The sequence below is a fragment of the Lemur catta genome, chromosome 23, assembly GCF_020740605.2.
Source record: "Lemur catta isolate mLemCat1 chromosome 23, mLemCat1.pri, whole genome shotgun sequence".
In the NCBI taxonomy this organism is placed as follows: domain Eukaryota; kingdom Metazoa; phylum Chordata; class Mammalia; order Primates; family Lemuridae; genus Lemur; species Lemur catta.
In genome coordinates this window covers 15,656,222-15,728,310 of record NC_059150.1, presented here as the reverse complement: position 1 = coordinate 15,728,310, position 72,089 = coordinate 15,656,222, and the positions used below count along the sequence as shown (strand labels likewise).

At 36.0% G+C, this 72,089-nt stretch overlaps 1 protein-coding gene across 1 annotated transcript; it reads right to left on the bottom strand.

The window, feature by feature from the left end:
* Positions 1 to 44,575: 44,575 nt before the first annotated feature.
* LYPLAL1 (lysophospholipase like 1) lies at positions 44,576 to 67,681 on the bottom strand. The gene is made up of 5 exons (XM_045536050.1): positions 67,544 to 67,681; positions 62,313 to 62,412; positions 53,499 to 53,668; positions 45,748 to 45,863; positions 44,576 to 44,907 (listed from the first exon to the last, which is right to left on the bottom strand). The coding sequence occupies exons 1-5, from the start codon at positions 67,635 to 67,637 to the stop codon at positions 44,668 to 44,670; spliced, it is 720 nt and encodes a 239-aa protein (XP_045392006.1). The 5' UTR covers positions 67,638 to 67,681; the 3' UTR covers positions 44,576 to 44,667.
* Positions 67,682 to 72,089: the final 4,408 nt, after the last annotated feature.

Here is a 72,089-nt window from a genome sequence, read left to right as displayed (position 1 = left end):
AGGAATTTCACTGAAGTTTTAGTAATGAAGTATAGTGGGTAAGACATTGCCTCAAGACCCAGACTTTCTGGGTTCAAACTCCAGTTCCATCACTTATGAGCTCTGTGAACTTGGGCAAGGTCCATGTTCTCTTTGGACACCATTTTCTCACCTTTAAAATATCCCAAACAACAGTACCTGCATTATAAACTTGTGATGATTCAATGATTTATTTTATATATGCATATTACATGAATATCCTGCTACATAGTAAACACTAAGTTTTCTCTGTCTCTCCCTCCCTTTCTCTCCTCATTCTCTCTCTCTTTACCATTTAAGATGACTGGGACACATTATGAGTCCTCAGACAAAAAGAAGCCCGGTTCCCCTAGAAAGGGGTGAGACCTGACAGTGATGTGGGTTACAGAAAAGAGCCCAGAGTTATGTTATGCTCTAGTTTTGACTTGGTTATGAGCCTGGGCAAAGGGAATCAGGCAACCCAGGCCCCCGTATCCTTATGTACAAAATGGGGATGTTGGCATTGCCACATCACAAGGTCCCTGGGAAGATAAAATGACTTAATAAATGTGAAAACAATTTGAAAACTTATCATAGATTTAAACTTCTCCAATAATATTTCATGTTATCTCTTTTACATCTCCCTGCATGCCTGCACATCTCCTCCAAAACTTAAATAAACAACAACAACAACAACAACAAGAAAAATTCTCCTTGGAAACAGTGGATCTGGAAAAGTTTAACTTATTTGAGGTCCCCACGATTGTTTCTGGACATCGGCCAGTGAATTGAATTCATTTTCGAAGCTTTGCTTGGCTATTAAAACTAATCACAATGACAATTTTCTGGTTTTAGGAGATGAGGGGAGGTTAGAGAAAATACATCAGTTATTTAACCTGATTTCTTAAATGCCTTCAGATGAGCAGACATCTGAACACAGGCAATTTGGTGACTGAGAGCCAAAGTGAATAAGGAACAGCACCAGACACAGCTAGTGTGTGAGGCCCTCAGACACGCTTTGTCCTTGTTTTCCAATTTCTGATGCTAAAATGTGGTGCTTTTTCTATATCTCCTAGCTCTGCCTGGAATTGCTGATCTTAGTGTTTGTCCGCTGTATTGCCACCCTCACTCCCTGTTTGTGTCATCTGTATGGAACAAGCTCCAGGTTAGATAAGCAGAATGATTCCTAAATCCACAGCATCTCTCTCCCTTTGTTTCTCCCTGCCCAAGCACATGCTGTTTTCTGTGATCTGTGATCAAGGAAACACTTCGGCTACACCCCATTTACAACAGCAAAATCGCTGACCATAATCAATGACTATTCTCAGCTCAAGGTGAAAGGAGCTGTCGAAATGCATCATAATGGCCACACGTCAACATCATAAAGCTCTCAATAGAAATACCAGAGAAAGGGAGCATGGCCCCTTGTAAAATTAATTGCTCCAATTGGGGATTACATAGGATTAGGTGGGAGTAAGTCCTATGCTGTGACTGGGCGGTCACTGTGCCATCAGAATGAAAGGAGCCCTCGCTATTAAGGACTAATGACAGTCTCAGATGTTAGGCTTATTTTTCCCAGACCTCTTATTTCCAATGCTGAAACTCTCCAGTTTGCCTATTTGGTCATCATAGTTCATTTTTCCTTGTGAACTAGATAGGGACAGATATGGAAGTCATTGGGGGTATTTCACAAATCCATGGTGCAACTTGGTATCGATGTGATACAAGCCATTCGCTCCATTCTATACCTCAATTTCTATACCTCAACTCTTGCAATTCTTCATAATGACAAAGGCTGACTATGTCCTTTGGGGGATTTCTCCCCAGACCTCTCCTTTTCCATACCTCTTTTGCAAACTGCTCTGTCTAGGTGTCATGCTAAAATGAGGCTGAACTGAATTTCCCATCCAATATGCAACATGATCCCCACTCAAAGCAAAATCAATCTTTGTTTATCACTTCCCCCAAAGGCCTAAAAAACTATATCATTACATTTGCACAATTCGGCCCCACCCCAGGGGCAAGCAGCTGTGTCATGTGATCTAACTGTACAGTGAACTCTCAGCGTTTCCATTAAGATACCGGAAGGGTTTTTGCTCAATTTACCCTCTGGCTGACTCGATTCTGTGTCTTAGACAATGGATGCTTTTGTCAAGAAAACGTTCTTGGCTTGTAAATCTTTATTATTTTTTAAGAGTCCACTGCAAATGTAAAAATTGATTTCCTTTGCTGTTTTTTTGTAATTCCAAATAATGCCGTGTGTACTGCGACTGCCTCTAGGAGCAGGAAGGCTGTAATTTACCAGACGTTAGGCCTTCATTTCCTGAAGAAATGAATTGGCAACTCCTTTTCCCTATCACAGAAAATTGTCACCAAAAGAATCCAAGACACAATGGCAAGGGCAACGAACGTGTTTTTTCACGTGGGCCCAGCTGAGAGAGGAATCAGTGGAGGAACAGGCAAACTGGCTGGGAAATTACCTGGCTTCAAATACCAGGTAGGGAAAGAGAGAGAGAGCAGCAGGAAGTATTCTTTTATTTTATGTAGTCCATAGCATAAATGTTTCCAAAATTACATAAGAATTACCCTTTTCAACTAGTCAAGGTAAAAGATCACAGATGATACTTTTAGTGTTGTTTGTTCTGATTCTCTAGAGGGAAACACTTAAATTTCACTTTTTAAAAACACTTGTATCTCCCCTAAATTTTTTAAATGAAATGAATAAATAAATAAGTTGGGCTTGATAACTAAAGCAATAAAAAATGTAATTCAAAGTGGCAGCAGCAGAGAAGTAAAGCTCAATGGCAAAGAGTGAAGCTGGGGTCTTGAATCCTGAGCCTTAAAATTAGTTTAGTATTTTGAATATTGTTTTGAACATATATTACATTTTATAATTCATTTACATGTATTTAATTTTATATTGATAGTTTAATATTAAAGATGTTCACACTTTGAGAAGAAACATACAATTTTACTTATCTATAGCTCACCTGGATGGTTAGTATGTTCTTGACCCACTCTATGGAAATAGCCTTAATGTGTATGGTTGACTTATAATTTGCTTTTTGAAGAAAATGTCCTCTGAAATTAACTTTGCTATTTTCCTTTCATAATGGAAAAAATATAATTAAAATTTGATAACAAAAGTGTAGATTAGCATTCATACAATATAGTCCATGTTTCTGAACATAGAAGATTATGGATACTTTTCCCTTGTTTGTGCGTGTAGTTAATCATCATGTCTAAACCATACCAGATTAAACTGGATATACGAAAGAGGTGAAGGACACAGTCCTGGCCCTCAAGGAACTTGGGAATCAGTGGGGAGACTGAAGGGACGTTCCTGAAGCAGTGGGAGAATAATTATTGGAGTCAAGGACATTTGAGATGAGGGAAAGCTTGCTGTAGGGTGCGATTGGCCAGGGAAGTCTTGCATCTCTTTTCCTAGGAAATTTTTCCAAATAAATAAAAGAAGACTGGATGGAGGCAGGGAAGGGACTTTGGGTCCCAACTGTAAGAGAAGGGAAGAAGAGGAGAATAGAGAACATATGTTGAAAACACCCAATATATTCCTTTATATTTATATAAAGGTTTTCATGAGATGGAAGGGCCATCGGGATGGCTTAGAAAAAGTAACTCCTATTGATTGGGCATTACTCCTATTGATTGGGCAATACTAAAGAAAGGAGATTTACACTTTGAAGAATAGTATGTAAAACTCATAATAATAATTAATATTAAAGTCATTTTTCAAAGCCTGGTATAAGAGGAGGGCATGTGAACTTTTAGAGCACAATTTTCAATGACTTCACAAGATAGTGTTAGGAAAATCCATCCCTTTGCCTGCTTTGGAAGATTATGCATCCTTGAAACTCGATATAGAAAATTGAACTTACCTCCTGAAACATGCCGATCAATACCACTTAGATCCAAAAAGTACAAAACTAAGTCTTCCATCCTTCAAGTTTTCCTCAGGTAATTGTTAAGAGCTACCTCTGTGGAAAGCAATATGGAGATACCTCAAAGAGATACAAGTAAAACTACCATTTGATCTAGCAATCCCATTACTGGGCATCTACCCAAAAGAACAAAAGGCATTCTGTAAAAAAGACATCTGCACTCGAATGTTTATAGCAGCACAATTCACAGTTGCAAAGATGTGGAAACAGCCCAAGTGTCCACCAACATGTGAGTGGATTAATAAACTGCAGTATATGTATACCATGGAGTTCTACTCAGCCACAAAAAACAATGGTGATGTAGCACCTCTTGTATTATCTTGGATAGAGCTGGAGCCCATTCTACTAAGTGCAGTATCACAAGAATGGAAAAACAAGCACCACCTGTACTTACCATCAAATTGGTATATTAACTAATCAACACTTAAGTGTACATACAGTAGTAACATTCATCTGGTGTCAGGCAGATGGAAGGGGAAAGGAGGGGATGGGTATATACACACCTAATGGGTGCAGTGCACACTGTCTGGGGGATGGACACGCTTGAAGCTCTGACTTGGGTTGGGCAAGGGCAATATATGTAACCTAAACATTCGTACCCCCGTAATATGCTGAAATAAAAAAAAGAAAGAAAAAAAATCATAATACACAGGGTAACCACTGGGAACATTTCAGGGAAGAATGCCCCATATGTATATGCATATCTATTAAAACAAAAAGGGATAATATTTTACACATGGTTTTATGATCTGATAATTTTCATTAAACATTATAAAGTAGAAAAAAATGATAAGAGCCAAGTTTTCCAATTTATAATTTCTGGGTCTCCTGCACTCCTCTGTAACCAGGGGTGGACTAGCAGTCAGGCTGCGGTCGCCTGTGTGACCTGTGCTCTTTCTTCCTTCCATGGGTTTGAGCGTGCTGCTCGGGGTGCTTGGAATAACTGACACCACTCTCCCACTTCACTGCATTTTTGTTCAAAATTCTTTCCATTTTCAAGATCCGGCTCAAATTCTACACCCAAGTTTCTCTCCATTCCTTTTCAGCTTAGTTAACCAGCAAAACTTACAAAACTTACATAAAAGCCACTGTACGAGTTAAATGTCTGGCTCTCGCTCACAGAGAAACAGCTCTGTTTGAGGAGCAAGAAGGTACAAAGGGATCAATACTTTGGAACGGAAGCTCAGTGGCACATCATGGGAGCCCAGCATATAAGTGTAAACACTGAAGAAATTAAGCTTGCTAGTTTAGAATTAAAAGTGTCCCAGCTCCTCAGTCACTGGCCATTTAATTCTATCACACCTGTAAATTGACTCTTCCTAGGCTATCGTCATCAGATGCCTAAGAAAAACACAAATAAATCAAAGTCAACACAGTTTTATTTATTTATTCAGAGATTTGGGAAAAAATGATATCACAATCAGGGTTTTGATTATGAATGAACTATATTGAAAAAGTCTTACATCAAAAAGTGCATGCTGGTGGTTATACATGACATCATCTGATAGATACAAGAAAGATTTTATGTTGATTCAAACGACTATTTTATTGCAGTTGTATCAAATAAGTTAAGCTTCCTCTTAAGGACTTTAAAAATGTTTACCTTTTCCAGGCAATTACTTAACTTTGCAATTATCCAGAGAGTGAGCTCATGTGGAGAACAAAATATAGTAAATAATTTTAACAGATGCTATTAAACATCGGTATTTTCATCTGCTACTTTTAAATAGAGTTGATTTCTTTATGGATATTCCCTATAGATTGAGTCATTATCATCATAGTCTCTGTTGGTTCTTTCATATGTTCTTTGAACATATTAATAATAGCTGTCTGCTAAATTCAACAATTCAACTTATAGGGTCTCTTTGAGCATATTTTCATTGACTTTTTTCCCCTCCTTGAGTATGGGCCACACTCTTCTGCTTTTTAGCTCACAATTTTTATTGAAAACTGGACATTTTAGATAGTATAACAACTCTCGTTCTTTCTTTTTTTTTTTCCTCCTTCCCTGAGATATTTTGTTATTGTTGGGTTTTTTGTTTACTTTCTTTCTTATTTTTTAAAAAAATAACTAGCCTAGTTGATCAGAAGAACCTATCACCCCATAGTATGTGGCCACTGATGTCTCTGCTCAGATTTTTAAAAAAATTCTTATTTTCGTTTTTCAGCCTGCTTTCTGATAGGTCATCCCTGTGTCTGCGTAGCTTAGTGGTTAAGCAGTGATAACCGCTAGTCACAGATTGTGCTCGAGCACCTCTAGTGTATAAGGCTTCCATTCTCTGTTAGTGGATCTGTGTTTGGCTTGGGGAGTGTGATCCAAGTCTGGGCAGTCTGAAAGTGGGCCCCAGTTCTTCTTGTCTGCTAGGACCTCCCAGGTCTCTACTGAATGAGGGCTCAGGCTTTCAGACAGCCAGGGATGTATGAAATGTGTATCAGGGCCCTGCATGGCTATCCCATTTCCAGGAGCTCCCTGTCCAGTCCTTGGTTATTCTTCTCACGCCCCAAAAGGGACTGCAAACTCAGGCTAGGAGAGCCGCAGACTTTTCTCATTTGCTGCCAGGTGTGGGTTTTCCTTCTTCCATCCTAAATAACGTTAGCCTCCTGCACCAGCAAAGCTGCTTGTTTTCATAGACTGCCTTGGAAGATTTCCAGGTCACTGGGATAATTGTTTTTGTCAAATTTGTCCAGATTTATAGTTATTTTAGGGGGAGATGACTTGTTGATCTCTTTATTCCTTCGTAGGCAAAGTTCTCCTGCATTCCTAACATTAGGATCATGCCTTTTTCAAGAGATTTCAAAAGTGTGCCTTTGGTTTACCTGTGGTATTGGGCATCATTTCTTGGCAGGTGGCCACTATTCACTGCACTGAGAAAAGGAGTCAGATATCAGGCCTGTGTGATGTGAACATGAGTCTAGTAAGAGCAGAAAGAGATTAGCATTTCAATTTTATAAAATGTTAAAGATGAACATTAGCTGATCAATTTCATATTTCTAACTTAAATGCATAGTTTAAGACAATGTCTTTCAAATGTTTTCAATGCACAGCAGGAAAAAAACCCACAATAATCTACTAAACTCATGGAGTTAATCTTTTGGATGGGAATATAGAAAATGCGGAAGGAAAAAATGCATTCGGAAGAGAAACACTTCACCAGCATGAATCAGTGAGCACTCGTTACACCCCATTCAGGCTGTGGGAATTAGCACAGGCTAGCTCCCAAGAGAAAGCTGCTCCAGGTCCCTCTTTTTTAAGTCCACAGAATCTTTATAAATGTTATCTAAAAGTGTTTAACAGATGTAAAACAGCAGCATCAAGCATATACAAGACAGGATCAGCCTTTCTTTTCTTGTTTATTTCCGCATATCATGGTACCATTTGGCATCTCTAGTTGAGTAAAGTGTACACTGTAGTGTCAGGCCACTGTTCTTCCATCTGGACCCTGCCAGTAACTTGAGGGAGGTCTGAATCTAGTTTTTATGTTCCGTTTTCCATCAGCAATGTCTAAACTTGAGATTTAGACAAATTTGGTACTCTGTTGAACTTGGACTCTCAAACAAGCATCACATCCCATCCATGTACTTTTTCTAAAAGAAAGCTCATACAAATTTTTGCCCATTCTGAGAAACAACACTTTAGTACACAATTTCTAGTTTGCAGCCCTATTTTTCTTCATTCTTGAAAATAGAATGGCAAGAACATATTTAGAAAATGATGCCTTCTCTATCAGAGATTTTCTGCTTCTTCGTAGTATGATATGTTTGTAATTATGATTTATGATCAGTTTATAGTCAACATGCCTCATAAAAAGAAAAATTCAGTCTATTGGTTTAAATCTCTAGGAATAAAAAATTAAATAGGGGAGGTGGGCTGGGTTCCAATCATCCATTAGGCTGATATATTTATAAAACAAAATAATTATGCCATAAAGTTAGCATAGATTGATTGGTCTGGATGTAAAGCACTAAGAAAAACATTTTAAATGTGGCCACTCAAATGTCCTTGCATTAAAGCACAGGTAAGATATTAATCAGATTATTGGTCTCTGCCTATTTACTTCTTCTGAGTAAGAAAACTGAGGTGGCTATTATTCTGCTATGTTGTGCATTACCACACAATTTCCACTACCTGTGACGTCTGTGAGCTAAATCATTTTAAAAGAATTAGTCACTCTGTTAAGATTTTTTTTTTCTGGCATGCTTTCACACCCGGTTTTGCTATGGCTCTAAAGCATTTTCCTATTCAGTAAAAATAAGTTCAAAATATACACTACAGAAGTAAAAGCAGCTAGCTTAACTCACGCTTCCCTCCTACTCCCCAGTCGTCCTAAGCAGCATCTTCCCCTTCCACAGCTTCACTTGCAGGAAATAGAAGAGAAATTTCTCTCTTCTCTGATTATAATCTCCAACCTCCCCATTGAGATAAAGCCAGGCATACAACACCTTTCTCTTCCAATAAACTTTTGGAAGAGACTGCCAGCCGTGACTTGTCACAGACATAGAACTGGTGGCCACCTTGACCGACTACGTCATCTATTGACAATCAGCCAGAGAGGAAAGGGAGTTTGATTACAATGAAAGTCATTAGGCTGGAAATAAACAATTACTTCACAGGCAAGCTGGACCACATGCATTGCTTCTGAGCACCTTGGGGGCCAAGTCATAAATCCCATAAAGCCTTTTGCACTTAGCATAGCACCTTACACAGAGGAGGCTGTGGGTGCATAAATATTTGCTCAATGAATGATTGAATGAAACGGATGGGTGACTACAGAATAACGAAGCCTCCTTTCATGGGAAATTGACAACAATTTTCCTGGAGTGATGTAGAAAAACACCTGCCTTTACGTACAAGTCTGAACTATTAATATGTATTTTTAAAAATCTTCTAGCCTTTGTAAATAAAATTCATTGTTTTTTATTTATCAGAGCATGTAATTGTTTTGCTCAAATCCTGACAATTGTTTTCCATTTTACTCAGAGTGAAAGTACTTGCAGTAGCCTGTAACACCCAACAGGAGCGCACGTGGTCTTTCCCTTCTTTACCTTTCCGACTTTGGCTTTTACCCCTCTCTCTTGCTCACTTCTGCCACCCACATTGGCCTCCCAGATAGTTCTTGGATGCACCAGGTACATACTTAGAGGCCTTAGGATCTCTGTCCTGGCTATTTCATCTGCCGGGTTATTCTTCCCAGATAAGAACATGGCTCATTCCTCACCCCCTTTAAATGTCACCTTTGCACGAAAAGATCACTTTGACCACCTATGTAATACATTCCCCCTACCCAAACCCTCCCTATCACCGTATGTTTCTCTATTTTTTTCTTAGCACTTACCACCTCCGAATTTGATGCGTAACTTACTTATCTATCATGTTTTTGTCTGTCCCCTGTGATCTGCTTCCATTTCCACACTAGAATATAAATTCCACGAGGGCAGAGATTCTTGTGTTTTGAAGCCTGCCATGCCTATAACAATGCCTGGCACATAGCAGATGCTTAATAATAAAATATTTGCCAAATGAAATATTATTTATAAAGTGTTTTGGACCAGTTACTAGGTTAGGAGTTGGAAAACTAGTGTGGTGTATTTTAGTTATTCTTAACCTGGGCTACACATCAAAATTACACAGAATCCTTATTAAAGTAGATTCCTGGGCTCCACCAAAGAAAATTTAGATTCAAGGCTCTACGATGAGATTCAGAAATATGTGTGGGGGCCTCAGATGATTCTGATGGAGCCCTGAATGGTAGAAAGAACATGATTTTGGAGTTATATCTATCTCACTTCAAATCTCTGCCCTGAAGTTTATTAACTGGGTGTGTAATCCTGGGCAAATTACTTGTCAAAATTTATTCCCTACTAGCCTGTTTCCTCATCTGTAAAATGGGAACAACTAGTTAGTGAATGAATAATAGGAAGGAATAAGTCAGAGGCCCTCAAAGGCATTTCTATTATTAACATACCGTAAGTAACAGAGGTAACACAGGCCTGAAACATAAGAAGCATTTAAGGGATATTAATGACCTAGTTTTCCCTATGCATAGTTATATTTAACAAATAAGCAGAGGCATATCACGTCCATATTTGCAGCTTTCTTGGCTTGGCAAACGCTGTTTACTGGGGCTTCATCCAGGCATGAACTATTTAATCTCTGTACTTGGAATAGACAGGGGCTGGCTAAAATTGTCAGGTTATTTTGTTGTTGATATTGACATTGGCCAGGGTTCCATGCTATTAGCTCTTTGGGAAAATGTCCCAAGTTTATGTGATAGGTACAATTTGATAAAAATATAGAAGTGGTATGTTGCCGGGGGGGGGGGCGGTTAATGAGTGGTCTTGTCTGAAATGACCCCATGTTCTCTTGATTCAGTAATTTTGACACTGAAAAAGATTCTTTGTAGGGTTTTGGGAAACATACAAAGAGAATTCATGCACTGGTTTAAGAAGAAATCCAGAAGAAAGTACCCAAATGCTCCTAGGTTACTATCATACAAAAAGTGAAGTTTTCCTGTAACTTTGGAGTTTATTTTCACAGAATAATTGGGGTACTATATTCCAGCATTAAGGAATTCATCCATAAATTTACTGTGGTTTTTCTCTGACACAACCAATAACAGGGTCCACTTTCACAGAATTATTTATCTTCCATGTACCCTCAATTTGCAGTACAAATTAAAGTACAAGACAGAAAGGGAAAAATAATTTAGGGGGCAGTTATCAGTGTATTTTGCTGAAGAGAATACAGTCATGCACTGCTTGACAACATTTTGGTCAATGACTGACTGTATATATGACGGTGGTTCTACAAAATTATAATGGGGCTGACAAAGCCCCATTCCCTAGTGACCTAGCCATCTTAATGTCATAGTCTAACACATCACTCGCATGTTTGTGGTGATGCTGGTGTAAACAAACCAACTGTGGTGCCCGTAGTACAAAACCATTGCACACGCACTTGTGTATAGAACATAATACTTGAAAATGATAACAAACTACTATGGTTTGGGTATAGGTATTTACTCTCATTATTTTAGAGTGTCCTCCTTACTTATAAAATAAAATGCTAACTGTAAAACAGCTTCAGGCCGGTCCTTCAGGAGGTATTCCAGAAGAAGGCTTTGTTATCGTAGATGACAGCTCCATGCATGTTACTGTCCCTGAGGACCTCCCAGTGGGACAAGACGTGGACGTGGAAGACAGTGACAGGGACAATCCCGACCCTGTGTAGGCCCAGGTAATGTGTGTGTTTATGTCTTAGTCTTTAACAAAAAAGTTTAAAAGTTAAAAAAAAAATGTTTTTTAAACAGAAGAAAACTTATAGAATGAGAATATAAAGAAGTATTTTTGTATAGCTGTACAATATGTTTGTGTCTTACACTGTGCTATTACAAATGAGACAAAAAGTTTAAGAAAACTTAAAAGTTTATAAAGTAAAAAAGTTACTGTAAGCTAAGGTTTATTTATTATTAAAGGAAAAAATTTTAAATCAATTTAGTGTAGCCTAAGTGCACAGTGTTTATAAAGTCTACAGGAGTGCAGTAATGAATGCCCTTGGCCTTCACACTCAGTCACCACTCACTCACTGACTCGCCCAGGGCAACTTCCAGTCCTGCAAGCTCCATCATTATGCCCTGTGCAGAGGTACCATTTTTTGTCTTTGTGCTCTGTTTTTACTGTAGCTTTTTTGGTTTGGATATGTTTAGATACACAGAGTACTCACCATGTGTTACAATTGCCTACAGTTTTCAGTATAGCTTCATGCTACACAGGTTTGTAGCCTAGAAGCAATATGCTATACCATACAGCATAATTGTGTAGTAGGCTACACCATCTAGGCTTGTGTAAGTCCACTCTATGATGTTTGCACAGTAAGGAAATTGCCCAATGACACACGTCTCAGAGTGTATCCCTGTCTTTAAGTGATGTGTGACTGTATTACAACAAGAGTGTATGATTATTAAACTAGAGATAGAAATTTTAACATTATTAAAATGGAAGTCTATAGCAGAATTTTAAATACCTATTTGTTGATAATAGCCAACCATAGCTTGATAAATTTGGGGGAGGGGGAATTGCAGTTTATTTGACGATCAAGCACTGCTTTGTAAATTTTTTTGTTCTTACATAATAGGCCATTGTATATCTCTTGAATCACAGTTTAACATTTATATGTTTATGATTCACCTCCTCAAAAACAGGTATCATGTTCTTTATTTCAAGGCTTTTATGGGACCTGGATCTGTGACTTCAACATAAGAAGAATGTAATAAGCTTTTATTCTTTGAGTGATTGGCTTGCCAAATATAATAACATGCTGCTTTTAATCCATGTAATCAAGGAAAGGAACATTAGCTAGAAAATTATAGAGAGTGCTATATATACCCCAGGGCCACACCCATGCTGAGTGAAGCCTTCAGGCGTTCTTGCTCCTTTGCCCAATTTATTGCCATTAACACTCCTCATTTAAGAACAAAAAAAAAAAAAATGAAATTAAAGAATGGAAACTTTCAATCCTAACTTCTAATACAAAGACAACTGGCTACTTGAGAAACAATATTGTTTAATATGCCCACCCTAACCAATAATAAATTATATGTTTTTTAAAAGACTGTTGGCAAAGTAACGTGCTTAAGGCGCTGAAATCATAATTGGCACTACCGTTTTGGCCCTGTGACCAGTTTTACATCAGGGACTTATTTTCCGGTTTTTTCCTCTGAGTTGCTGTAATCATTTGCTCTAGTAGAATCTAAATTGAATGGCATGCACAATAAATGCGCTCCCTCCTGGAGCTCACACAGGCATTGTAAAATGCAAAGGAAAACAGTGGGGGGCATTGAAGTGGTTCACACACTGACCTTTTAAAAACAGAATAGGAGAAAAGAACATCTAAAAGCCCAGGTTAGTCCAGAATCCCACCCACAGGACTCCAGACTGCCCACCCCTCAACCCAATCAGTTATTGCCACATGTCACAAAGAGACAGATCCAAAGACAGTGTGGTCAGTCTAGATCCATTAAGCATGAAACCCTCAGGTGAGGGTGAGTCTACTTTGGAGAGTCTACGAAGTTATTTTGCCTAGGTTGGTAACCATACTTAATGTTTTATTTTGTAGCACTAATCTAAGTTAAATAAAAAGGGCTACCCTACCAAAGCTTTTTCTAATTGTTTATAAAGGACTTTACAAGCAAAATATATTTTTAACTGAACCAGAATCTCTATCAGATATGCTCAAAAAAAAAAAAAAAAAAAAAGAGAGATGATGTATCTAAATTCTTCTGTCCACCCAACTGGTGATCTGAAAATCAAATTTATTTCTTTCCCTAATACCATTGCCAATAATAAATATTCAGGTATCAGAACAGAGTTGATCCTTTCATCAGTACTGTGTGGTATATACCTAAATATAGGATTACTCTTGAAAGATTCTGGCTCTGGAGATATATATAGCAGTGATTTAAAGACAAAGAAAAATTCATGAGACAACTCAATGAAACTAAGTAGCTGATAGCATAAATGATCATTTCATTTAAAATGGAATATGTGAAAACTACTGGATATGACTAAAACAAGATTGAGTAATTAAACCAATGCCCCTGTGACTTCTAAATAATATTAACAATTTAAACTTTACTCTCATTGGAAACTCAGAAATGGTTCTACCACCACCTCTGCTTTTTTCTCCTTGAGTTAGTAGTTAGTATCATACACTAGTAATTTCTGAGCACATTCTCCCTGGACCAGCTCCAGAAAATGAAGCCAACTGACTATAATATTCCTTGAATTGTTCTTCCTCTCCTGGTGTCCTTGCTAGCACCATGACCCCACATCTTCCCTGTTGATATCTAAGATTGAGCAGTCACCACGAGGCGGGTACAAATCACAGACAGGATCATGAGAAATTTGGATTTTAAAGCCAGACTATTCTCCGGGAGGCCGAGGCGGGAGGGTCTAAGCACGAGCAAGACCCTCACCCCCTACCCCACCCCCGTCTCTACTAAAAAGTAGAAAGAAATTAGCTGGACAACTAAAAATATATAGAAAAAATTAGTTGGGCATGGTGGCACATGCCTGTAGTCCCAGCTACTCAGGAGGCTGAGGCAGAAGGATCACTTTAGCCCAGGAGTTTGAGGTTGCTGTGAGCTAGGCTGAAGCCATGGCACGCTAGCTCTGGCAACAGAGTGAGACTCTGTCTCAAAAAAAAAAAAAAAAAAAAAAGTCCGACTATTGACTGCTCAGATATATAGGTTCATCCAGGTCATTTTAATAACCATGTAAAGATGCAACTGAATTAATCTGAACTTTTCTTATGTTATGGTAGGGTTTGACTGTAGCTAGTTTCTTTCTTTTTCATCTTTCTTCCCTAATAATGGTGCTATTCAAGGCTATCCCTTTTCATCTGAATACAGTTGTTAGTTTGCTCTGTGGGCTGTGATATAAAGTGTTTTCTTTTCCATTGCTTTCTATATGGTTAATTGAGTTTTTTTTAAATGTTTTCTTTGTGATCCAAGGATTCTTGAATGGCATGTTTCTTAATTTCCAAGTATGACATAGAATCTTATGTACTTTAAAAACAAGAGAATCACCTTTTCATTATTTTTTAATGATTATGATCATTGAATCTAGTTTCTAAAAGTTATTAAAGTTTTCTTTGTGTTTAAGAATATGAATGATTTCTGCAACTGTTCCACAGACAGCCAGAGAAATGCATTCTCTATTTGAGACTATGAAGCTTTTTTCCCTCTAAGTGTGTGTGTCTGTTTGTGTGCGTATAAAATGATATATAATTTTGCTGCTGTGTTGTTTGGGTGTATGACTGTTATTTTATGCTTTATTATTTCCTTCTTTCTCCTAATTAGTCCTTTTAACCCTTCATTCCACTGTATCTAATATTTGTATTGACAGTCTTTGTTTCTCTCTGTATTTGCCTGTTATCTCTTTGGCCCTTCCTTTAATATGATTTTTTTTACTTTGTTTTAATTATATTCGTCTTAACATATATTTTTTTCTTTAATACCAATCTTACTACCTCTGATTTTTATTGGAAAAATTCAAACTATTCACATTTACTCTAACGATTGATATAAATGATGTTTATTACTTCCATCTTATCTTTATCATTGTTATTTCCTCTTCATCTTTCTTCTTTTTAAAATTTCTTCCGCACTGTCTGGGGAATGGACATGCTTGAGGCTCTGACTCAGGAGCATGGGCGGGACATGGGCAATATATATAACCTGAGCTTTTGTAACCCCATAATAAGCTAAAATAAAAAAAATAAAAATAAAAATAAAAAAAAATTTGAGTGTATTAAATAGTGATAAAATTAATGTCTGACAGAGTTAAAAATGTATATAGAATGAAAATACTTAACAAAAATAGTAAAAATTCCATAAAGGGGGTAAATAATGTAAGTGTTCTAAGGTCTTTGCATTGTCTGGGAAGTGGCAAAAGTGTTAATCATATTATTATAAAACTACAGTAAGTCATGATATATGTTGTAATATCTAGAGTAACCATCAAAAGAATAGTAAAGGAATTAATAAGCTAATAGAAAAGAGGTAGAATTTTAAAATTTCATCCAAAAGAAAGGAGAGAAGAAGGAATATAGTAAAGTTGGCATATATAGAAAACAAATAGGAAGCTGGAAGATCTAGACCTAAATATATCAGTAATGAGGTGATATAATTGGATTAAAAACTGCAATTAAAGATAAAAATTGTTGAAAGCTAACAACATTCCGCTAACAAAAGAGTACACCTTACATTTAAGAATATAGTATAATTGAAATAAAAAAGGTAGAGAAATATATGCTATACAAACAGTAAACAAAAGGGAATTGGAATGGACAGTTTAAAATCAACGAAAGTAGATTTTACAGTAAGAAACATATATTTCATAATGCTGAAAATATCAACCAATCAGGAATACTATATACAATAATTCTAGATGTGTATACATTTATTAACATAGCCTCAATATATGTAAAACAAAAATTAACAAAAACAAAGTTAAAAAATATACACATTAACAATAATGACAGAAGAATTTAACACAATTTTTTAAAAAGTCAGAATAGAACAAGCAGATTAAAAAAATAAGTAAGGATATAGAGGATTTGAAAAAGTCAATTAGGAAACGATTTAATTGATAAACTACAATAATAACAAAATATACATTTGTTTTAAGTACACATGAAACATTTACCAAAATCAGTAATATTCTGGGCCATGAGACAAACTTCAGTCAGTTTTAAAAGTTTTGAAAAGTATTTCACTCTGACCACAGTGAAATAAAGGTAAAAAGCAATAACAGAAGAGAAACTCAGAAGATTTCCAAATGTTTGGAAAATAAGTAATATACTTCTGCATAAGTCATATATCACACATGGCCACAATGGAAATTGAAAAATAATTTAAATAAGTGGTAATTAAAATATGACAACTTGTAGAATGCAGCTAAAGCCATGCATAGAGGGAAGCCTGTAGACTTATAAGTATATATTGGAAAGAAGAAAGGTTTAAATCAGTAATTGAATATTAGTCTTAAACAAACAGAAAATTAAAGTAAATTAAATATAAATAAAGAAGGAATGAAAAATAATAAAAGTTAGAACAACAAGTAATGAAATGCAAAAACAAATGTGAAAACAGAAGAATCAACAAAGCCAAAAGTTGGTTCTTTCAAAAGGAAAATGAGCAACACTAATAAGACTGATGAAAGAAAGGAAAAAAAGAAAGAAAGAAAGGAAAGAAAGAAAGAAGGAACAAACGAGGCTCAATTTAGCCTTCTGGAATGGTGTCATTACTACATTTTTAACAGATATTCAAAGTATAAACAATTATATGCCAATACATCTAAAATTTTAGATAAAATGTACATATTTCTTGAAAAACACACTTTATCAACACTAACTCATGACTAAGTAGAAAATCAGAATATTTATTTATTTATTAAGGAATTGAATCAATTATTAAATAATCTCTCCACAAAGAAAACTCTAAGCCCAGATGGCTTCAGTTGTGAAGTCTCCCAAACATTGAAGGAAGCGATAAAACCAATATTATAAAAACTCTTTCAGAGAAAAGGAAAAAAGGAACGCTTCCTAATTCATTTCATGACGCAGTTAAACTTTGATTAAAAAAAACCTGCTAAGAATATTATAAAAAGGAAAATTATAGGCAAATGTATCTTATGAAAATAGATGAAAAAATCCTAAACAAAATATTAGCAAACCAAATCCAGCAATGCATAAAAGAAATAGTACATCATGGCCAAATGGGGTTCTTTGGTTAGGTGATGGTTTCATTGTGAGATATCCATATAATGAAATATTAGGCAACCATGAAAATGAATATATGTGTACATCCACACACCCACCAAAGACAGAGAGATATTGAATAATGTTCCTTGACATATCATGTGACAAAACCACTATCTTAAACAATATATGAAGGGGTTCATGTCATTTTTTAAAAAGACACATACATATATTTATATACATTTATGAATTTTTGTGTCTTAAATCCGTGTATGCCAAAGTAATTATTCCATATGGTGGAATTCATGTCCTTTGTGTTTATCTGTGGTGTTGTAAAGGTTCCATAGTGAATGTTGCACACTTTCTTAAAGAAAGATCCCATTAACACTTTTAGGTGTGTAATTCATCATCACAATACTATTCAACATTGAGTAAGCTGTTCATTTTCACTACAGCTTTCATGGCCTGAAGCATCCATAAAATAGAATACTGTATATTGAATTCAGTCACTGTGCAAATGAGCCAGCCCCCACAATGGCTAAAATAATCGTACCAACAATCTGAAGTTATTAGTACCAGTTTGAACTTCTTAGTGCCATGGTGGCACAGTAACTTTCATAATTCACATTTCAACTGCTTTAATTCCTTGCATCTTTTATGATTTCGTAGCTTCTTTTCTAGAAATGGAGAAGAAATAGAAAGTCAGATAGGTCAAGACAGAGAGTTCACTCTTCTGAGAATGTATGTTCTCAATGTAGAGAAAATACAAGCACTTAGGTCAGCATCTGAACCTGAAGCTTGATGGTAATTTCGATTTTAAAATCTGCCACTCTCATCTCACAAAGAGCCAGGTGGGGCAAACAGATCCTCTTGCATAAGTCTATAAAGCAAACCTCATCACCGAGAGTGTCAGAGCCCAGAGATTTATTATAAAGTGATATATTTTTCAAAGAGCAGCACAAAGAGTCTTTTAACACTGAATTTGTCAGGGACCTCGCCGACATCAAACAGATGCTTTTCACTTGGAGCATTTGACTCTTAAACGTCAATGTTTCATATGTTAAGTGATTGGAAACTTGGGAACCATGAAGTAATACTTTTCTCTGATTTGGAAAATTTGACTCTTTAACAATGAAACTTTAGATGCATATTAAGAAATACTTTAAGAAGTGGTATAGTGTTTTCTTTATAGAGAGACTATCATTTGGTTCGGTAATATTACTCTTTCAAGTATAAAAAAAATCCCTAAAGTTGATTTCATGTTTTCATGGTTTTTTTTTAACCCTCTCTACCCTTTCCCCTTTAACTTACCTACATTTCTCACTGATTTCTTCTAAAAACCAAATAAGCACCACAAGTGTGAGGTATGAGGCTTTGATAACAGACTTCTAACATGGGTCTTTTGACTTCTTGCCTTAAGAAAGGAATCATATGCCAGAAATCAATTACTGTCATGTCATATTCTTGAACAAACATGGTGCCTCTCTTAAGATAGGCTGTTGCCAGTGTTTATAGTTAAAATGCCAGTTGCATTTTAACCCAAGTGGTTATATTGAGCTTTCCTGGTTACCAGTCATATTATAACCCAAGAAAGTATGCAAAGTGAGACAAGCAGAGCCTTGCTCTGGCTAATAGCTCCACTCAGCTTTTGGTCCAGCTAGCTCTAACTACATCTTGAGCTGGATCATAAGGGAAAGAGCTATTGCTTTTGGATTTAAGAAGTATGCAGTGCCCGGCATTCCTAATGCACAGGAGGAACAGCTGGGCCAACATGGTATTAAACCTGTACCATAAATAACGAAACACAAACTAGAGCTTTCCCAAGTAAAGAAACTTATGAATTTCACTTGACAGATGTTTCTTTATATGATTTTTGCATTGCACTTTTTAATTTAACAAATAAAACAAAACTTCTTGGGTTTGGATTTTATTACTCATTCTTCAGAGGCAAAGTCTGGACTAAAAGGAATTAACATTTATTGACTGTCTATAATGTACTAGAAACTGCACCACATCGGCATAAAAGTTTGCTTTTGCTTAACAAGTCATTTCCATTATAAATAAGAATAATCCTTTGCTTAACACCTATCATACTAGGCATAATATTAGCTGCTTTTAAAAATATGTCTAACCTGAATACTCAAAATAATCTTGCCAGAGAGATATATCTTCACTTTTCAAATGAGAAAACAAATCAGAGAAGATGGTTTCTGTGTCCACAGTCACACCATGATGGACCCAGACTTCTAACTTTGTGTTCCTCACTTTAAGGCTCTGATCTTTCTAGTACATGTTCCTTTATTTTATAGAAAATGTAAATTAGGGTGTGTCTGCTCTACTTAAGAGTGAGGCATTTGTTTGCCATAAAGGCAGAGAGTTTTGGTATCAGTCATTGCAGACTAAGGTAGCAACACAGGAAGCATGGGGAAGAAGCAGTAAATAATATTCTTCTCTCATGTGTGAATGCATTTGAGAAATCAGACCCAGCTGGAGATGAAAATGTCAGCTTCAGTACTGATAAGCACAATTGGATAACATGACTTTATTTTTTAATTTTTTTATTATTATTTATTTTTTGAGACAGAGTCTCACTCTGTTGCCCAGGCTAGACTGCTGTGGTGTCAGCCTTGCTCACAGCAACCTCAAACTCCTGGGCTCAAGCGATCCTCCTGCCTCAGCCTCCCGAATAGCGGGGACTACAAGCGTGCACCACGACTATGCCTGGCTAATTTTTCTATTTTTAATAGAGATGGGGTCTCACTCTTGCTCACGCTGGTCTCGAACTCCTGACCTCAAGTGATCCTTCCCCACCTTGGCCTCCCAGAGTGCTAGGATTACAGGGCGAGCCACAATGCCCAGCCTGGTAACATGACTTTAGATATGTTAATAAAAGGGCCTCGCTGTCCCATTTCAAGACTAGACTTTGGGCCAGCTTGCCTACAGGATCATTCAGAGCTAGAACCAGAACTTCTGCTTCTCATTGCCCTGGGGCTTCCTGCCTTCTGGTGAGTCTGTTCTACTCAACAGAGAACATAGACCATGGATGCCCATCTACCAGGTAGCTCCATTCTCCTTCGTGGAGCAAGTTGGAAAGGAGGCAAGAGCCAGCGGTGCTGTGTCAGCAGAAGTTTTGCAGAAAATCAGGAGGCAAATGGAAAAGAGGTCCCCTCATAACATTCTCTAGTATTTTAATTTCTTAATTAGTGAACCTAAAATAAAACAGAGGTATGTACCCACCCCCCATGCCCCACAACACACAGAGGCGATTCCTTCTTGATAGTCCAGCTCCTGTCTGTGTGAAGCCCGAGCCCCTCTGCTGCGTATCCACCTCGGTCCCCGGGGTGCAGTTTAGATTTTGTCACCAGAAAGTGCTGAAATGGGTCCAGTTGTTTTATTAGTCATATTAACTCCAGGCCTAATTGTATCTTAGGATGAAAAGTCTCTTCTTTCTCTATTTCCTATTTCAAATTATGTTGCGATATGTAATCCCACATAGCTTACCAGAGGTAAAGCATAACTGCACTTGACACAATACAGATCCCTCCTTTGTACAGGTAGAGATGCTTCAAGATTGATGAGGAAGGCCTTTTTATGGTCAAATCTGCAGGATAGAATTAAAGTAAGTGATTTCAACTCTTCCAGCAGTTACTGTTTCTCAACTGCATTATGAAAACCACACAGATATAAAATTATAGTGTTGTATGCTATGAAATCAAATTTATACTTTGCCATATGTCTTATGACCACGACTTCAACATTTCAGACTGTATCACATTGTCTTTTCCCATTTGTAGTCATTGTGTGACAAAGTTTAATGACAGTGGAAATGTTGTGACCCTTTCTTTCCCCCAGGTAAAAATATTTCATCTTAATGAAACTTGTGTGAATTCACTGGTTACTACTGTCTGATGAGTAGGGAAAAGTCTAATGGTCACATAAAACCGAACAGATTCAGTTATAATTATTGGATTAAATGCCTGTAGGGAAAATGTTCTAGTTTAACTTTATTCCAGTCCTAAATATGGAGAGTTAAAATATCATGATGTATTCTAGCAGCATACTTGAGAACCTGCCAAGATTGCCATTATAATCCTTACTTGTCAGGAGTTTATATTCTGTCACATTTAGTTTGGCTATAAATTGGAATATAATACCTAAATCTCACTTTTAAGTTCAGACCTTATTGTAGTTAAACTATTATATGTGCTAACACAAGCAAACACACACACACACACACACACACAGTGAATCACAAGCACACTTCTATGACAAAATCCTTTCTCTATATCCCAAGATAGTGCTTCTTTCATAAAGGGAGTTTCACTGCCATCTTGATCAACTTCCTGAATCATCTTCACATTTTTGGCCTTCTCATCTACTTCTGGAATCATACCTATCCATCCACTTACTAAATAGTCAATTAGACAAACATAAGCTGAGTACCTACTATGTGCCAGCAATGACGTTGTAAATCTACTGAGGGCTAGCAGGTACAGAGGCAGCATGGTCATTAATTGCATGCCTGGACTTTGTTCAGATATCTGTATTCAAATCTCAGCTCTTCCATATATCTTATAATTTCCCAATCTGTAAACTAGAAATAATAATATATTTCCTGGCACAGCGCCTGACACATAGTAAATGCTGAATGAATGTTAGCTGTTATTATCTGATAGTCTCCCTGGATAAGTCAAGGATAGGAAGAAGGGTTAAGACAGACAAATAAAAAATAATAATAAATTTCTCTTGATGTACGAATTTCCTGGGACAGACTCTCTCAGTACATAATCCACATACCTTTGAATATCTTCTCAAGGTTATTCTATATTCATGACACATCTGCCATATTCTCTTAATATCTTCTCTTCCCTAATTAAATTTTAGTTGAATTCATATAGATAATGGCCAAAACATATTTATCTAACTTATGGTGATTAGAGTATATGTTCATCTTCATGGTTCAATTGTCTTATTTTATATTAAGCTTATTTTTAAAATGGCTAATGACAATTTTAAATGAGATGAAGCTTATGTTGTTATTATTTACCTGTGCTGGTATGGGTAAAATAGTATTCTATGTTAATTATTTATTATTTGGTTTTCTCTAATGATCCCAACACTATAGAGCAGACAGTATGTACAAAATCCAAGACTTTGCCTCAGAAGCTAACTATATCTGGGTTATTAGCTACCAGTTTGCTTTTGGAAGCAATTCTCCCTCAACATGTCATGTGAGGTTCTGAAAAACATTTCTCAGGCAAGTGAAATGGTACTCTGAAGAAAGGATTATTCTGAAGGGTCCATCACAGAAACGTAAAAAATTCAGATCTGTAAAGTTTTGGGAAATCATCTTGCCCACATCCCTCAGTTTGAAGTTGAGGAAACTAAGGCAGACATATGTTTGGTGACTTGCCAAAAGCTATACAATTAATAACAAAGTCTAGAAGCTAAGTCTATAGATTTGTCATTCATTCATTTTTTATTCACTTTTGATTTTATTCATTCAATAAGTATAGATTAAGAGACTTGTATGTGCCAGGGATTGTGCTTAATGCTGGGGACAAAGTGGCCAATGAGACAGTTCTGTCCTAACAGAGCATAACTGGAGAGGTGGCAGTTGGGCAGGTGAAGAGAATATTAAACAAGGAATTATGATATAGGTGCCGTGGAAGAAGAAGTCTAGGGTGTCATGGTAAAAACCCAAGGGGAGCCCACCTCAGTCTTGGTGCTCCCAGAAAACTTCCTGGAGGAAGAGAAGTCTAAGCTGAAAGCTCAAAAAAAGAACAGATGAAAACAGGCCAAAGGCAGGAAGGAATACAGAGCTAAGAATAGCGGAAAGTTCGTGACCAAACCAGACCCAGCAACAAGATAACTAATATAACTCTTTATACAAAATGGAGTCATCATTACTATATCATAAAAGTTAGTATCACATTATCCAATAAAATGTATTGACAAAACCTTTGGTAACTGTTGAGAATTTCTTTCCCCAACTTTTTCCTCCCACACATAGGGTCTGAGTTATTGTCAAGAATCATAGCTTGATGTTACTTGACAAAAAAAAAAAGAGATAATTTTCTATTGTACTGAAAAGAAAATATAAAATATTTAAACAATGAGATTTGAAATGCATAGTAATCCATATTTTGTTCAGCTGATGGCTTACTTAGCGAAATAGCTCACTCAAAATTTTCCCAACCTCAAATGTGTAAGTAGGGAATTTCTAATGAGTGTATTCATTTGTGCTGACCTGAATTTTTATGTTGTTTTAACCACTAATTCCTTTTATCAAAGTACAGAGTTAGAAATTGCCAGTTAACAGCATTACTTTTCATTCAGCATTTCCTATGGACCTATACAGTTGGAGGTGCTACAACAAAAAAACTAAAAAGTGTTTTCTCTTATAGTCAACTGGTATTTCACTGATTTTAAAATTCATAAACAGTTCAAATAGATTGTTCAACTATAATTTAGTGTATCATTTTGATACTTTACACTATCATAGAAAACTAGGGAAACTTTGAGGTGTATGAAAAATACTGCTTCTATGAATGAATGGACTGTTTTGGTAGAGGTAGATAAAGTGATGCTTTTTTGTTTATTAAGAGAATGCCTGATTGATAGGGGTTCAGTAAAGGTTTTGAATGAATGAATGTCAGAAAGTATAAATGAGTGCATGAGAATAACATGAGGTCTGATGCAGATAACTAAAACCATGCAGAAATGTGTAAGGTAGCTCTTTGTACAAACTAGAGGCATCGTAACTTGCTTTGAGATAATAGCTAACATAATTACTAATACTGCCTATGTCATGAAACTTAGTATTACATTATCCAATAAAATGTGTTGAACAAAACTGTGGTAACTGTTGAAAACTTCACCTCTGCCTCCCACCCCACAGGAAACCACATCTTCTCACATCCAACACCCCTAGACAGTAAGAGCAATCCCCTGCCTGAAAGAATCTTGTGCTCCTAAATGGATAGAATCCAGACACACATGTTAGTGGATGACTTCAATCATCCCACATGGGACCCATATAGCACACATTTTCCTTTTTATATTTTTAATGTCCATATGTTTGTTTGGCTGGAAATCAAGTTTCATTACATGCTCCTATTATTCCACTGTATAACAATTTTATTTATAGGCCCTTCACATAAGGACTAATTTCTTTGATAGAAAGACTGCTAATGCTTATTTAAGCTCGCTATAATGAAAACAATATTGTTGGAACGCCAAACAAACGCCGGACCGTAGAGCCATGCCTTGGGTTCTTTCCCCAATAAATAGAACTTCACAGTGTCAACCTATTCTCATGGCTCCTTAGGCAAACGTGCTGAAGGTAGACAGAAACTTTATTAAAATGCTGGGAATTCGTATATAAAGCAAGCATGGTATATTTAATATCCATATTGGCCTTGAGAAATCTTCCTGATGCCAAGACTATACTTGAATTCAGGGCCTCACATACATAATGAATATCTTAGAAAACCATGTAGGAAGTAGGCAATTTTAATTTTGAATACACTATATATGTGTATACATATGTAGTAGGAACAGCAATCTTGATTGCTGTGCTACTCTGCAAAACATGTTAGGTCATGTCACATACTCCAAGGCTAAACATAAAATAGATTGTCTGAAATATTAAAAGGGCATTGATGTCGAGTCAGAACCTGGCCTATTCTCCCACACTGATCCATAGGTAATTAGATCATGTTCTGTAAACAAATGCTTGGCTTGACAACCTCACTTTCTCATTCGGAGAGGTCTGGTAGCAATCAAAGATGCCTCAGTATTAACTTTAGAAAGTTTATGTTCTCAGGGAAAGGAGTTTTCTGTTTCAAGAATGTCACCTTTATGTTTCAGATGTTTACATTTTTGCTTACAGATACAGCCATGAGCAAACAAATCAGTTAGTGTATGATTTAATGGTGTGATTATTTCAGCCTCTGCAAAGTGTCTTGTCAGCCATGTAAAACCATATGCTCTACAGTCAAGCCCCAATAATATTTTAATTAGCTTAATCTATTCTTTTGTTCAGGATATCCTGGTCAAAGTGAATTATGATGTACACAAATGAGAGATCTTGTATTACATTATGTAAGATACACATAGAAAGCCAGTGTGAAAAATTAATACTTTATTAATCACTTTAAGTGACTGATTTTTGTCACATTCTTATATTCATCAAAGAAAGGGATAAAGAAATGAGTAACCTTAAACATTTAAGGAAAAGATAAAACTCTCAGTCTACCTCCAAACATTATCCATTGTCTGCCTGCAATTATAACTTGTCTTACGAACTGCTCAAGGCACACTTAATAAATATTGCTAAGTGATAAAAATGCCAGTTCAGTAATAATGTTATGTTTTACAAATGAACTATACAAAAGGTATTTCAAAAATTACACAGTATGAATTAAATAATTTTTATTTAATAAAAGGGTTAGATTATCTTTTGTGCATAAGTAAATGTGGGACTTTTTACATCTAAAATTCTATGAGTGTTATTTATTTGGCTAGAGAAAGAAACTATTATTTAAGGAAGTTATCTAATAGATGCTGATTTATTCATTTTTAGATTCAAAAATAATTTATTGATTCAATAGTTTATACATAAAAGTTATATTTATGAAGTATAACTCTTGGTATGTTATTACTTTATTTTTCAAAGTTCAAAACAATTTTGATTTGAAGCAAAAACATATTTTGATTTGAAGAAAAGTAATAATTACAGTAATAATGATATATTAGTATGTTCTTTGTTCCAGACTGTGTATTGGCCACTTAAGAAACACACATATATAAATTCATTCTAAAACAATCTAATATGATTTATATCATTGCCTCCACTTAACATGGAGAACCCAGGGACCGGAACATTTAGTGAACCTAGCTTCACATAGCAACACTTAGTATGGTTCAAACCTTAGTGTAAATGACCCAAGAGGCCACATTCTTTCTGCTCTATTCTTTCCTGCTTTCCCTCCGTGCGTACCCCATCTCTTCCTCAGAATGCCTATCACAGCCTCTGTCTCCTATGTATGGTTGTATTTTCAGGCAAGGATTATCACTCCCTTGGAAAGCAGTTTTCCACTGTTGATATCTTATTGCATTTTGTTACACCGTTTTTCTTTTTAAATGTGCTAAAATACACACAGCATAAAATTTTACCATCTTAACTATTTTTAAGTGTATAGTTCAGTAGTGTTAAGTATATTCACATTGCTGTGCAATTTCCAGAACCTTTTTATACTGCAAAATTGAAACTCTATACCCATTAAACAACTCTCTGTTTTCCATAATGGCTGCATTGTTTTACATCCCCAACCACAGCGCACAAGGATTCCAATTTTTCCACATCCCAGCAAACACTTGTTATTTCCGTTTATTTTATTTTATTTTTTTGATAGCAGCCATCCTCATGGGTGTGCAATGATACCTCGTGGTTTTGATTTACATTTTCCTAATGACTGGTGATGTTGAACATCTTTTCATATACTTGTTGGTCATTTATGGATCTTCTTTGGAGAAATGTTTATTCATATCCTTTGCCCATTTTCTAATAGGGTTATTTGTTGTTGTTGAGTTGTAGGAGTTCTTTGTATGTCCCAGGTTTAACCTCTTGTCAGATAAATGATTTACACATATTTCCTCCCATTCCATAGGTTGCCTTTTCACTGTGTTGATAGTGCCATTTGATGCACAGAAGTTTTAAATTTTGATGCAGTCCAACTTACCTGTTTTAACTTTTGTTGCCTGTGCTTTTGGTGTCATATCCAAGAAATCATTGCCAAATCCAATGTCATGAAATTTTCCCCTATGTTTTCTTCTAAGAGTTTCATGGTATGGCTCTTACATTTAGTCCTTTGATCCATTTTGAGCTAATTTTTGTATATAGTGTAAGGTGAGGGTCCAACTTTATATTATACTGTTCTTTAAAAAATATTTGGATGTATGTGCATGTGTATCTTTAAATGAACTGCAGCTAGGCTATCTGAGCTTGGGCGTTACTGTTGAGTTACAGAAGAGGTTAGATGTTTGAGGTAAAGATTACTACTTTGACTATCTCAAATCTATGTCATATTTCTTTCCTTAAAGACTAATAGACTTTAGGTGATATAGGTAATATAAGTACTCTTTCTAAAACAAACACATTAGGACAACTGAGAAATTAAAATTTAGAATTTAAAGAGAAAAGTTTTCTCCTAAAACCCAATGGTCAGTTTTATGGAAAGAACTATGGCAGAAACATAAATAATTCCAATTTTATATCTGTATGGAGAGATTCTACAGTAGCAATGAATATTCCATACAAAGTAGTCTCAAGGTATGTGTTGTCGAGAACACAGTAAAAATAAAAAATAATCCCTCTTTCTTAAAGAGCTTAGTATTTCATGAAAATAAGACAGCTAGAATGTGCTACACAGAAAATAATGACATATACACGTTGGTAATTGTTTGACATGGGCTTTACATATACATAGTTGCCTAGGTACTGATGTTCAACATGTAAGGGAAGGGTAACAAGCTTGTCAAAGCATGGCAGATAGTCCGCAAGGAAACTGGTGCAGACAAAACATCAGTCTGGTTGGACTTCCCCAGAGAGTGTTTTTGCCATCTGTTTAAAAATAATTATTCTTTTTATTTTTACATTTTCTAGCTTTAGTATTGTCAAGAAAATTAATAAATAAAGGTTTAATAATATAACGTTTTCTATCACTTAGTAGTGATGTTTGTCCTCTGAAAAACCTAAATACATGTAAATACACACACATATATATGCAATGTATGTAATATATACACACGTGTGTTTATTAAGATGAATGTTTGCACGAATACATTTATATAGTCAAGCTAATCTCTTGTTGATAGAAAATACAAATATTTTTAGTCCAGAGAAAGACTAAGTGAACATACCATGGGTTTTGACACCTTCATGTTCTTGCACTGTTTTAGAATTTAGGACAGTTATTTCCATTGCTTACAATCACAGTGTTTGATGTTTTCAATGTTCTCCTCTAACATGTTTCCAACGACCCTTTCTTCATTCTTGTCATCTGGATCTCATCTCCATGCATGCAAGATATTCACCCACATGGCCCTCCATCTGTACAAAATTGTTAAGGGGTCTTAAGGATGATTTACTTAAAATTCCAAGCATTTCAATATACTGGCAAGAGGGACTAATTTAAAAGTAGAAGAGTTATATTTCTTTAGAAATGCTCTATATGAATTAGTTGTCATTGTTGGTGGTTTTATTAGCTATTTTCAAGGATTTATATAATTGCATTTTGACAAGTAATTTTTTAAAAAGAGCTTCTAAAAATGACTTCTGTCTGAATCAGAAAAATGTCCACTTGGGTGGGTGGCCAACTTGGATTCTGTGAGTCTGGCATAAAGATTGGATGGAGACTTTCTGTGGTCTGGCTCTCCTACAGAATTCAGCTCTTCAACTAGAACTTTGTTTAGTAAAACAACTTCCAATCAGCACCCTAAAAAGCTTCTTTGCACCAATCCATTAGGATTTAAATTGATCAAACCTGTGTCTCTGCTGAGCACTTAGATAACACGTTAGGCATTAAAAACCCATTGAATTAATAGAATGGGAAGGAGACACAGATGGAGGAAGATTGTTACATTTGGGGATTGGAGGTTGTCTACTAAACTCTAATTATAACTACAATTAAAAATTTTAATGTGATGAGATTAGCTTCATAAATAATTTACTTGTATCTTGCTTCTAGACACCATTGAAAACATTATGTGTCGGGAGAATACAATCCTAGATAAACTAGTTTTCTTTTGACCAGTGATTTGACTTTCCTAAGTCAACCAAATAGCAATACAAAACTACCATGCACTTACTAAGTGGTTGAATAGTGCAAGTAACTCAGGTCTTTTATTCTTGTTTTCAAAACTCCCTTTATAAAAAATGGTTCCTAACAATTCGTAAGAGCAAGCTTGGAAACGTTAGCTAGACACACAGATTAGGATATTAACCAGAAATAAAAACCACAGAGAAGATTCTCTTGAACAATGAAACATAACTTCTCCATGACATTCCAGTGACTTAAAATACTGATGTGATTCAAATATCTTAGCAACTATGAAATATTTTCACATGCCATTTGCTTTCATTTCATTTTTATTAACGCTTTAAATTTAGTGTCATAAGTTCTGTTATACAAAATAGCCGTCCTTTATTATTTTGGTATTTACTTTCACATCTCTAAATAACATGTTTTCAGGCCAGGTGTGGTGGCTCACGGCTGTAATCCTAGCACTTTGGGAGGCCAAGGCAGGAGGATTGCTTGAGGCCAGGCATTTGAGACCAACCTGAGCAACATAGCAAGATGCCATCTCTACAAAAAATAGAAAAATTATCCAGGTGTGGTGACACACACCCGTAGTCCCAGCTACTGGGGAGCCTGAGGCGGAAGAGTCACTTGAGCCCAGGAGTTTGAGGCTGCAGTGAGCTATGATCGTGGCATTGCACTCTAGCCTGGGCAATGGAGCCATACTCTATCTCTAAAGCAATCAATCAATCAATCAATCAATAACATATTTTTAACTTTTATTTTTGGACTTTTTGGTTTTAGACTTTATCATCCTCCCAGTAAGAAAGAGTGATTTACCCTTCTTTCGCCTGTGCTTTCTTTTGTACCTGTCCCTACCACACACGTGCATTTTATCTTCTCTCCATCCTGTTCTTTAGCACCCATCCGTTCACCCACCCATCCATCTGTCTGCATCTGTCTCCTTTTCTTCCTTCTTTCTCACTCTCTCCTCTCTGTATACATATGCATTTGTGTGTACTTTTAAATATACATATTTTTATTTTCTCAGTGATTACTGTTTGTATTACTAGATTTATGTAAACTCCATTCAGAGCTATGTAGTACTCTATGGTTTCATTTCCTCCCCTGTGTAACTTGTATATTCTGGAACTAATAATTGCCTTATTTAATTCATTGGCTTAGCATTATATGTACTCATCACTAATTCAACCCCCTACCACTTCCCAGGTTGTGCCTATCTTCTCCTAAGGTGTTGGGGAAATCTATCAAAACTGTCTGCTTCTATCTGGACAAGTAGTACCTAACTAACACCTTTCTTTAGAATGTGTGGTTTCTCACTGTGTCTTCTCAGACTTACAACTTCTGGAAAAATACCTAGACAATGGGAGAGGCCCATTTAACATACTGTTAGTATTTACAGCTTGCTTATTTTCTGTCTCTCCCACCAGGCCATAAGCTCCATGGAACAGGAAACACATCTTGGTTGTTCAGTCCTGCGTCCCTAGCACCTGGTGTGGTCCCTGACCCAGAGGAGTAGCTCAAGAAATGTTTATGGCATGGAATGGAATGAACATATAGTATTGTAATTCCCTGAAGCTAGGTTATCTCCGAAGCCTCTATGTCAAAGAAAAATCTTTTGCTTTTTTATTTACATAGCTAAAAGGCCATTTGTCTGGTAGTCTTAGTAATAATTTGCCCTAAAGATAAATTTAAGTCTTACCCTTACAAAAGACAGGTAATATTTTCAACCTTCGAAAGAGAATTTTGCCCTCTTCAAAAAAAAAAACCTTAGTTTGTGAAATTAGAGGACCTTGATAATATTAGTTTTATGATAAAGGATCTGAGCAATATTTAGCTACCTCTGCTTTTTCTAACTCCAAATAGCTGAAGATGCATTTACTTGCAGGTGACCTTGGACAAATTACTTGACTTTTCTGTCTTTCAATTTACTTATATGTAAAATGGGAATAGTAGTAGCTATCTGAAAAGGTTTTTGTGAAGATTAAAAGAGTTACACGGTATGTAAAGTGCTTATAAATGCACTTAAAAAAAATACTGCCAGATAACTACTTACCATAGAGATAAACTGAACCATCAGGCATGTGTCCTATTCTCAGGAGGCTTGAGGAATATACATGTAATTGTAGTAAGTAAAATAATAAATTATGTCATGTGCAAAAAGCAATCATATTTATCTTAGGTGATAAAACATAGCAAGATTCCTTAAGAAGACATTTTTCTACCGTTGGAGATTGTGGCAGGAATTCTGTTTACCTACCCAGCATTCATTTTTTCACTTTCCAATTTCTTCTTTGCTAACAGAATTGAATTTCGTTCAGGTATCTGCTCTGCACAAGGCCATGTGCTTGAGGAGAAGGTGATTCTATCCCCAGCTGTGGGGAACGGACCCCGATTTGACTAAGCAAGTCATCTCTTGTCTTGTCAATGATTGGTTTAGAAATAGGCATGTGAACCAAGTCCAGCCAGTAACATGTGAGAGGGAGTCTTTTAGGAACCTTTAAGGAAGGTTTCTCACTCCCAAGAAAGAGCCAGAAAAAGAGAAGTTTTCTCTTCTTCTTGATGATGTTGCATCTGAATGTGATGCCTGGAACTGCTGAGACCATCACTCCACCAGAGGGACAGTCGGTCTGAGAGCAAAGCCAGCCCCCTGAGCATGGCGGTGCCAAGGGATGGAGTGAACGTAGGTCGCTAAGAGCCTGGCTGCACTGTGAAGGGCACTAGGCTTAGAACTTGCCCAACCTCTGGACTGCTTGTTTTGTTTAGCAATACGTTTATTTCTTAAGTCAGTTTGAGTCTGTATTTTCTATTACATGCTGCTCCAAAGCATCCAAACTGATAGAGTGTCCTTTTAAAGCAGACGAAAAAGAAGCAGCTATTATTTAGTTAAACATACACTGTGCTCCTTTAAGAAAACCATATCATGGAGAAAGGGTGATATAATAACATTCCCTCTTTTCTTTGATAAGGTGTCAAAATCCAAGGATTATTTTTTAATGTCATTCTTCAATCAATTATTTTCATTGCCAAGTCCTATACAATCTGAAAACATTTCTGTGGCACTTTTCCAAAACCATGTTGTGCAGCAAAAGTTTCCATTTAAAGTATAAATTTCTTCCCAAATGGGACACACTAAATTTAAGGAAGCCTGGCTATTCTGAGCACTATAATTGACAAAAAAATAAATAAATAAATAAAAAGATGCAAAAATAGCCTTGCTAGTGTTAATACTTGTTAAGTAGGAAGAAGTTCAAGTTAATTGCACTAAGAAACATTAGCCAGGAAAAAAATATACAGGTCAAAGATGAAACAGATACCAGAAATCAACACCCAACTCCTGTCTTTGAAACAGTAAAACAGAGTGGCAGAAAGCAAGCAAAGGTAATTCTGAAAAATCTTCTGAACTCCTCTGATTTAGATCTTTCTTCTAATGGAACATGGATGTACCACCAGAATAGAAGCTCCTCAGGGCAGAGATTTTTGTCTGCGTTATTAACCACCATATCCCAGCATTTGCAATGATGGTCAATGACTGTTCACGGAATTACTAATATATATCCTGTAATTTTGGAAGAATTGGGCTCTTGCATAGGGGTGTGAACAATTCAGAAAGAACAGATGTAGTTTTCTACACATAACATCCATCCAGCAGAAAGACAGAAGAGTTTAAATTGTTTTAAAATACCTATTAGTATTCTCTATCTGCCCAGTTGTTACAATACAATCATAAGAAACTAAAATACTTTTGAAAGTTAACTGCATCATTGGACATACTACTTTAACTTAACGAGACTATATACGTCATTTGAAACTTTTTTCCTAGTTGATTCACATGTCTCGTTATACTTATTCCTATGTCAACCCCCAAAAGTAGCTTAGATGTTAACTGTCCTATTGTTTGAACAGAGAAAATGACACAAAAATAGTTTAGTCATGAACATTAACTAATAAACGATTAACTGTTGAATGTCTATGGCATGCAAAATACTACGCCAAGTGCCAGGCCATGCATCTCAGTGTTGTCAGCAACAAAATTGGACCAGAATTTCAGGTCATTGAATAGTCACCCTATTTTTTGACAACTTATTATCTCAAACAGGTTTCCTATCAGCTGCTAACAGCATCCAGCTGACCGTAGCCACTTGGAGTGTCGTGCTGGGCCGGGCAAAGAACCGACACGGCTTCTCGGGGAAGCATGACTTGACTGACGATCAAGATCTGCCAGGGCCGGGGTGGGAGGAGAATGTACTCGGTGTATCTGGCAACACTGTGTAGTCAAATATAAACTGAACCTTAGGGAAACCTAAGGCAAAGGCAGTGTTAGGATCACATCCCTGAATTCTTATGAAGTAAATTCAAAACAACATACAAATAAACCCGCAGTTAAAGAAGCCAATAAGAAATAACTATATTAGCATCCATTATTGCACATCTATTGTGTGCCAATCACCGTAGTAGGCACTGAGGGAGGAAAAAATTATGTATGTATAGAGCCCTTGCCCTTGAGTTCAAAAGTTGGAGTAGGTGTGGGACCAACATGCAAAAGATAAAGACAGAAACATGGATAACAAAACAGTACATGGGTAACTTCTGCCTAAGACAATTGGGCAAGGCACTGGGTCACTCTAAACTTGTCTTCAATGTCAAGTTTGTCAGTTGAAGGAGGAGGAAAGATGATTACAAAGGGCATGGCAGAAGCATCAATCACACGTGTGTCTGTGTGTGTGTGTGTATGTGTGTGTGTGTGTGTGTGTGTCACATGCACTGTGACATGGGAGGAAAGAGAGGCAGGAGATGAAGTTAAAATAATAGTAGGTAGGAACCAGATTGTGATGGGATTTGCTGCGGAGCTAAAGAATTTGAATGTTATTCTGAAGACAGAGTAATGTGACGGCCAGCAGGGCTTATTAGGCAGTGGAACAGGCCAGTACTTCTGACGGCACACGGGAGAGTGGACGGGTGAAGCAGAGGAGAGACCAGAGGCGAGAAGATCCATCCAAATGCACGACGAGGAGGCCAGAATGAAGACAGAGGCAATGAGGATGGCCAACAGGCACAGTGGAAAGATGCTTCTTTTACAGAACATCCAAAGTATCTGTTAACTGACATGATTAGAAGTTGAGAGAAGGAGAAGAGGAGAGGCTGACACGAAGATATTATTATGTGGAGGAAAAGTCGTTTATAACAATAGTCCCAAAAAGAGAAGCAGGTTCCAGAATATAGATATGGCACCAGCAATGTGAAGCCATTGAAGTGGAGGCTCATCCAGAGAGAGACTTTTTGTTCGATAGAAATAATACAACCAAAGGAGCCTCCACATGAAAGGACTAACAGTGAAAAAGTCATTGAAAGAAACAGAGAAATAGCCTAGAGACTAGTAAAACCAGACTGGAAGGCCACAGTTTCTAGAATCAGGGGTGAATCAAAGTGTCGAATCCTACAAAGATGAGGAAAAGATCAGGACTGAAGCTAACTATGGAATTCAGAAATAAGAACTCTGAAAGAAATGATGAACAATCCTTAAAAACTCTTAAATAAACAAATCTACACCATGACTGTAAAAATTAGGTTGGGCCTGCTATTACACTGAGGCAGAGGGAGAGACCAATACACTCCTTTAGCAAAACAGTAAAAATGGAGCCAAAAGCAGCATCAATATAAAATGTCTACAAAGGAAAGGAAATAGCTCTGAATCCAGTACATTTGTATTTTAGATGACTTTTTCGCTATGGTTTTTGTGAGCACTGCCATGATGGCCTCATGGCACAGTGACAATAGCGTCACTAAGGAGAATTGTTTTACTTCCGCATATTCAGGACTATGTCACTGCACTGTTTTAGGTCTCAGTTTCCATATGTGTCAAATGATAACCTTCGAATTCTCTTCGAGAAATAAAAATTCTTTCATTCTGTGGCAGAAGCAAGACAATGTTAACCAGCTGTTCTAAAACACACATTTCACAGGATAATTAAGAAGCCTAAAAAAACATGCATTTTTAGCTACTATGTGAAATAGATATATTTTTCATTTGCCATTTAAAAATACTCTTTTTATACTTTCCTGAAGATTTATTGCCGTTGAAGTGACATTTTTGAAGAGAACCATTTATTTGCTTTTGCCAGTTAGTTGCATGTCGTGAACTTTCATTTTTAACACTTCTCTTTTCTGTTATTTGATAGAGAAACTGGCTTAATACCTAATGCCCGAGGGAAAGACTTCCACCTCTCATGGACACCCCCCACTCAATTTTTCAATTTCAATAATTTCATTGGCAAAATAAGGCATACCAGAAGTCGCCAAAATTAGTATGTCAAGTAACTAATATGTTAAGTGTACCTGCAGTTTCAACTGGACAAGCCAACAACTGACTAGAAAAAATTAAGGTGGGGAAGAAAGAGACAAAAAAACAGAGTGATTTTTAACCAAAGTAATACTATGCCCTTGGGAGTAGGAAGTGAAACAGCAAAAATAAAAAACAAAATGCCAAGTACCAATGACAAATTAGTCACAATAACAAAAAGTGAAGTAATAAGCTATTTTGAAATCACTCCTACAATGAATTTAAAATAAAATGCAAGAGCATCAGACTTCCTCATCACTTCTCAAAAAAAAAAAAAAATAATAATAATCCCAGAGGCTTGGGACAAAACTATTGGCAAAATCTGTTACCAGCACTTTGCCCAAAATATGATTTCTTCAAAACAGGATGTCACTATTCATCATAGAACCATTAATTCTATTCTTGATATAAAAATCACATATGGCATTCACAACCCATTTAAAACAAAAGCCTTAATATCACGAAGGTAATACAAATAATAACTGGAGGACAGCACGAAGAAAATATATTTAAAAATAATGTTTTAGCCGGGCGCGGTGGCTCACGCCTGTAATCCTAGCTCTGGGAGGCCGAGGCGGGTGGATCGCTCGAGGTCAGGAGTTCGAGACCAGCCTGAGCAAGAGTGAGACCCCGTCTCTACTAAAAATAGAAAGAAATTATCTGGCCAACTAAAAAATATATATACAAAAAAATTAGCCAGGCATGGTGGCTCATGCCTGTAGTCCCAGCTACTAGGGAGGCTGAGGCAGTAGGATCGCTTAAGCCCAGGAGTCTGAGGTTGCTGTGAGCTAGGCTGATGCCACGGCACTCACTCTAGCCCGGGCAACAAAGTGACACTCTGTCTCAAAAAAAAAAAATAAAATAAAATAAAAAAATAAAATAAAAATAAAAATAATGTTTTACATTTTTGTAAAAGTCCACTCAATATTTCAAAAGAAATTTCATACTCATTCTCTAAAGTACTAGAAAGAATAAAGGCTTTGCAGAGGGATTAGCAGGATTTGAGGGAAGTCCATGCAAAATGGCGGTGAACATGTTGACCAAATTGTACAGTCTATTGGGCAATAACTGGTTTTTCACCTCATTTCCTCTTAATGAGGGGAAATTAGGGAGGTGATTGTAGCCTGAGGAGAGATGCCCAAACAACTATCCAAATGGTGCCCTGTTTGTTGCTAATTCTCCTTCAGGTAGGAGGACCTTGTTCTGTCTCAGCCTTGGGCCCACACTTTTATAACTAGTAGTAACATTCATCCTGGATGGGCAGAAGTTTCTGCCCTCTTCCACACTACTACTGTGGTTTGAATGTATGAATCCTTCCCAAATCCGTATGTTAGAACTTAAACACCAAGGTGATGGTATTAAGACCTGGGGCCTTTTGGAAAGGGATTACGTCATGAAGCTCTGCCCTTAGGAATGAATTAGTGCTCTTATAAAGTCCCCTGGTCCCTTTTGTCTTCCTTCTTCCATCATCTGAGGACACAGCAACAAAGCCCCATTGTGAAGCAGAGAGTGGGCCCTCATCAAACACTCAATCTGTTGGCACCTCAATTTTCGACTTCCTAACCTCCAGAACTGTGAGAAGTCAATTTGTTTTCTTGATCAATGACCCAGCCTAAGGTATTTGGTTATGGCAGCAGGAATGGACTGAGATAGTTACAGAGACGTGTACCCACATTGAGTGTAAAAGGAGGGAAATTTATAATCCCTCTGAGCAGAGACCAGACAAATTGTTGGCAGGTTGGGTGGTTCGTTTGCAAGATAAGGAGGGCAGTGTGCATGGTGGTTGTTAAGGAAGGACAGCAACAGCTGGGCCCCTCCTGTGGTCTATCATGCCAACTTTTGATCCATTTGAAGAAGGCAGTAAAAGGCCTCAGAGCTTTGTTTTGTTTTGTGGGTCCTGTCTGCTTTCAGGGAGCTTTGGCCCTCTTGGGGAAATTTCCCTGAGACAATTTCTCATGGGGAACCACAGATGGGACGTTGACTAGTATTCAGGACTTTATCCCTAGACAATGCTAAAGAGTTGATGCCCTGAAGAGTGAGTTGATGCTGCTAAACATCAAAATAAATTCTCAAAAGCAGCTGCCATGCTGGTCAAAGCCAAAATGTGGTTTGCTTACTGAGTGGAGCTACTCCCCCTCTCCACGGACAGCCCTTTGATTCACCCCGCCTCCTCTCACTGACCTTAACTGGTATAAAGAGAAAGATGATTAGAGACAGGACAATATCTCCCTGCTCCCAAGAAAGATTAAACAATAAAAATATTTTTGGGAATGTCGGGGAGGGAAGGGATTCCAACTTTTGTGGCTCTGTTGGATACTGGCACCTGAGTTACCATCCTACTCGGTCCCACACGGGGAGGGCATGCCCAAGTTCTAGTTGGGGCAGAGTTCACAGTAAGGAGGAAGGAAAGTTACCATGACCTGAGGGTTGAGCCCGCTATGTTGATTCAACGTATTGTTGTTTTGGCTTCCACTGCTGAAAGTATATATGGTATTGATGTTTTACATGCCTATGCCGTGATTGCTTTATAAGTACCAAAAGGGATTTTACTGATTGGAAACAGCTGGATGCAGACAGATGCTACTTCTGGGGCCCCACATCTCCAATGATCCCTTTGACTTGCAAATCTCTGTGACTGATAATGTTGCCACTGGCAGCCTCTGGCTAAGGGAGGAGGCCTCCACTGGGACGTGCCCCTTAGCGTCTGGACTCTTGCTTCCCTGACACAGCCACCAGGTACACCTCTTTGGAAAAGCAGCTGTTAGTTTACTACTGGGTGGGTTCTTGTTGATGCTGAGCACCTGACCCCCAGAGGAACTGTAACACTTTGGCCTGATATTCCCACGGTGGGAGGATCAGCTCAGACTCAATGACTAACAAAGTGAAAAGGGTCCAAAAAGGCTTACTTGACAAATGGAAATGGTCAGTCAAGAACGCAGCCATCCTGCCCTCAGTGACATCTTGGCACTCTGTGAAAAGATGGCAGCTCTTCTGCTCCACCACCTGTAGCAAAGCCGCGGGCTCAACGGGGCCCCTGACTCACAGAGCTTCCTTATGATGCCTCAGCCTGCTTCACTGATGGTTTAGCTAAGCTGAAATCTGATGGTGTCCACTGGGCGACTGCAACTGCTCAGCCCTAGGGCCAACTATTCAGACTATAGGTATCTTAAGGTGAATGAATGAGGACTGGATACTGGAGGATCTCCCCTGGAAATAATGCCTGTGGAAGGGGCCCAGACTTTGCATGATTTGGAATGACATAAAAGAGCTCACGTTGAGACTGAACATCCCCTGAGCTGAATGGATAGGGGACCAGAATTGAAGGTTATCTATATAAACTATTTAGATATATCTTCCACGCATAACTCAGTCTGTGAAGACAGATTTACAACCATTATGCACATACACACATGCATTCCTCCATCTCTGGCACAACAATACTAGTAATACCTTGAATTTAATGTTACATTATATCAAAGGCTTTCACTTATACCACATAACTGGATCATCACACAGCAATTTCGTAAGAGTACACTATAACAGACGTTGAGGTTTATCCCAGAATACATGCTTTCTCAGTAACAAGCATTCACTAAAAAATCTGGATTTCTTTCTCTTAAATTATACTGTATTTGGTATACATACACTGAACACTTCACAGGGCTCACACCCTTATCTACGACACATGTATAAATGTTACTCTCAGGGTAAATGTAGCCATAAGGATTTTAAACATGAGTGATACAGTGTATATTCAAGCCAAAACATTTAAAATCTCAAGAAGTTGAAGGCCATTAAAAGCTTAAGATAATCAAAACACTGCATGAACTGAGTCTTCTCTGAAGGGATTTTATTCAGTTTTCTCTCTTCAAATTTAGAGTTTATAACTATAAATAAAAGAGGGATGAAGTGACTTCCACTTTTGACCAAGACGATCAAGGGCAGTAACAGGGACCAGATTTATTCTTCAACCTGAAACAACTAGAAAGCTGGACTATGTATGTTTTCAGATGTTGGACATCGACAGCAGAGTCGTCCTTTAAGAAGAAGAAACAAATGAGGTGAGCTCCAAGGACTGCCCCAACTTACTATCTATCTACAGTTTTCAGGCTGCATCCTGGGGAGGAAGACCCGGCTGGAGCCCAGAGAGGAGACTGAGCTGGGAGTTCAGAGAGCACAGTACACTGCACAGAGTGCCAGAGATCTGCAGGGGTCCCCCTCAACTGTATTCAGTAGAGCACTAGTCACCAGAGGTGTGTGAGAAAACTATGAACTTCCTGAGATCACAGAGGGATGAGAAAAGTTTGTGTTCATACTAGCTAGTGTAAAATCTCATAATCCAGAGGGTATCAGATAGAGTATTCAGAAATGTATTGCTTGAGCAGTGGGGCAAAAATAGTCCTAGAGTAAACTGCTCTGGTACCACCCAGGAAAGCATAAAGAGATGCCTACAAGGATAAAACTGCTTTCAAGTACTTTCAAGCAACTGGATTGCATTCCATGACAAAGCTCATGAATATTTATAGAAATGCAAAAATATCTAGCACCTAACAAGATAGAACACACAGTGACTGGAGTCCAATCAAAAGTCACCAGGCATACAAAGAAAACAAGAAAATACTACCCTTAATGAGGAGAAAAAATTAACCGATAGAAACAAATTCAAAAATGATACACTCAGGAAATAAGGATATTAAAAACTGCTATTATAATTATATTCTATACATTAAAAAGGCAGAGAAAAGATTTAAGCATATTGTGTAGAAAAATGCAGGGAATAAATTACTGAAGATGAACACTATCTGATATGAAAAATAAAGCAGATGGGTTTAATAACAAATTTAACACTGCAGAAGATCAATGAACTTGATAATGTAACAATAAAAACTATTAAAATGAAATACAGAGTGAAAAAGAAAAGGAAAAAAACTCTAAACACCAGTAAGCTGTGAGATGTCAACCCTAATTAAAGTCCCACCAAAAAAAATGAAGGGGAAAGGCAAATATTTTGAAAATATAATGGCCAAGATGTCTTCAAATTTCATGAAAACTATAAATCCATAGATTCAAGAAGGAAAAGCTCAACAAATTCCAAGCACAAGGAAAATGGAGAAAATAATACCAAAGCGCATTACAATCAAATTGCCTAAAACTAAGGGTAGAGAAAATTGTAAAAGTAGCCACAGGAAAAATGATTAGAACATTAGAAAAGGAGAAAGTAGAAGACAATGGATTAAGATATTTGAAGTACCGAAAGGAAAAAATAAACCAAAACAAAATTCTCAACCTAGAATTCTATACTGTATATCTTTTAAGAATGAAGTTACAATAAGACTTTTTGAGACATACCAAAGTTGAAAGATTCTGTTGGCAACAGACCTGCATTATCCTAAATGTTATTAAGTAAAGTACTTCAGGCAGAAGGAAAATGATACTATCTGGAAATATGAAGCCATATTAAGGAATGAATAGCATTGGAAAAAGTAAATGTAAGGGTAAATATAAAAGACTTAAAAATGTTTTAGTTTCTTTAAAGGATAACTTAGTTTAGCTTGCAGCCATGATATAGTAACAGGGACTGGATTTACTCTGTCACCTAAAACACGCATACATAAATTGCAAAATACTGAAACAATTTTTTTTTAAAGCAGTGGGCATTATGCAATGAAGGACAATGATACCTGACAGATGAGAAACAAACAAGGTGAGCTTTATGAGCATCTTGGCTCATTGCCTTGAGAGTTCCCAGTCCACAGAGCAGGGAAGGGAAATCCATTCAAAGCCTGGTGGAATCTCTGAGCTGGGCAGCAGAGCTAAGAGTCCGAGTAGATCAAGCCGGCTAGAGGTAGGGCAGCGTAACAAAGAGTGAGCTGCACAGAGAGATAACTCGAGAGATCTAGAGACGTCTACCTTGAGTATTCAGCAGAGTACTGATCACCACGTGTGTATAAGTAAACTCTGAGGCAGGAGAAAGAATCACCCAAAAAGATCTGCGGACACCCTAAGCACAAGAAACATACAAAACTATACCAAGACACATCATAATCTAGTTGCTTAAAATCAGTGATAAATAGAAACTACTGAAGACAGTAAGAGCCAAAAGACAACACTTACAGAAGAACAAAGATAAAAATGATACAAAATCTACTGTCTGAACTAATTCAAGCAAAAAGATAGAATATGATGAAAATACTAAAAGAAAAAATGTTAATTCAGAATTCTACACCCAGTGAAAATATCTTTGAAAACAAATGCAAAACACAGACTTTATCAGACATACAAAAGCTGAAATTTATCACGAGCAGATCTGCATTACAAGAAACATTAAAGGATGTTCTTCAGGCAGAATGAAAATGACACCAGAAAAAACACAAATCTATATAAAAACTGAGGAGCACCAGAAATGCTAACTAGATGGGCAGATATATAAGATTTTTTTCTCATTATTTGAATTGCTTTAACTGTTTAAATAAGGCAATAACAACATGATACGAGGTTGATGGCCCTTGCTACCTATATAAGTAAAATGACAAAAATAGCATAAAAGCTGGGAGGGCAAAAATGGAAGGTTCTCATATTAAATGTGAGATGATTCAATATCACTTGAAGGTAGACTGTGATGAGATTAAAAAGGTACAGTATACAGAAATCTCCAGGCCCAGATGGTTTCACTGAAGAATTTTCCTACCAAACATTCAAAGAAAAATTAATACCTATCCAAGTTCTCCCAGAAAATACAAAATACTATCCAGTTCATTTTATGAAGCTAATATCATTCTGATACCAAAACCAAAGTACAAAAAACCAAAAACTACAGACCAACATCCTCTATGAATATAGATACAATATCCTTAACCAAATATTAGTGAATATAATTCAGTAATATATAAAAATAATCATACAGTAAAACCAAAAAAGTTTATTTCAGGAGTGGAAAGTTGACTCAATATTCCAAAATTGATCACCACAGTAACAGGCTAAAAAAGAAAAATCACATGATTATATCAATTGTTGCTGAAAAATCATTTGATGAAACCCAACAACTATTCGTGATAACGACTCTCAGAAAGCTAGGAAGAGAGAGGAACTTCATCAACTTGATAAGGACATCTATAAAAATACTGCAGCTGACATTTAACGGTGGAAGACTGAATGTTTTCCTCCTAAGACTGGGAGCAAGGCGCAGATGTCTGCTCTCACCACTCTTAAGGCAGCATAGTGCTAGAAGTGTAATAAGCCAGTGTAATAAGCAAATAAAAGAAAATAAAAGGAATATAATTGGAAAGGAAGAAATAAAACTGTTCCAACTTGTAGAGGACATAATGGTCTTTGCAGAAAATCCTAAAATCTATAGAAAAATTCCTAAAATTAATAATTGAGCTCAATAAGATCAAGACCAATATATAAAAAGTGTGTTTTAATATGTCAGCAATGGACACATGGAAATTGAATAATACAATATCATTTATAATCACTCACAAAATAAAATATATAAATATAAATTTAACAAAACACGTACAGAACTTGTATATAGAAAGCTATAAAACAATGATGGAACACATCAAAGATCTAGATAAGTAGAGTAACATATCACATTTGTGGATTGAAAGATTCAACTTAGTAAGGATGTCAATTCTCCCCAAATTGATATACAAATTTAACACAATTCCTATCAAAATCCCAGCAAGAATTTTTTTTTGTGGGTACAAATTGTTCTAAACTTTATATGGAAAGGAAAGGAACAATAATTGCTGAAACAATTTTGAAGAATAAATTGGAGAGGATTCACCCTACCTGATTTCAAGACTTATATAACTATAGTAATTCAGACTATATGGTATTGGTTGAAGGATGGACACATACATCAACGGAACAGAAGAGAAAACCCAGAAATAGACCCTTAAAAGATCAAACTGATTTTTGACAAAGTTGCAAACATAATTCAATGGAAGAAAGACAGCTGTTTCACCAAATAGTGCCAGGGCACTATTAATAACCATATAAAAATTTATTACCATGATTAGTCATTAAGAAACGCAAGTTAAACCACAATGCAATACCACTATACACTTACTAGAATGGATAAAATTAAAAGACTAGTCATGATGAGTGTTGGCAAGGATCTGGAGCATCAATATAATCCAGCTATTCCACTCCTAGTTATTTACCAAAGGGAAATGGTAATATAGGTCTACGCAGAGAGTTTAAAACAAATATTCATAATATTCATAGCAGCTTTATTCATAATAGCCTCGTACTGGAAACAACTTAAGTATCTATCAATGATGAATATATAAATAAATCATGGTATATCTGTACAATGGACTATTAATCAGCAATAAAACATGAACTACTGATACATGAAACATGGATGAATTTCAAAATAATTTTGTTGAATGAAAGCAGATATTTTATGATTTCATTTATACAAAATGGGGATGGCGTATATTTAACCAAACTTAAAAAGCTGTTGTGAGGATCAAATAAGAGAAAATTTAGATTATGTATGATAAGAGATTACCAACCAATATATTACGCAAATATGATATTATTGAGAGTATTTTCAATGGAGTAATATAATGTCACTTTTCAGTTATTATCTAATGAAGTAGATCACGACTCTCATTATAGGTAATATTTACTGAGCACTTACTATGTATTGGTTTTTGTCTATTTATTTAAATCTCAAGAACCACCCTATGGGATAGGTACTATTAGTATCATTTTACAGATGAAACTCAGACCTAAGCAGAGAGGCGATTTGGTCTAGGAGAAAGAGAGCTCCACTGAGAATCAGGAGACCTGAATTTCAAGTCTTGGCTCTTGAGGCTGTGGGACCGTCTTTAGTCCTTCTCTCTCTATTGTCAAATACCAGTAACAACTACTCAGCTTATTTCACAAAGCTCTTGTAATGATCAAGGGAGATAACGTGAAACCACTTTACAAACTTGGAGCAGTAATGCTTTTCTGTCAAAAACTACATAAACACAAATATCTTTGGAAAGGTAATTTAAAGAAAGTGGTAGAGAGGACAAAATAACACTACACTAAGTCAAATTTTGAAATACTTAAGAGATCTAAAAATATTTACAGAAATGTGTCTGAAAAATAATGTTTGTCTAAATGTTTGCCATTAAGATATTACACTCTACAGTGCTAAGCATTTTAATAATTAATAAATACATAAGTCAGAAAATTCTTTCTTAATATTTATTTTCCATTATAATTTGGCAGTAAAAATCACTTTTCACAAAGATATTATATGTATATTAACCAATCAGTCTTGATTCATTCTTTTTGCCTTTCCATTTCTCCTGGTAGTTTTGTAAGAATCCATGACTTCAGTTTTTCTAGCTCAGTTTTGCTTAGCTCATGGTAAACATCTGGAAAACTATGAAACTTTGCACTCACACCTAGAGACTTTAACATTGAGTTTGTCTCTTCTCCCCAAGAATGAAGAACTAACTCATCTGCAGTACCATGACACTGAAATAATTCAGGAAGTAAACCATCACTTTTCTGAAGAGCCTAGAAAAGAAGATAATAAAAATGGAAAAGCTTAAGAAACTCCATTTAAAAAGATCACTCTCAGAGCAGAAAAATTCCAATTTTATTAGAGTTTCAATAATCAAAGGGAAAAAACAGGCAGAGGTGGTGCTATCTCAAATACACACTGGTCGGCCAGGCCTGGGAACTTAGCTGGGTGCTGCAATCACTTGAGCTCTGGTTGCACGTGACCTGCATTTATTCTATAGAGGATTGTCTCAAAAATGGCCAAAGCATTTCCTAAAGAAACTGAGTGACCTGGGGAGACAGACCTCTTCACAGCAAGTGAAAGGAAGGGAGAGTACAGAGCTGAAGTACACTCAAGGGGAAAATTATATTCTAGTTCTCATTTCTATATTTTCTTTATCATTCTACTTCTGGTAATGAAGTTGTAACATTGTAAGGTATCATATTCATAAATTAGGATATTGCTGCAAAATAAGTTATCAGCTATATAATTGTTTTTTGTTTTGATTATGTTCATGACATAATAAGGAAACCTGGGTATAATCATCTAGATTTTTAATATGTATAAAAGATACATATATGCCATACATACATATATATGAGCATATATATATATATATCCTTTCCTCCTTGACATTTTGCTTAACAATACTCTTTGTACAAGCCATTTCGTGAACATTAATGATGTGCTGGAATTTAGTCAATATGACTAATATGGCCATAAATTCCAGGAATGCTCAATTTACGTCAATTGTGTAAAAACTGAGCATCAGTTTTTAGAGCTTAATTATCAATTTTGGTTTAGTTTCAAGGTGTGTATGCTTCGTGTTTCAGTTTTTTAAATCTAGAACTTACCTGGTAAACAGCAGATGCTTTATTTAGAAAACTAGAAAGAACAAATACTCCTGCCACATCTTGATGATTTCTATATGCTAAATGCATGGCCATGCATCCTCCCATAGAAAATCCTCCTAAAAGAAGCAAAAATACACTTACCAGGAAAAGCAGAATACATGCAATAATAATTTAGAATAAGATATATCTACATCAATCGTCCATAAATAATTTTAAAGTATTTGTAGAGAAACCTTTAAAGAGATACAGTGCTAAAAAGAAATTTAGTCTACCTTAAGTTTCATAGAAAAAGACCTGCTATGAGTAAACCTTGTTCCATCTATGTCATCACTGGTAGAAAGATTTGTGTTATAAAAGGAGCTAGAAATGAACAAAGAAACCATGATCACAAGTAAAAATACTTATAATTCAAAATATGAGTCATAGTATAACCATTATTTATTTAACTTTCAATGTCCACTTGTATTTTGTTTATACTTCCAGAAATCCTCATATCACAACTACAGTTATAATAAGAACATGTACCTTTTGGTCTTACTTGCCAAGCTGTCAGCTCCACGAGGAGTTACGTTTCTAGTGGATGCCATATAACAGATATTTAGTGAATTTTGAAATTAGGAAGGATGACCAAAAATTTGGTGAGCTAGTTAAAACATTTTTGGATTACAATATTATTTTGGAAACTGACTTACGTTGGTATTATAAAAATAAAACGTGTATACCTATATGTACTTTTTAAAAACAGAGTCTGAAAAGACCATGTATTCATTTGAAAAGCTGTTATTGTTTTCTATGTGCCAATCACTGTGCTAGTCACTGATGGCATGGAGGTTAGAATACATGTACCCTCCTTCTCAGGGGGACTTTTGAGGAAATACATCCATCACAGACTGTGGAGACAGGTGTATGATGTGACAGCAGCAGACACAGTGGTGATTCCAAGCCTGACTACAGGTCAGGGACTCAGAATGACATTCCCAAGCCTGAATGAGAGTTACATGACATCTCATTTATGTTTCTTGAGAAAATATAGAAAGTTACTCCTGTAGCCCACATACTTGTGAAAATACAAACATACTTTGATGTAGACTTCAGTCTCCTTATTTCTAGCCTACTGCTTTATTTTACTTAAAATGTAATGCTGAGGTCTTAGAGACCATAAATGTGAATTTACTACAATATCCTTCTTTTATACAGGAAGGCAACAGAGGCCCAAAGAGATTAAGTGATCAGCTTAAGGCTGTTCCCCTTATTTTAGACGTAATGCTAGGAATTTTGGAATTCAGATCTCATATAACAGATTTTAATGTATATTCTACTCTCCTTTAATATTTATTAAAATAGGACTACTTTATCTGGGGCTGGCAGATGGTATTATTTTGGACACAGGACACGAATATATGAGAGAGGATTACCAGCCTGGCAAAGTTTAGGTTTGCAAGGGCATAATATGTAAATAATGATCACGTATGATAAGTATCATATCTGTGATTTTCAACATACCAGAAAGAAATAATAGGTCTCATCAGTAGCAGCAGCCCACCATGGATGAAAATCACCTGAAAGGCTCTTTCAAAATACCCCTCCCCCAACACTTCAAGATACAGATATACCCAATTCATGAATGAACTTGACAGGGGAGGAAAAAGCATAAACATCCTAAACCTGTATGAAAAACTTGCATATGTGCATTAGAGTCCCCAAACGGCTAAAAGTCACTGGGCTACATCATCCATGAACGTGTGCATTAATAAATCTTTGACACGTCCCATTTGGATAGAAAGAGCTAATCGTAAGTAGATAAGATTAGCATTTCTGGTAGTTCATTATAAGTACGCAGAAAGAATTCTAAATCTTATTATATTTTGCCACAAATTCTAGTTATAGACTTCTATTTCCTTCTGAAGTTATTCAATGTAAGAACATTATGTGGGTTATAAAGCAAATACATTTTGAAATAAAATTCTTAACAAGATTTATCTAAATTAAATTTATATAAACTAGTTCTTTAGAAAAACCTTAAGAGTAAGAAACAGTTCTTTCTTCAATGATCAAACTCTGATTGAGCGCTTATGATTAGCTGAACAAAGTGCGTTTGCCCTCTTGTTGCACACATACTAATGAGCTGGCTTCATCTTTACATGCCCAGTGGTGAGTAGAGAGCCTGGTACATAGTGACAACTCAATAAAAGTTTAACTTAAATGTTAGAAACCATATATTATAGGAGGAAATTAGTAAAAACTTACAAATATCTCTTAAGTTTATCAATATCATAAAGACACAAAAGGGCATTTTCTAATTTAAGGTTTAGTGGAAAGAGGAGGACTAGGCTGAAAATAAGGGAACCTGAGTTCTAGTCTTGCCTGTGACACTCCCTAGCTGACTGTCTCTGTGTAAATTATTTAAATGCAGGATTTCACTTCTAGTAAAATTATATAGCTGGAATAGATGATCTCTATGGTTTCTACAAAGTTCTTAAATGCAAATACTTCATAATTCCATTGTAAACATCGAAAGTGTAAGGGTTTTCAAAATTTAGTTATTACAAACAAAGAAATTCACTTTCAGTTAAGAAATAAAAATCTGTTATCTCTCGGGACACAATTCTAACTTTCCTATAAGTTCACAGATCTTAGTAATTGCTCACTTTCTTCATCTCTTCCAATCTCCCCTCTGTTACTTATAACCCACATGCTTAGAAAATGAATTCTAGGTTGCTTACAATCAAATACACTGTTAATAATAAAACTACCTGTCTAAAATCAGAGCAGGTGGGGGGTATGAGCGAAGGAGAAATGGGATCTGAGGAAAGAGAGAGAGATCAAGAACGAAAGAGAAAGAGACTAAGAGACGGTGATGTTGGGGTGGCGGCAGTAATTAAGGGTACAACTGGGCATTTAACTGTTTCTCTACAGCAAGGAAATACTCTTTAACAGAAGGCATCGTAACAGATCATACTGTTAATAGAAAGTTTTCCTAGCATTGAAATTCTTAGTGGAATTTATTAAGTGGATCTTTATTAAACATACAATTCAAAACCAAACATTCTACATACAGCTGCACCTGCTACTGACTCTTCCAGGTCATAAAGACTTAACATTTGCTAGAATGTAAAGATCATGAGAGCAGGGATTTTTATCTGTTTTATTCACCACTGCTCAGAACACTGCCTACTACATAGATGGTCCTTAGTAAATATTTATTGAATAAACAATGTAAATTGTAGTTCAATAAAGATATTTCTGTAAGAAAACAAATTTATCATCAAGAAATGTAGCTTTTTGATGACTTGATATAAAAGTAAAGCTTAGAAAACCTAGAAATGAATTAGTGTGCTCCAGGCCAATCATTCCTAATCTGGCTTCTTAAAAATAAAGATTTTAGACTCAATCCCAGACCCACTAACAAAATCTCACCATATGTGTCTAATTTTTAATAAAACAGATGTTTGAGAATCACAATTGTGTGGTAAATTATTCAAAATTAAGTATATGGGTAAACAAAATGTGAAGATATGGTCATGATATAAAAGAAGTCCATACACTATAGATGACGAAGCTGCAGGAAACAAGGTGTTATTTTTCTGAGAAATTCAAAAGCTTGAATTATGTGTTTGCCAAATGTAGCTAATGAACATTTGAAATATGATTAGTGTGACTGAGGAACTAAATTTTAAATTTTATTTAACTTTAGTTTAAATTCAAATTTAAAGAGCCCCATGTAGCTAGTGGCTACCATACTAGACAATGAAGTTCTGATTATCTAAGCTGAACCAGTGATTGAAAAAAGCTTCAAAATTCATAAATGGAATAGTAAAATTAATATTTCATAAAAAGACAATTTTGAAGCGAAGATAAAGATCAATAAAAGATAAAATGCAAATAAAATAGATTAGTGGGCAAAAATATATTAAAAATGATTTTAAAAGCATTCCTATCAAGAAAATTTTACACATTAAGTGTCCCCAACACTTCATTTTTATTGAGCAGGGAACCTAATCACTTTAGAGAGCCTTGATGGGACCAGACTAGCTTAAAAACTACAACAACAACAATAAAAACATTTACCCACATATAAAATGTCATTATGCCCACACATAAATGCATCCTGCAGACATTTAGCCTCACATTTAATTCTCATAAGTTACAATGAAGAAAAATGTACTCATTGAAATATTATTTTTTTAAGATTTAATCTAAGTCCTTTACCCATTTATAATCTTGTGAGGTAATCTGTAATTCCTCACTAGCCGTCTTTGACAGTACAATTACCTTTAGCATGGGACACTACTGTGAAAAGGGACCTTGTATATTTTTCCTAATAGAAGAAAATTTAACACAAAGGACTAGTTATGTGAATTCAATTTTCCATCTAAGAGTCTAAAGCCTAATATAAAATACACTGCTCAATAAGTAAATACCAAATAGTAAATTCATTGTAGGTAATGGTTATAATGGATATTTATAGTTGCTGGTGAAGTATTTAAAATGTCAAGAGTTAACATTTCAACATACATTTAAGATTAACAAGCTGAATAAAACATGTTTAAAAAATAATAAACCTGGCTTTATGAACTCCTTATATAAAATAAAACAGAAACAATCTATAAAAAAACTATATTGGAAAAATTAAGATAATCTATCTGAGAGTAAAATAGTAAAACAAAAAATAAAAACCACACAATTAAAGTTTGCTATCAACTGAATAGGATTTTAAAGACGTAATAACTCCACCACTATCCCAAATTTAAAACGTTTTTCCATTTAATTTATATAGTATTATAATTACTCTTTAGACTTAAGTACAATAAAGTCTCAAAAGATTTGGGAATATAGAAATTATGCCTAACATATTTGCTTGTGTATTTACTTTCACACAAAATTTGCAGAATAAAGAAACCATTTATTTTCCTCTATGGAAAACTGTTACAACAATAGTCCTAAGTCTTTAAAGTTCTAATATTGCTTTAAAGAAACATAAGTTGTTTAATTAAAATACATACATGTTCAAAGAAAGTAGAAGAATACAATCGTTCTCAAGTTTTACATCCCAGCAGAGCTTCAGAAGAAACTTGTATATGTTCTGGAAAAGGCAGCCTGGAAACTGTGGTGCTAAGTTTCACCTTGAGAATTTCAACTATTCCTTCATTTTATTTTTATTTTGAATCTTATTATAAAATTATTATATTATTACACACCCACTATGCAAAGTGTTTCTACAATACAAATACATATAAAGAAGAAAATGAGTAACCCAAATCTTATTTTACCCATATGTAATTCTGACATGTTCTTTTAAAATTCATTTTAACAGTTAAATTCACTCTATATGTACACTTTTATATCTTGTTTTATATTTCATGTAGTAACTGATTTGAAAGTCTTTCCACAGAATTACAAAACTTTATAATTATTTTTTAATTGAACAATACTTACTGAGTGCCTTTTATATATGTATATATAGTACTTAATGGGTATATAATATTCAATTCTATTAATGGACTGTAATTCTCTAACCATTCCCTTTATGATGAGTATTTAGACCATTGATGTAAATCACTCAAATGTAGTTCCAGATGCACTTGCTTCTCCCTGCTTCAAAATTCTGATAACCTGCTCATCTTATCAAAATTCTGATAATCTATTCATATAATTTGTCAGGTTCTATACATCCTAGATCAAAGTTAAACCTAAATTATATAAATATTTTCTTTTAACAAATTATCGCCACCTAGTGGCCAATAAAGGAATCTGTTAAGGGTACAAAGTTCTTGACTAAGTCAAGAGACCTGGGTTCTAGTTCCAACTAGTCAATAATCTTTTTAAATTCTGGTTTCTTTATCTCTGAAATCAGAGTAAGTATATCCTATTTTACCAAAATTCAAGGTTCAAGAGATCTACTGTATATGAAAACAACTTTGTAACTTAAACACTACCTAAATATAATACACTATGATATATAATGACAATTTAAAAACTACCACGTATAAATGTCAACTAATTTAAGAGTATCACTACAATATATACTTTCTAAGCACAACAGTTTACAAGGGACAATGATATACCTTTCTCCATTTTGATTTCTCACACTACACAGCAACATAAGAGAAGGAAATGAGTTTCAAGACGAGGCTCTCACAAAGAGGGAGAACACAGTGACTACGAAATATGCTTATATTCTGCACCCTGGACACTTTCAATATGTTAATAGAGTCAGAAGAAGACAAGATAATCTAATATTATTAATAATTATGCATGCGACTCTTCTTCCTGTGAATTCATATGGTACTTAATTATTTAAATCACCAATTGACTGATTAGGTCATGCCATTCATTATAGATTTCCTGAACATTTGCTCTGCGCCAGGCATCATGATGAAGAAATATACACTAGCATGGTATAACTAATATACCATATATTAGTTATTAGTTATACCATGTTAGGGTACTCATCACAGCCTGGCTGGCATTACAGTTATCATTTTAAGAACCTCATGGGCCTTTCCAGGTTGTAAGAAATTTGTGAGATAGATTCTGTTTTATTTATCTGTGTGTACCTTTGAGCATCTAAAATACTTCCTGGCACACAGTGGGGACTTAAAACCTACTAAAGATTGAATGATGAAACAGTCACATATTTTGAATTCTATCTTCTGTTTCATAATCCCCTAACCTGAGTTATGTGTTCCTTCCTTGTGCTCTTCCTAGTACTCCAACAATGTTCTATGTTGGTCTCTATTAGAGTTAAACAGTTAAACACAGAAATACAAATAGAGTTAAACATAGATAAGGAAACTGAGGCCCAGAAAGGCGATGTTACTGGGCTGGAGATCACACTGCTTTTAATTAACAAAAAAAAGTAGAAACTGAAGCCATGCCAGAAAAGAATGGATTCTAGAACAGAATGGATTCTATCTATTATATCATGTTGCCTTTTATAACTCAATTGGACGGTTTGGTATTTCAATAAACACAGTTTGTTAATTTATCCAAATCCTGTCTATACAGAATTTCGAGGTGCATTTTAATGTTATTCAGTCAGAACATGATGGAGATAATTTGTTTTATAATTTCATCATTAAATACAACTCATAAATAGTTACATTTGGAAATAAAACCATTTTAACTAAAATACATCCTCTACCACTCACATTCTACACACTCCATCTCACTTTTGTATGTATCACAAAAATAGAGATTTTAGTGGTTTGTGTATTTGATGAGTACAGAAAAAGAAAAAGGTATTAAGTAGAATAAAGAGCTGTGTTACATTCCCTTGGGAACAGGGCTTGGCAAAGGCATGTTTAACAAAAGTTTGTAAATACCCTATTCTTATCATTGTAAAGGGTTTAATTTTCATTTGATGGTATATTTTGACTGTGTACTCTGTCTTAATCATGGCAATAACAGTTTAAACTTACATTCGTAAGACTTAAGCTAATTAAAATAAAATGCTTTAAAAACTGAAATGAATAGCCTCAATTGAAAATTAAACTAGAAATTAAATTTTAACTGCCATGGGATTCTCAAAACATGTTATTATTCAAAAATGAAATCAATTAAAATTTCCTGAGCTGCTGTTTATACTTCTACTATCTTTGAACCCCCCAATATGTAAAGTTTATCTGAAACTATGAATAAGTCAAATGATATATAAGTGCTTCTAAGTAATATTCCAAGTAAAAATTTGATGGATAGAATTAGACAAAAGTGAAAAAAAGCTATAAATTACCAACATTTAAAGGTCTTACCTACTAATATCCTGTTCTTCTTGATGCCACTTTTTACTTCATCATTGATCAAATCAGTAAGCACCTGACACATTACATTAATTGATTCAAGGTGTTCTGGGCAGTCATTAGATATTTTATATCTGTCAAACCATACGTTGGAGATGCCTCCTTTCATAGGAGTATATGGCCTGTTTAAAAACAAAAAGGAAAGAAAGGAAAAGGGAATATTAAAATGGATGCTTTAATTTCCAAAACACTCATGTTTTGAATGAATAATTTCAACTTCCTCCAAGTTTTATAAGTTAAAGAATGCATATTAAAAACACTTCCCCCTGCATATTGCACTAACTCTTCTATATTATTTCTTCCATTAACATTTACTAATGTCAGTTCATCATCTTTACTGATTCTCTCCATCTTTTAAGAAGTCAAACAGTTACAGTACTAGTGAATCTTAACCCATTCATTGTATATTCATGTTCTGGAATGCCATGTCAGTTTATATATAAAATACACACACACACACACACACACATACACAGACACACCATGAAGGTATTTCAAATTACAATGGAGTCCTATGTTGGCAGAGGTAAATGAAAAGGGAACAAAAACAAACTTAAGAGATTTCTGTAGGCAAACACAAAGAGGTCCAGGGGGCTACATCAGATAAATAAGGAGAACAAAGGTTTTCCAAAAATGAGGGACAAGAGAGTAGGACAAAAGATACTGCTTATACGTTGGCAAGCCCTGCTTTCACGCTGGCAAGCCCTGCTTTCTCTTTACGTAATGGTGAATAACAAGGTTTGCTATATGAAAGAGTAGCACAGAAAACACAGTCAGTGACAAAAGTCTCCATCATGATTTGAAAGAATTCTAAACCAAAGATAAGTAACATTTCCCTTTGATGACCACGGATACAGAATTCCTCCCACACCAATACCTCTGCAACTTTGCCATCTCAGATTCAGCTGTATACTCTCACCCTCCAAAGTCACTGAAGTACAAGCATGAAATGTGCAGCTAGATTTTTAAAAAGGGGAGGGGGTTTAACAGACACCAGTTGATACCTGAACATGATTTTCTGTATATGTTTTTTGTTTTGTTTTTTTGAGACAGGATCTTGCTCTGTCACCCAGGCTAGAGTACAGTGGCATTATCATAGCTCACTGCAATCTCCAACTCCTGGGCTCAAGCAATCCTCCTGCCTCAGCCTCCTGGGTAGCTGGGACTACAGGTGCGCACCATCGCACCTGGCTAATTTTTGTGTTTTTTATAGAGACAGGGTCTTGCCATGTAGCCCAGGCTGGTCTCAAATGAACTCCTGGCCTCAAACAATTCTCCCACCACAACCTCCCAAAGTGCTAGGATTACAGGCATGAGACACTGTGCCTGGCCCCAAATTTATATTTTACTCAGCAAACCCAGAGAACTAGAGATATTCACTTCTCATTACCCTTAGGAAGCATGCAATCTTCAGGGCCAGTGGGTGGTGCAGAAGAGAACAGGAAAACTATACCACCACTTTTTTATATTGATCATACCACTTAAGGAGGCTGGGCATCCAGAGTGTTATATTTGGAAGGTTTCTCAGAGAAATTGAAAAAAAAACTTGAAACAAGAAAAGTGCACTGACTCAAATTTAACAAAAACTCACATACAGGGGACCATAAACATTATTTTTCAATATGCTTTCTAAAATTTAGGTGGAAAAAAAAATAAAAATAAAATTTAGATGGATATTATGAATAACCCTGTAAGTCAATACATAAAAACTTAACATTTTCCCTAATTTATGCAGACATATAAAATTTTACAAATGTATATTGTAAATACATGCAGTTTTGATTTTTTTATATAAATCTTATTTATTTCGGCTCATCTCTCCATTCTTCCTCTCCTGTCCAACTCCCCCACATATCTATCTTGTCTTCCACGCTAGGTAAACCATCTTAATGATTGGGAATATATCCTTCAATGCTTTTCTTACACATGTATTAAAATATGCATATTTACAGAACATTTCTTAGAACACTATATGCTTTTCAAAAATAAAATAAGCCTATCTGCTTTTGTTATGTTCATGATGCATTTTTCCTTTAATAGTACCCTCATGGAAATCCTTCCAACTGATACAGTTCTAACTCATCCTTTTAAGTGGCTATATGATACCCTATCATAAAGAAGTTGCACAATATAATCAGCCATTCTCCTACTAATGGACATTCATATTGCATCCAGGTTTTAGTCACCAATGCTGCACTAAACATACCTGCATACATGCTTTTTATCTACTGGAACTTTTTATTCCTATGGAACAGAGTTCAAGAAACATGACTGCTGGATTGAAAGGTACAATTTTTATCTATTGTTTCACAGTTACTTCCACAAAGGTTGCAAAAATTTACCTTTCTACAAAAAAGGTAGGAAAAGATCCCTTGTTCACAGCACTAGCAGCAGTAGGTGCTCACATACGTTAAAATGTTACCATTTAAGACTATCAATTGAGATTTTAAAATCAACTTTATTAAGGTATAATTCATGAATTAAGTCCTAATACCTAAGACATATACTGTACATAGAGCTGATTTCTCTCCAGTGCATCTAGAATGGTACTAGTTCTACACCATCCTTGGGAAAATGAAGAAAATGGTCAAACAATTTTCTGTGTTCTGTGATTCAGATGAAGAGCTTTGGTTAAGAAAGGCTCTATTCCACTAATCTATTTATCAGTTTAGTATCATATCAACCATATTATGTATTACAGTGGTTTTATAGCATGTTCTGAAATTGTCTCATACTTGTGTTGGCTATTCTCAGGCATCTACTGCTGTTTATTTATCCAAGAAATTAATCAAAAAAATTAATAACCTATAAAATACTTTCAAAAAATTCTCCTCAAAAGTCCTTTTGGAATTTTAATGAATATAACATTATTATCTGAGAATTAATATTTTATGACATAAACTTGAAAGGAGGACAGATTTTTGCAGACTGAGCTCTTAAGGCTTTTCCTACATTGCTGTCTATCTAGGCTCTCAACTGGTACAGAAAAGGTAAAATCCTGAACTAATTCTCTACTAGGACTCCTACAGAATCTAAATTCTCCCTCATTCCCACATGCCTTTTGACCCCAGAAGCTGCTTGGCTCAAGAGAGGTAGATAAACAGGAATCAGAAGGGGAGAGAAGGCAGAAAGCATTCAAGCCTTCTTCCTTCCAGAATCTCTTCTCAGAGTTAGCTTTCTTGAACTACTGTGAAAATGAAAGTAGGTGCTTTCCACATAGCCATTGTCAAACAAAATGAAATCTCAAATTGTATTAGAACTGCCATTAAAATCACAGTGAAGTTCTAAATCAAAACTGAATATACAACACTCATTTTAAAGTTCGAATTAGACTGTTACCCTTTTGAATTATTTCTACTTCCCTTTTCATTTTAGTCTGCTATTTCTGTAAGTGTTTGTCTGTCTAAACACTTAAATAAGGATGATATCATAGGCTAAAATGTGAATCATTCTGGGAACTCAGCCATTAATGGAAAAAAATGACATTCACTTAACTTTTTTCTTTGACAATGCCTTACTTAATTAGAGATAGATGCTCTATAGAGGTAGCATCCCAATTTAAGTATTCTACTAATATGGTAGCTTTCTGTTCTTGAAATTCTCTAAGAAAATTAAAATTCTGTACAAAGGAAATATTTAGGAAAATTTAATGAGACAAAGAATAATTTAGAACTTTTATGTTAAGAAAACATAATCAAGAATGTATAAATCTCTTAAAATGTTAGAATAACCTTTAAATAAAGCATAAAAGGTTATTTCTTAAGCAGCTAAAAACACTGGCACATATGTTATACTCATTCACCTTCCTCAAATCACTCACTTTATTAGCTGGTATAAAACAGCTCAGACATTACCACAATAAATAAATATGTTTGGCGTAGAACATCTGTGTGGCTCCTAAATCAATCAATCAATCAACTCATTTACACATTGGTCAAGTATTAAGCTGGAATAAAATATCCAAGGTAAAAAAAAAAAAAGAATGAAAAGAAAGAAGAATTGACATTCAGCTTGATATCAAGTTCGGTTTTGATCTGTGTTCCCTTAATGTCATAAAATCAAAAGGTCATTCATACCCTTTAAGATAATCTGGCTCCAATCTTCCTCTTTATCCTCATTTCATATCACATTCCCCAGCATTCACTAGGTTCCAGTCACATTTACCCCTTTCTTTTTTTCAAACAGGGCAAGCTCATTATTGATCCAAGGGCTTTGCGTCTGATATTCCCTCTGCCTGGAAAGCTCTTCGCCACATTTCTGCATGGTGGGCTCCCACTGATCATTTAGGTCTCAGCTCAAATGCCACTTTTCAGGGGAGCTTCTTTGACTATTGAATTTAAAGTATACCTCTCTTCTCCCCAGCAACACACACATATATTCTCTTCCATTACCCTTTCTTAATACCATTTATTACTATTTGAAATTGTTACATTCAATTTCCCTTTTGTTTTCTGTCTCTGTGTGAGCTCCCTGAGAGCAGGGACTTTACTTTTCCACAGTGATAGACCCAGTGCCAAGAACAAAGCCCAACATATAGTAGATACTAAATAAGTATCTGTTGAACAATAAATGTCAACCATTTGTGTTACTTGGGAATAATCTGTGTCAGCTGGAAATAACAGAATGTTTAAAATTATTTTATTTGTGCTTTAAACATCTGTTGACTTTAACTCTTGTAAAATCCACACTCTGATTTCCAGAAAATGATCACATCTTTCTTTTGTATCTTTTTTATAAAAATAGATTTCTAAGAAAACAAATTTATACATAGTAGTAGGTATTTAAACATACCTAATACTTACCAAAGAAGTAAACTATTTCCTCAAAATGGCTTTTTAGCAGAGTTCCTTACTAGCATACTTGTTGTACAGATCTACTGGTATCAGGAGAGGGATTTCCTAATATCATGCTTCAGATAGGAATCCTAAGTGATGGAGTAAAGAGGAATCCATTGTTTACTATGTCTAAATAAAAAGTGCCCAAATCTATTTTAGAATACATACTTAATGCAAAGTATAAATGTGGACTTTATGTGGAAAAACAATAAATCAAAAAGTGGAGACATTGTGTAAATCTTATGACTTCAAGAATTTTTCAAAACACCAAAAAAAGCTATATCATCATATAAATTATAAATGGCTTGTTAAAAAATTACTTTTTTAAAAATGGAAATTCTAATAGTAAACCCAAACTAAGGAAACCTCTAATTGTAAATACAGCTACAGTATGTCATAGAAATAAAAATCTTTATTGGGCACTTCAATTAAAGAGTCCAAATTAGCCATTATAAAAAAAAATAATGCAATACTTTCCATCTAAATCAACACTGCAAACTAATTGCTGACTTTCACTAAATATGCCCCTAACTTAGCTGATTAACAGTATCTATTAAATATAGTTGAAAAAAAGGAATACCTTATAGCTAAACTGGTAATTCAAAATTTAGTCAAAACACACTAATATACTATTATAGACCACAACTGAGTAAATATAATAGACTACTGTTCTCCTGTTCTTTAAAACATGTAAACAAAAATTATAACCTGGTTTTGTGGTATCTTCAATGTATGTGGATGAACTACACATGACAGCTATAACATACAGGGGTGAGGATAAAGGGATGTATATAATTATAAGGCTTCTGTAAGTTCACTGAAAGTGGTAAAAAATGAATTTTAAGTAAGTGAGAGGTTTTCTATGTATGGCATAATCCCTAGAGCAATCAGGGAAAAAAATGGACAAATTAAAATGGAATATTTAAAAAATTCAAAGTAATGCAAAAAGGAGGTATAAAAGGAAAATAGAGGGAAAAAAAGTGGTTGACCTAAATTCAAAACTATCTCATTAAATGTAAACGGTTTAAACAAATCACTTAAATGATAGAAACTGTCAGATTGGTTAAGTAAAAAAAACAGAACCCAACTATGTGTTGTCTATAAGAAACCGCTTTAAATATAATGACACAGGTAGGTTAAAAGTAAAAGGATGAGAAAACACATATTATGCAACTGTAAATAAAAGAAAGTACAAGGATTAAAAAAAAGATTTGCCGTGTAAACAGCAAGATTAGGAAAGCTGATGTACACATTATTATTATTAAACAAAGTATACTTCAGGGTATTACCAGAAATTAAAAATGAACATTTTATAAGATAAAGTAGCTATTAATGGGGAAGATAATAATCCTACATTGGTATGCACCTAATAATACAGCCTAAAAATACATGAAGAGAAAACTGACAGAACTAGAGGAAGAAACAGACTGATCTACAATCATAGTTGGAGATTTTAATACCCATTCTTTGGTAACTAATAGAATTTATAAAAATCATCACTAAGCATATACAAAATTTGAGGAAAACTACTAACCACCTTGAACTATTGACATTTAGAGAACACTATACACAAAAAAGCACAAGAGCAGTCACCAAATTAGAACATATGCAAAGCCATAAAACAAGTTCCAGTGAGTATCAAATAAAATCATACAGGATATTTTTTGACAACAAAGGAATAAAATTAGAAATCAATAGCAATATAGAAAATAATCCCAAATATTTGGAAATTAACAACATATTTCTAATTAACCCATGGGTTAAGAAGGTCCCAGAACTGTATTTTCTGCAACTGGCCAGAACAACATTTTCTATCCCACATGCTCTTCTTACAATGTGACTCTGTCTAATACTCTGATACTTCATCAAGCGGTGGAGGTCTGTGTTTTTTCCCCTCGAATCTGAGTGGTTTTCCAACTAATGAGCACTATGTAACTGCTAAGACTAGGTCATTAAAGGTAATACAGCTTGCTCCTGGTTTTCTTAGGACATTTGCTGTTGGAACCCAGTCTCCATGCTGCTAGGATGCCCAAATACCACAGGGTGAGGCCTCACGTAGGTGTTGCAGTAATAGTCTAAAGGAAGGTCTTAGTTAATACCCAGCATTAACTGCCAGATATGTGAGTGAGCCTTCAGGTGACTCCAGTCCCTACCAGTCAGGCCATGAGTCACCCCAGCCTTCAAGTTTTCCCAGCAAGGGCCCCAGATCAAGTTCTCACCACTGTGCTCTTTCTGAATTCTTAGTCTACAAAATTTGTGACCATAATAAAACTGTTATTTGGGTGGTTTGTTACACAGAAATAATAATAGGACCATGAAGGAGACAAGAAAATATTTCAGCATAAATAATTTTAAAAGTAAAAGAAAAAATGAGTCCTCCTCCCCCACAAAATTAGTAGGACTAAGCTAAAGTAGAGTGAGAAATGTACAGTTTTAATGTAAATAGATGGAAATAAGAAATATAAGAGTAGATATAAACAAAACAGAAAAACAAACAGAGAGAATAATAGAGTGAAAGTTAGCTCTATGAAAAGATTAATAAAATTGGTAACTTCTTTGTAAGATGAACCAAGAAAAAAGATATAAATTATTATCAGCAATGAAATAAAGATTATCAACAATAAATCATAAAAGCATTAAAAGGAAATATCATAAACTTTATGCCAAAAAATTCGACAAATTAGATAAAAGATACAAATTCCATGAGAAATACAAATTATCAAAATAGATCCAAGAAGAAAAAGAAAATCTGAATACCCTGACTCTACAAAAGAAATTGAATTAATTATCAAAACCTTCACCCAAGAAAACATCAGGTCCAGATGATTTCACTAGTGAACTTTAACAAACATTTAAGGAATAAATAACACAAACTCAGAAAACATAGAAGGGAATACTTCCTAACACATTTTTGACATTTTCGAAGACATTCAATTAGCACAAAAATAACTCACTGGTGATCTTCTATCTGTATTGCCAAACACTTAAACTCTCCAAAAATTATATTAACATTTTTTGAATCTTCAATCTTATGTTATCATTTTGTTCTTCCTCTTTCAATTGTATCAAGTGAGGTAAGCAAATTCTTCTTAGTACACATAAAAAGGTCCTTGAAGTCCCGGTTCTATTTCTCCTTAATACTAAATTAACGGAAAATTAAAGCAAAGCATTTGCATAAGCACATAGTATGCCTGATGTGAATCAAGAACAGATAATGAGAAGTCAGACTGGGGCACAGCTCAGCACATTATTTCACTTACACAAAAAATATTTGCAATTTAAATGCTGGTTTAAATTATGTGTTCAGGATAAAAGAGCATGCAGATGCTAATTTAATATCTATAAAAAGCAATTTGACTTCAAAACTATACCAATCTTATTGTGAATTTTGTCAAACACACCTACAGGTTACATAATCTAAATATTTACTAAGTACTCAATTCCATATTTCTATTTGGGTTTACTGATTCAAAAAGCATAACATTATTTCTAAATAATCCTTTTAAATGTGGAAAGAATCTCATAAAACCCTTTTCTAGAGATTATGAACTCTGGTTTAACTAAATTTTTAGAAAGATTACACTCACTGGAGTTATTAAATTTCCTTTTGGGGTGAATGTGGGGAAGAAGAGAGCTTGAAAGTTAAGTAATACCTGCAGGACAGAGGAAGCAGAGTCCTGTAAGTCACAGCTGGGACACAGTTTAAATTCAGAGATTTAGGGAACATTTTATAGAGGGGGAATAAATCACTCACCTGGCAAATTTTGGCCCAATAGTGTAACTGCAATAAAGAATATATTCTGGGAAAAAAAGTACCCTAATTTAAGATATCTTAAATATAGAATTACGCTTAAAGAATATCTAGCTGGCACACTTCTTTATATGTATTATGCCACAGTTATATTGAGCAGTGAGATAAATTACTGCATACCTGGGAGGAGCTGTTGGATAAATAATTTTTATGTGTTGGAATGTTAAATCTTGATTTAAAACCTCTTTGATCCACCTTCTTAATCCTCGTCCAGAATCACCTGATGAATCACAAAATCTAGATTAAGATAAATATTTTAATAATACAATGCATTTAAAAGCAGTCTATAACTTTCATGTCACACAGGGCTTAAAAAGAGATAAAAAAATCTCCATACATAAAAATAACCATATAGAAACTGATTCATCAATATGATTTGATCAGGCATCAATAGGTAGCAATACTTTTGATTATGTTATTCCTGGCTTCACCACTGTCATTTTGATGACCTTAAGTTTCCTCATTTGTTTAATGGGTATAATAGGGACAAATAAACAAACTGATTTTTCTAAAAGGTATTCTTTCTGTATCTATATCTGATTTTAACACTGTAAATTCTTATCTTACTCTTAAAAGTAATAAATTCCTAAAGTGGTTGTTAAACTTTTGTAGTTGGAACAACCTAATATAATTTTCTTAGTTAAAACAATAACCTTTAAAAAGGGGTATTCAGTGTACTTTAATTTTTAACTTGAAGAAACTAGAATTTAACATGTTATATGACCTAAAATAATGATTACATACTTGAAGGGTTAAAAATAATCAAAACTCATACAAAATTAATGTATGTACATTTGCACCAAAAAATGGAAGAAACTATAAGTCCATCATATAGAGTTCTGAAGAGGAAATTTAGAGGTAACAACTTTAATTTTTTAATCAGTTAAGATATGAATTAAAAAACTATCTATTGAATACCTATCAATGTGCTAGGCATTGTGTTCACCGTTAGAGAGGAGGCACTGATGGGGTGGATGAGGGGGGAATAGAGCCCCTACTCTCATGGCGTATATAGTTTATTCTGAGAAACAGACATTATTCAAATAATCACATAAATAAACGTAAAAGACAAATGTAACTGCTGCAAAGATGAGACAACTTGCTGCTGCAAGGGTTTATTATACTCAGAACCGATCGAGTTAAGGAGTTTAGAGATAATTTCACTAGGCTATAAACTCTGCAAGGCAAGATTCATTATAAGTTTTATCCAGAGTAATTTGTTCACCTAATGCCTAGAACAGGACTGACAAAAAACTGCACATGCAATAGTTGCTAAATGGTCTGAACTAAAATCTACAGGGTAGTGGGAAGTGAAGTGCAGAAGGAAAGAGCATCTCAGGCAAAGGAAAGGGCAGATGCTAAGACCCTAGACAGGAGGGAGCAGTATGACATCTAAGAACTGAAAGGCAGAGAATAAGGAAGAGCAGTGGCTGCAAGATGAGGATGGAGAAACCAGGAAACTGACATATCCTAAGAGCATAGACACACCAGAGTATTGACAGAAAGGTGGCACGATTCTAAGGATCTCTCTGGAAGCTGTGTGAAGACAGAACTGAAGAGGAACAAAAGTAGATGTGAGATCAGTTAGGAGGCTACTGTTCAGGTGACAGGATGATAACACAGACAGAACTAGAACTAGAGAGACTTAGGAACTAAAATGAACAGAAATTGGCAACAGATGAGTTATGAGGGTCAATGGTCAGAGGTTTCAAGGATGACTAGTAGGTTTTTGGCCAGAGCCACTGGGTGAACAACAGTGCTACACACTAGCCTAGAAAGGGAACACAACAAGCAACAGGTCCACAGATGTTGAATGAGAGGTGCCTCGTTACAATGCATACAAGGTCTTACACCAGGGGTTGGTTGAGCAAACGACGGCCAGTCAGAGGGGAGGACAAAATCAGCATAAGGTCCTTAAGGGCCATATGCCAAGAATGGCTTTTACATTATTAAAGAATCATCAAGAAAAAGAGAGAAGGCGAAAATATGTGGAAAAAGACCTTATGTGGCCCACAAAGCTGAAAATCCTTACTATGGGATCCTTTATAGAGTTTGCAGACCCCTGCCCTACACTACCTGGATGCCAGTATCCTCTCAGATGTCCTCTCCTCCTCTTCTCACTCTAGGCACACTAGCCTTACTGCTTTTCCTTGAACATGTCAAGGAACCTACATCAGAGCCTCTCTCTTGGTTTTTCCTTCATCTGGAAAAGTCTAACCCCATATATCCACGATTCACTCACCGAAGTCTAGCTGTGAAGTGTCATCTTCACAGTGAGGCTTGTCCTGACCACTTTATTTAACTGCAACCCCACCCCCACCCCAATACCTTCCATCCCCCTTATCTTGCTTTCTTTTTTTCCATTAATCCTACTACCTTGTACTGGATCATTTTTTTCACTACAACATTAGTCCCATGAGAGCAGGGATTTGGGTTTGTTTTATTCACTGCTGTATGCTAAGAGCCTAGAACACTGCCTTCCACATAGTGTTCTATTCACAGTGAATAGATTAATGAATGACTCTCACGGAGTTGGATAAACAAGTTTAGAACTCAAAGGAGCCCTCAAAAGGAGACACACATTTGAGTCACTGATGTATAGGTAAAAATAGAATTTATAAGCTGCCATGGAGTTTAGCCTGGAGAGAAGAATGTACAGTGAGAAGAGGATCTAGGACCAAATTTTAAGAAATCCCATGGCCACATCGAGGAGCGGATGAGTCTGTGAAAGAAACCAGAAGGAGCAAATAGAGACAGAAAGAAAATCAGAAGAGTTTTCTGAGAAGAAAGTTGAATGCTGCTGACAGTTCAAATAAGAGGAAGACTGAAAAATGTTCACTACGTTTAGCAATCCAGAGGTTACTGGTGACTTTAGCAAGAGCCAATTCAGGCTCAGTGCTGAAGCCTTATTATATAGAGAGAAAGCCATAAACAAAAACACATGGTTTAGGCTTTTGTGAACCTTATAGTTTAGTGCGGAATACAGACATTAAATGAGGTAATTATAAGTATGAATACCACTGAAAGGAGAACCAGTGTCCTACAGGAGCAAGTAATAAGAGTGAATTAATCTAATCTGACAGATTGAACAAAGCTAATTAAACTATCATTTCTTTTTATCATACCAAAAGAAGGTACCTCCTTAGTATTTTATTAGCAGGAAAGGCTCAAATTAAATTGGCTATATAAAATTTACATTATATGTTTTTCTATGGCTGCTGTATCCTACAAGAAACCTTAAGATTTTCAGATTCTTTTTTAAAAAACAAAATCTGTCTCTACATACATTTTTTCAGCCTTGAAGAATAAGATTGAATGCTACAAAACAACATCCAACCATCCATTCACAATGTCCACTTTTTGAAAAGCCAGCACTTTTTCCATGGTAAAGCAGTTACAGTCAAACTGATTTAACTGGTTAACAGCATGGTTAAATTGAGTATGATAAAACTGTTATAAGCGGTTTGCCCATATTTGCATTAACCAGAAGCCAAACATCTTCTATAACATAACCACACATATTAAAGTCTAATGTAAAATCACTAGCCTCTAACATGGATGATAAAGATCTACTCCCAATAAGAGTTTTATTTACTTCAATGGAGATTTAAACATATAGGAATCATATTATACTTGCATACTTGGCAGAATTCTTTGGATAAATTTTTTGTTCAAAATACAAAGGGAAAAAATACATAAACAATGTATGGCTGGGTTTTAGAGACATGCCCTTACAGGTTATAAATATGTCAGTAATTTGAAATTGAAAATAAGGATAGTCATTTAAGCAAAGTGGTCCAGGGGAAAAAAGAACATAATCTAGGTGTTCTTCCTAGCAATACTGTGAATTAACTTATTTATGACAAGAGGTATAATACTGACTGCATTTTTGGATATTTATAAATGAACACCCTTGGAATCCTGAACAGTACCATCAGTCCCCTAGTTACAAAACATCGCTGTCATCTTGAACACCTCACCTTCCAAATGTATGTCCAGTCTTTCCCTTTAAACATCATTGGCCCTTTTCTTCCCTGTCCCCAAAATGATACATTCTAGTTCGGGGTTTTTCACTTTACCCCACAAGAGCATTGATTTTGTAGTCAGAAATTTGGGTTCAAATAGCAAATCCCAAATCCAATTCCACTCACAGTGATAGCTAAGTGAGCTTGGGCAAGAAGCTGTTGAAGCTACCTAGTCTCATTTTCAAAATAAGCAGAATACCTCCCACAACTGCCCATTGCCACTTCTCTACCCTGTACCTCTCCAATTCCCTCCACTATCCAATCACCATCCCTTTTAAGCCACAGGTCTGAGTTCAAAGACCACTTTCTCTGAAAAGTCTGACAAGCTCTTTACCTTCCAAATGCCTCAATAATGCCTAACCACATTTTTTTTTCCTTACAATTCACTTGGCAGTAAATCATGCACCATCTTGTGATCTTCCATTCACTGCTGACTCAAACTAATTGAATTGTTTTTGTTTTTAACTTTAGGTAGGCCCCCTGAGGACACTGGCTGTGCCTCATTTCTTTAAAAAAAAAAACCCCAGTTCCTGTGAACTTACCCTAGGCCAATCATTGGGGGTGCAAAGATTAAAACAAGGGTCCTTACTCTTGAGGAGCTCACAATCCAGTGGGGAAGACAGACATAAGTAATTACAGCTGACTGTTCAGAAACGATACACAGAATTAAGTGCACGTTAGTAAGAGCTGGCAGTGGAAGAATACCTGTCCCTGGGACTCACAGCTGACTCTGCGCTGTATCTTGGAAGTTTAATGACACGGGGGAGAAGTGGAAAGGAGCAGGAAAAAGGAAAACAAGAAAAGGCACGCCAACCCTGGTACCGTGCCTTACAGAAAGGACACACTCAGTACATATTATCTAAGATAACTTATCTCAGTTGTCGACATTAGTATGGGAGGCTGAAAGCAAGCAATGGCAAATCACCAGTAGCTGGCCCTGGAAAGCACTACATAATTCATTTGCCCCTGGCGGAAGACTTACCTTACTAACTTGCTCTGTTTAAATTAGGGGCGAGGAATGGGGCGGTGGGGAGGGCTGCCCGGGAGAGAATGTTGTGAATGGAGGGGTGGCCGAGGGCGGCGGGACACGAGGGCCGGAAGCGGGGAGGTGGGAGGGTGACCGCAAGATGGGAGGAGGAGGACAGGGGGTGCGGCCGGGGACAGCTGCCCCTGCCCGTGCGTCCACAGCCGTGGGCTAGCTAGGGGGAAGCCACCCTCTCCGAGCCCCCTGCGCCCCTTTTGGGCCCGGCGCCTCCTCCACTGGGGCAACCGAAGGGAGGAGGTTTCCCAAACTGCAGAAAACCGGGACATAAAACTGCAATCCACCTGAGCCATGCAGGAAGATCAGAGAGGCGCTGTGCGTCCCAACCGGCGACACAACACAGCGCCGCAGGAGACCGGAGCGAGACGCGGCCGCCATGGCCAACACCGCCAGCACAGCCGCAGGCCCCGCCCCTGCGCCGCCGCGCGGGGCCGCGCACGCAAGCACGTAAATACCGCGCCCGAGCACGCCTGAGGGCGCGCATGCGCGGCGCAGCTGACGCAGTCTTGCCTTTTAATACCTCGGGGTCGAGTTTGAGGCGGTTCTGACTGTATTGAGTGTGGTTTTGCTAAGAAAGGTATTGAGCAAATCCATGTCAGCCTCGTGTGGGCTTTTGTAATGTTTATATTTCAAGCATTTGCTGTAGGACTTTTAACTGCAATCTTAAAACTCAAGGTTACCTTCTTATTTGGAGAAATACTAGTGTTATGTTTAAAAGTCAACAGCTACAGCCATATTTTAGCTTTCACTTTGGGACTTGCACTGGATGTTTGCATCTTTTTGTATACAGGGTAAGCCAGGCATATAATAATAATTCCTCTTTGTGGCTTTTTTTTAAAAAATGGTTTGCGAAGCAAATCTAATGTAATGAGATGCCACTTCATACCCATTAGGATGGCTGCTATCAAAAAAACCAGAAAATGGATACTGGTGAAGATAATGTAGAAACTGGAACCCTTATGCAATGCTGATGGGAATGGAAAATGACGTAGCAACTATGGAAACAGAATAGTGGTTCCTCAAAAAGTTAAACATAGACTTACCATATAACCCAGCAATCCCAATTCTATTAATAGATATATACCCAAAAGAACTGGAAGGGACTCAAACAGATACTTGTACACCAACATTCATAGCAGCCTTATTCACAATAGCCGAAAGGTAGAAACAATCCAAATGTCCATCTACAGATGAATGTATAAACAAGATGTGGTATATATGTACAGTGGACTATTGTCCAATCTTAAAAAAGAATGAAATTCTGACACATGCCACAACATGGATGAACCTTGAAAACATATGCTAAGTGAAATAAGCCATACACAAAAGGACAAATACTGTTTGATTCCACTTATATGAGGTATCTAGAATAGGCAAATTCATAGAGATAAAAAGTAGAATAATGGTTACCAAAGGCTAAGGGGAGGGAGAGAATGAAGAGTTACTGTTAAATGCGTACAGAGTTTCTGTTTGGGATAATAAAAAATTTTTGGAAATGTACAGTGATGATGGTTGTACAAACATTGTTTGTACAATGCTACGGAACTGAACACTTAGTAAATTTTCTGTTAGATGCATTTTACTACAATTTAAAAAATACCAAAAAATGGAATTACTTCCTGTATAAAGGCCTAAACAAAGTAACTTTTAACACTGCAGCTTGTAGCCCTAGCAAGTGACTCTTCCTTATGTAAAATTCAACAAAACAGCACAGTGGAACTGTAAGTGCCCTTAAACACTGGCCTTCCATTCATTGTAGTCTGCATCACATTTAAGCAATTACAACTTATCTTTTATTTGTTCAAGGTAACATCTTACCCTCAAGTGACTAAATTGTTTAGTATCAAGGGTTAGTTGCCAAGATAAGCTCCATGATATCATAGTGTTTTATTAAGGCTATCAGTGGGAATGGTCCTACTTGCCATTAGTTTACCAGATCAAAAAGAAACTCTGAGTCATTTCTCCAAAGCCCATAGATCTGCAGCTCAGAGGACTGAGACTGAAGTCAGGCTAGGGTGGGCTGAGCTCTGATAGCCAAGTTTTAAGAATACTTGTATCTCTAGACTTGCCTTCCCACATGAGTTCTCAACAACCTTCAGTAGCCAGGTGAGAAGAGGGCAATGCTACCAAGAGAGGCCACTTAGAGGTATGCTTTTTTTTTGTTTTGTTTACTTGCTTTTTTTTTAGTTTAGAACTGAAGTTACCAAAAGAGGGTGCATATAGATTTGCTGAAAGCAAATGAGTAGCAACAACAAAAAAAATTAGGAGGTACACAGACAAAAAATTGGAGATATGCCAGGTAAGTCTTTGAATTCTACCCTTAGACCTTCATTTACTTCCAGAACACCTTGCTGTAGACTACCCCTTGCTTTTGAGACAACAAAAAATTAGAAATATAATTAATAGTTATTATTACTGATAACAATAATAAACAACTGACATTTATGGGGCTAAGTGCTGAGCACTGTCTTAAGTTAATGCCCATAAAACTCTATACTATTACTATCTTGTTTTGCCAATGAGGCTCAAAGAGGTAAGGAACTTGGCTCAATGTCATACTGCCAGTCAATTGTAGAGCCTGGACTCACATGCTGTGCCTGACTCCAGAGTCCAGGTCCTTAACTCTTAACTGATATTTACACATTAGCCCACAGAAATAAAGCAAGGCCATATCTCAACTATTTTATTTATTTACTTATTTTTGAGACAGGGTCTTGCTTTGCTGTGTAGGGCTAGAATGCAGTAGCGTCATCATCAAATGAGATTGCATTAGTCATGTTGATGGTACACAGTAATGCATTTGTTGTTTTCCTCATTCTTGTTTTTTTTTTTTTTTTGAGACAGAGTCTCACTCTGTTGCCCCGGCTAGAGTGAGTGCTGTGACGTCAGCCTAGCTCACAGCAACCTCAAACTCCTGGGCTCAAGCGATCCTCCTGCCTCAGCCTCCCGAGTAGCTGGGACTACAGGCATGCGCCACCATGGCCGGCTAATTTTTTCTATATATATTTTTAAAGTTGGCCAGATAATTTCTTTCTATTTTTTAGTAGAGACGGGGTCTCACTCTTGCTCAGGCTGGTCTCGAACTCCTGACGTAGAGCGATCCACCCGCCTCGGCCTCCCAGAGTGCTAGGATTACAGGTGTGAGCCACCGCGCCGGGCCTTCCTCATTCTTAAGTGTCAAATCATACCCTCTCTACTGGTTAGTTTTTATTTGTTACATTATTCAAAAGGACATATACCTGAATACACATTGCACAAAATGTCTCAGGTTTAGTCACTGCAACCTCAAACTCCTGGGCTCAAGCAATCCTCCTGCCTCAGCCTCTGGAGTATCTGGGACTATAGGCACCTGCCACCACGTCTGGCTAATTTTTTTGTTTTTTGTAGAGATGGTTTCTCATTCAAGTCAACTATTTTATTTTAAAAAACAAAAACTTGGAATTTGTACTGTAGCCCTTTAGAGTCTCTGTCTATTAGGACTTCCTGTGTTTCTTCAGTTTTCCCCAAGTCTCACGGTGTTGTTTCCTGGTTTGTTCTTCCGACTGGATGAGCACCAGTATAAACAGGTAGATAAAGCAGGGGCAGATACCTACCTGAAGGTTGGGATACTTAGTTTCACCTAGAACTTGAGTCTTCCCAGATTCAGGGTCATTATTAGAATGAGCCAGATTCTTCCAAACCTAATCAAAGTGCTCTTTTATTTCCAGTGATTTAAATGCTTAGCTATTGTTGCTATTCCTTTCATCTTTATTTACTTATAGGACAAGCAGAAGGTTTTACATTACTATATTTAGAGATGCCATCTGGTAGGCAAACTAGTGAACAAAAATGTTTTGTTCCTTTCATGTAACTGCACTACTTTGAAATGTAGTTAAGTTTCAGGATAGCTATTTGCTTCTTTTATGGTAGGTCTTTTTCCCTATTAAACTTGGGGGAAAATTATCCCTGGAAAATTTTCATTCATACATTCTGTTATTCTTTGTGTATCTCCTAATTTTTTTCTTGTTGCTGTTAATTTGCTTTCAGCGAATCTATATGCACTCTCTTTTAGTAACTTCAGTTCTAAACTAAAAAAAAAAGCAAGTAAACAAAACAAAACAAAAGCCAAAAAACAAAACAAATAAAAAACAACAACAAACCTCCTGTTTTGCAGGGTTCAATATCTACTAGGATCTACAGATATAAATGGCAAAATCAGGGTTTAGTTCACTGTTCTGCTGTGTGTTTAGAAATCCTTTGGGGCCCATATATGGCATTTTGAAATGATAACAGTTAATGAAATTGCACTGGTCGTGTGGACAGTACACAGTTATGCATTTGTTGTTTTCCTCATTCTCAAGTATCAGATCATATCCTCTCCACTGGTTGGTTTCTTATTTGTTGCATTATTCAAAAGGACATACATGAACAATAAATACACATTGCACAAAATGTCTCAGGATTATGTAATTTAAAAATTTTAATCAATTAACAAAACAAATTTCTGTATACATTTCTCCTATGCATTTGTTTAAAAAAACAAAAGACTAGAGAAAAGCTTAAAGGTTCTGAACCCATATGAGTATCTCCTTTTAGAAATAAGATTTTAAGCTTTGTTGTAACCATTGCCACAGTTCTGGGGACCTTAAACTTTAAGTTTAAGCAAGACATGAATCAATATTTTTATTAGAGTCAACTCACTTTTCTTCATAAATAAAATATTAATGTTTTTCCAGTTTGATTTCAAAGCTACTAAGAAGAATATACAAATTTTTAGAAAAAATAACTAAAATACCTGGATAAACAGTTTTTTTAAGCCCATCTTAACGTTAATCTGTGGGCACCCTAGAA

What these genes read in the sequence shown, in the direction of transcription:
- LYPLAL1 (XM_045536050.1), bottom strand. Translation starts at nt 67,637, where the DNA reads ATGGCGGCCGCGTCTCGCTCCGGTCTCCTGCGGCGCTGTGTTGTGTCG. An exon ending in GAAGAACAGGATATTAGTAG is followed by an intron (nt 45,864 to 53,498) that starts GTAAGACCTTTA and finishes TGCTTCTTTTAG; the next exon opens with GAGGATTTTCTATGGGAGGA. An exon ending in AAGCATCTGCTGTTTACCAG is followed by an intron (nt 44,908 to 45,747) that starts GTAAGTTCTAGA and finishes CTTCTTTTCTAG; the next exon opens with GCTCTTCAGAAAAGTGATGG.